Below are 59,304 nucleotides of genomic sequence, written 5' to 3'. Positions count from 1 at the left end.
ATCTTTAATAATATGATAGTCCAAATCAATCCGGTCCTGTGCAAACTCCTGAAATAGGCTTGCCACCCCTGTATTTCTCTAGTTTTTCATCAGTTCCTCAAAACTCTCTTCTACGTGCTGGCTAATGCTGCCTTCAGGGTCTACTCGTAAATGTCACAAAGAAGGGTTAATTTTTAAACCCTTGTAGTCAAAAGAAATGACATGTTATTAATTACATAGACTGTCGCTGTCATATAAAAAATACATGTCAGATTATCGTATATTTTTGTAGTCAAAAAAGGCTACAAAAATATATGATAATCTGACATGTATTTTGTATGACTACAAAAAAGTAGCCGCTCGTACCTGTATGGGAAAAAAAAAGTCCTCACAGCAAACTGAACTGTGTAGTCTGAGATAAATCCAGATAGAACAGAACCCAGTGAGTTAATGTCCTATAGCTCATATAGCAGTAATTTTCTGTTCTCTTCTGTATAAAGATGGAAATCGACTGTCTGAAGTCTATTTTTGTGTCTTCTGTTTTGGGAATAACCTGCTTAAATGTAAATCTGACACTTGTTTAAGTGAAGAATGAGGTAATCTAATTGATCAACCTCTGGACGTACACAACTCACATTTTTTTCAGAAATATTTATGCAAATGTTTAAGACCCTCCTCAAGTTCACATTTTGGGTGATTTTTTTGGAAATTACATCTCAGCTATGTAACTCTGTCTGTTTAAAAACGAGAGGGACAGAACTATAAGACCATGTCACCTTGGTCAACATCCACTTTAACGTTGTGCTGAGCAGCTATAGAAGTCTACATAAAGTATAATATATAATATTTTTTTAATGAAGGAAAACACAAATGGCTTATCAGATGTAATGGTTAGTTGGTGATTGTAGGGGGTAAATATATCGTGACTGAGTACTGGAATAATTTCTAAGAGTATGTATTTAAACTGTAAATAAAATAAAACAACAACAAAAAACATGATTTAGCGGTGTTAAAGATCGCAATCATGATAATGAAATCAAAATAACAATAAATAATAAGCCTCCTCAAAAAAAATTTTTTTTTTCACATTACGTAACTGGATAATTTTCAAATACATAAAAAATCTTTGGGCGTTATCAGTTTTGGTTATTCTTGCCCCACTTTAGGTAGTTACTATGTTTCCCACAGTCTTCGAAGGCAGCATCCTATCGCGGCATCGCCGGACCTCTCTCAGGTGTCTTTCCCGGGCAGCTGCACAGCGGAACGGAGAAATGAGAAAGGGGCAGCATGGCGGACAGGGAGAAGAGGAAAGCCACCCCGCCGTCTGGCCGCAACATCCAGGTGAAGTCCCCGGCCAGTTTCAGGTAGGTCCCGGCGGACACAGGGTTGGAGGGAGGGAGCGACCGAGCTGCCAGCCTGCCCACCAGGCTGGAGGCTGTGAATGAGGGATGAACCACTGCGGTTCTGCAGATCCGAAGGTGCTGATGCTGGCTGGTTGGAGCCGCTGCAGCAGCAACAGTGTCTTTCCAGCGTTCCGACTTGCAGTGTGTTGTTGAGTCGCATGTTTTGTGTTTGGGCGTGTCTGCTCCCGGTGGACAGACACAAGCGATGAGCTCCCTGCTGCAAACATGATTTAAATATGCCCTACTTTCTGCTAGTCTGCTTCAAAATCCTCACAGTACAAGGATACTTGGTCGTAGTGCATGTTTAAATACATATTTTTTCCCTTGCTTTAGTACTCCTTTACGACGCAGTCCAAATCTCCATCATACGTTTGCATCATTTTGAGCTTGATTTGCTGCTAAAACTCTTTATTCGACAAACCCGACACTGATTTAGTGTCATATTTTCGGATTTTAACAATACAGACAAGGAGTAAAGCATATGCCTCCAAAAGAATATTTAAGGGACTGATTGTGTTGATGATTTTATGGAAATGTTATCAGAGCCATACGTCATCATAAGCTCACTTTTGTGGTTTAACAGTTAGTAAACTTTGATATTTAGCGGAAACACTTTAAAATATTATTGAATCATTCTTCCTGAATTATTAGTCTTATAACAGCTTAAAAAATAAAACACCAAAAAGACAGAACAAAAAAAAGAAAACAAGTATACTATTTGTCCCAATAACTGAGTTTTCAGTGGGTACTTTTACAATGCATAGGTTTGCCACACAGTCAAACTGATTTTAAACAGCCTAATGTACTCAGTAAATAAAATATTCAGTAAAATAATTACATCCTTACAATAATAATTTAGATTGTGGTTTTGCTCCGTGGGTTGATTTTCAGACTGAAAAAAGCAGTCTGAGGAATCTTTGTGCTCTACAAACTGGACATGTGGATATCAGCTGTTTAAAAACGGTAGGTCAGGTGACCAGTCAGAGGGATTCAACCTGTAGAGCTGAGCACTACAAGAGATTAGCTCCACGCTGATGTCTGCTCTCACATGCTGAGTGTCTCACACACTCCAGACCATTGCAGCGCTGCTTCAAGAGAAGCTGTGGCATTACTTCAGTGTGATTATTGTGAGGATGGAGGCCTGTGATCAATATTCTCTAGTGAGACAGCAACAGACACACACACACACACATTCCTGCAAACACCCAGCCTCGGGCCCAGATTTGTCCTTGTCTCATTAGCTGAGCTGAAAACAACCACCAAACACCTTTGTTCAGGATTTCATGACAGCGGCATGACAGACATCCCAGTCTATGTCTAAACCATCAGGAAAATATACAATAGGTATGACACAGAAGTTCAGCCCTTTATTGACAACAGACAATCATGTAAAGCATAACCAAGCACATTAAATTCTAATAACAGCAGCGAAAAAAGTCAATAATTCAGATTGCAATAGCATTTCATGGTTTGTTTTCTGTAAATAATCAATTCCTTGCTTTAAATCAGGAGTCACTCGCTTCATGATCTGTTATTGGGGATTGAATGCTGCTGATTGGTATTTGGGAAATGTGACTGACTAGAGGAAAGAAGCCCGATAATCCAAAATCTCGGGGGCTGGCCCAGTCCCAGAGCGGCCATATGTTGTCATGTTTTTCTCTCTCACCTCCCTGCCTGCGCACGCTACAGTCAAATCCTATGTCTCAGCCCAAGCCACTGCAGTTAAGAGACCAGCTCTTTGTGTTGGAGATGTTCAGTAAGTGAGACACATAAACGCCTCACCTTTATTTCTGGTGTTTTCGTGGCGCGTTAGGATTTGTGGCATGAATCTGAGTGCAACCCAATTCTGTATTAGTCATAAAGAACTGGGTTATACAGAAAGGATGCAATAAAGACACCCATTCGATTTTTATACAAGTCAGATAAGTGGGCTGTATTTGTATAGCGCTTTACTTAGTCCCTATGGACCCCAAAGCCCTTTACACTACATTCAGTCATCCACCCATTCACACACTGGTGATGGCAAGCTACATTGTAGCTACTAGTGCTGGGCGATATGACGATATATATCGTGTGGACGATAGAAAAGTGTCTATCGTGCCATTTGTCTTCTATCGTTTCTATCGTTTCTAACCCGAATTTTACAAATTATTACATAAAATATATCATTAACCCTTTACAACCGGTCAGAGCAGGCACACTCCGTTTTCCCTAACTATTTTTAAATCCCTGTAGAACTGTAACCACGTAAGGTAGCGCAATAATGTTTTTTTTTTTTGCATATGAAACCGTAGGGGTTGTACTTACATCTTATTCCATTAGCTTGTCCTAAGTCACGGTTTTCTTCCACATATAGCTTTGCAAAAATTGCATAAAAAGCACTTCCAGCAACAAAAACATAATATTCCAGACTTGCAGCAACAAAAACATAATATTCCAGAAACAGGCTTTGCCGATCCGATCAGCTGTTCATAACACTTCCTAGTTGGAATATAAGTCAGCGCAACTATCGCATGTCCGCCATTACCTGTCCGAAACCGGAAGTGACGTCACTTTCGCGGAAAATGTAGTTTTTTAAGCTTCAAAGTCTATGTTGGTGTTTTTAAAAGTCATGTTTGACTTTATGCTCTTCTGTATCGTTTCTGGGATGCTTAGAAGTCAAATTACACTGTTGGAAATAGTTTATTTTGATGCACATGCTGTTTTTTTGCAAATTTGCATTTATTTATTTTCATTTATATATAAAAATTTGTGTATCTCAAAAATAAAACTATGAAGACACTCAAAATAAATAAATGTAAAGATAAGCTCTGGCGGACTTGGTTCTATGGTAGGTCTTAAAGGGTTAAATAGCCTGTGCAAATATATTAGTGTTGTCTTCTCACTATACATGCTCTTAACTTTATGCAAGAGAAAATAAAGTATAAAAAAATGATATTTTTCGCAAAGAAACTGTCTTGTGGTTTTGCAACATGGTGCTGCTTTACATGCACCCGGATTTGCGACATACTTTACAGTAACTCAAAACAAAGACTGCACCCTCTCCACTCGCTGTTTACAGACTGCATACTTTCCAGATGACCACAGGTCAGGTGGTATATCGTGATATATATCGTTATCGTGATATAAAATAATTCATATCGTGATAAATATTTTTTCCATATCGCCCAGCACTAGTAGCTACAGCTGCCCTGGGGCGGACTGACAGAGATGAGGCTGCCAGACACTGGTGCCACTGGGCCTTTGACCACCACCAGTAGGCAACGGGTGCAGTGTCTTGCCCAAGGACAGACCGACCGAGACTGTCGGAGCCAGGGCTCGAACCAGCAACCTTCCGATTACAAGATGAACTGCTAACTCTTGAGCCACACAAAGTCAGATAGCTGCACAAAGTCAGTCTGTATATTAATAGATTTCTAGTAAAGGTTCTAGGTTTGTAATCCAAAATGTACAGCAGGTAAAATTCTTTTTGCCAAAATCATTTATTTCTATTGGTTTATCAGTATGCAAATTGTGTCTTCTGCTCTACTGAAAAGTTTGTTCTTACTGGGGGTGTACCCTGGATGACTTATGTTACCGCTGAGGATGGAAACTGAGTTCCCAGTAGTTCAGTTCCTTGGAATTGTTAGTCTGCTTTCCTATCGATTCTACTTATTGGTTCCACTTCAGTTGGAAAGTAGCGGTGCAGTCTACAGCATGAATATGGACATAACTTTTATTTTTATTGCACAAAAGGACGAGAGCACGATGGTAAAGTGCAAACTGCACACAGGACAGAAAACTTGCGCTGCTAAAAGAACTTCAGCTCTTTGCAATTGTCTGCACAGATAGCATGCTAAGCTAGCCAAGAACCCAGTGTGATGTTAAAGCTGAGTGTAGAGCCCAGCCCAACAGTCAGACCCTGAACTTCAACAGGCAACAAACTGATGAGCAGTCAGGCTCTAGGATTTTTCTCCCTGTTCATGTTTCTAAAGTAGAATCACTGTGGCGATCGCATTAAAGTCTCTCTGTGCTGGTTTTCATCTTTTTGCTTTGTAGAGATGGGTATTGATAAGATTTTCACGATTCCGATTCCATTTTCGATTCTGTTTAACGATTCGATTCTTTATCGATTCTCTTATCGATTCTTTTTAAAAAAGGAGAACACTAAGGTCGATTAGCTTAGAACTTTGTTTTATATCTTGTCTTTGAACAAGATAGAAATTTAGGAGTAACAGGGCCTTACAAACCCAACAGTGAGATCTTAAGAGATCCACAGCCTACGGCTCTTCAATGGGGTGTCACAGGGTCCCCGGGGAAAAAATTGTAAATGTAAAATAATAAAATAAATATTCTTCTGTAGCAATAACAAAGTATAACATAAATTATTCTGTAGCAATTACACAAGAATATCCAGTAATGTCCCTGCCTACAATTAAACACATTCACTTACCGAAAATCGGGGGCATCTGCTGTGGCAAATGGGTGCAAGCCTTTTACCACAAACTTAGTCACTGCTCGGTGACATTCTGGCCTGAAAGGAGACGCTACCGGTAGACTGCAGCGAGAACTGCCAGCATCTGAGCCAGCCAGACTCTGTCTGTCTCTCTCATCATGGTCACCTAAATGCACAGTAATGGCAGGTTTTGTAATAAGGCAGATCGCGCTAACACAATATGCACTGTTAGTTGATTATTTACCTGCCGCATTAACAGGAGAGGACGTGCAAACGTTACCGCTGCTGCTGGGTTGAGATTCACGAGTCCGGAGCGGAATTAAAAAGACGACATTCATTTAAGGTTATCGCGTGTTTTGTGAGCAAATGCTTTTGCATATTCGTAGTGTTTCCTCCCTTAAATGAAATATCTACTTTGCAAGTATTGCAAGTTGCCCTGTTGTCATCCGTTCTCGTAAAGTATAACCAAACTTTTGAGCGTTTGAGCCGCCATGTTTCCTGCCAGGTAAATGACGCTCCGCAACGCGGTGACGTCATTCGGGGCGACTGGAATCGATAAGGGAATCGTTTGCAAAAATGCCAAACAATTCCAAGGAATTGAAACAGTGGGAACCGGTTCTCAACAAGAACCGGTTTTCGATACCCATCCCTATTGCTTTGTGTTGTCAACTTTGTGTTCATACCTTAATACTGAAAGAAACATCATGAGTGTGTCCTCATTAGAATAGGAGTTTGTGTTGGTGTGTTGGCCTGTAGCCTATAGGTTTTTATTGTTAACTGGTAAATTATGAGACAATGATTTTCATGTCATTTTACAGAGAAAAGTGAAAGTAACATAATGAGTAGTAATACATCTTTTGACTTTTAAGTAATGACCCCAACACTAATCAGAGCCTCCAGCATGCACAAACATTTGACCGCACAGCATACAGTTATTTGCCACAAATGTGATGTCTTTGATGTGTTGGCTGCTTAGCAATGGTGGTGACTCTCAACCCAATGACAATTGACAGGAGAATCGATAAGGACACTAATCGATAAGTGATGTCGATAATGGAAATCTGAATCTCTAAATTCATATCAGTTCTTATCTAGTAGGAGTTTTACAACTCATGATTTGGTTGTTATAAACACTGTGCACTATAACAACAATGAAACGTTTTCCTGTTAGGCAGCTTTGGTAAAACGTGTGTAAACTGTGGAATGTGGTGTTAATGATATTCAAGCTGACAGTGAGCCGTGACAGCAGAGTTAAAAAATAGTCTAAAGTGATGTTGAATTCTGCATTTGAACATCCTTTTTATGTTCATCCTGGAGATGAAGAGAAACTGTTGAAATGTTCAGGAAACCGGCAGTCATATTGTAACTGATATTAAGCAAAGGACAACAAAATGCTGCACAATATAGTCTACAAAAAAAGGAAAACTGGAAAACTTATAAAGGCTGCATAAAATAATTAGACCTTTCAACTAGTCATCCCCAAACAGAATTTAATCTTCAGCTATCCTGTAATATTTAATGTGAAATTAGGTGTTCAGGAAGTCTCAAACCTGGATTGTATTTTTTCATTTAGAGGGAGTGGGGTGGTGAGGGGTGGGCTATACATTTATGTGAACTGTTGTTTTAAAATGACCTGCCGTGCATTATTCACATAACTCATTTGTGGCACAAGAGGGCGTAGTGGGAAATCTGTATCTGTGCAAGTGTGCGTAGTTAAGCATATTTAAGAAGATATGAAGCAGAACGACAGTATAGGATTGCAGACTACTCTAGGGTGCTTTAAGGGAAAAACTCATTAGACATCAGACAGCTGAGATCCCTGTTGATGGATCAGGTAATGCCTGTCTTTCTCAACAGGTACAAGTTAACTGTAATCACTTGTTAGAGTTATAAAATAGCTTTCTGTGAATAGGGTTTGCGAGTTCTAGTAAGTTATTTGATTGGTTTATCATGTCAGTAGCATTAGTTTGATTTGATTAACTTGTCTAAGCTGGAACCTTCACTCTGTTAGCAACAAATGGAGCTGAAATAAAGGTATTGTCATCACCCCGTTGGACAGGTGGACAGGCGGGTGGAGTGGACATCTAGGTTTGTGAATGTAATAAGTCAAGAACAAAGATACGTAGGATTTTCAAATTGATACCATAGGTGCATCTACTAAAAACCTTGGATAAGTTTGAATGTCAGTGATCTTGACCTCACGGTCAGAGTATGCTTTCTGAAAATCTTGTGAACGCAAAAACTTGAAAACGGGACTACGTAAGATTTTGAAATTGGCAACACAGGTGTGCTGCCAGTTGCCAGTAGTTTTTGTTATGTATTTCATTGAACTGACTGTCGTTTCCAATATTGATCATAAAAGTTTCCACCTTAAGGGCATGGAAAATACCTTTGTAGGTCATCATTCATCTGTTTCGTGTTTAAAGAACATAAGTAGAAGGCAGCTGGACTTTGTTCTAGGGATGTCATGATACCAGAAATTTAGAAGTTGGTACCAGTAGGATTACATGAGTCTCCATGCCCAATTCATTACCAAACCACAATTATTATCCTATGTACTGTACTTAAACAGACTCCTTTATTAAAAAGGTATTTTAAAACACTGATATACTGGCATATTTTTAATTTAAAATGTTAACATTAAAATTTGCTCACAAAACACAGATTGAAATCTTAGGGTGGTTGTCGAATTGTCTAGTAACGTTACAGCAAGGATTGTAGCCTGTGGAAGAAAGTTGATTTCACAACAGTATTGCCAGCTATGATGACATATATTTCAGGATAAAGTAAGAAGGATAATACTTTGAATGATGTTAACATAAACTGAAGGAAAAGTCTTTACACATGACTATGTTTAAAATAATTAGGGATGTTTCCCTCAGAATTAGATTGTATTTGTGGCAGCGAGGCAGATCATGTGTGCACATATTTTAAATGTTGTTGAGCACACTCACAAATTTAATGAATTATTAAATAATAGCATATACACTAACCACATTATAAATAATAAAGAAATAATCAACTGCCTCTCTAATAAGTTTCCAATCCGTTGAATGAACTCCACAGGTATTTGCCTGTTCTGCTCTACAGCCGTAGTGAGATAAAGTGGCGAGAGCTTTTCTCGTTCCTCAGGCTCTGGTTAGATATGCCTTTCCAGCTCACTGTAGATCATCAGACAACAGCCAATACTATTGTTACCAAGTGCTGTTCCAACGTGAAAGTCACCTGACCAGCATGCCTGTAGGGAAACATAAGATGGAAAGGACATGAGCTAGCTGGCTAGCAGTTTGTGAAATTTCAAATACAATTACTGATGCTCTTACATGGTGGAAAGGATGCATTGTGCAATTGGTTAAAAAGGTTGATCCAAATTCAGCATCCATAATAGAAAATATTTTTCAATTTTAATATGTGACAATAATGCGAAAGCAGAAGAGTTACATCATTAAGTTACTTTAACTGCAGCGTTAAGCAGTCATATTATATTTTTACTTAAAATTAACATTGAAAACAGTACTTTTGTGCTTACATTTGACTTATGCTGTGTCACTACTGTTGCTATAATGCTGCTGCTGGCACCTTGTTTCAGTAGATTTACATTTCAAATTAGGTAGTGTGTCATCAGGGACACTAGCTCTCTGGTAAAAGAAAGTTGGAAAATGCCCTTCATTTCTCTTGTAAATGTTGCTGCAAACATCAGTTAAATGTTGTTCAGGATTTTTTTCTAGTTTTTTCTTGTCCTGAGGAATCAGAACTCTTAGGCACATCTTTCCATTTTTTCCCCAAATTACTGTAAAATCAAAAGATTATCAGTAATATCTTAATTATGAATCCACAAAAGTGTTTGAGTCATTTACCATTGACCCTCTTTCTTTACTTTCACCTTTTCATTTGCAGCTTTCATGTTGGTTGATTTGAATTTCACCTGTAGTAGGAGCTAGTGGACAGTAATTGCCCTGCTTGCTGTTCCCAGTGGATGATCATTTACTGCTGTGTCTCATTTCTGCTAACAATGCATGTTTGACTTGACAGCACTCCGTTCTGTTTATACAGTACAGGACCCTCTCTCGCTCTTCTTTTTCTGTCACTCTCTCTCTCTTTAAAAGCAAGTACAGCACAAGTAAAACCTAATTTAGGAGTTACAGTTATATTTAGAGAAAGATAAGTTGCTAATGTTCCCTTAGTTTTTCTAAAAGATCCCTGCTTTGCTTGTGACATCTGGTTTCACCAAGATGGTGAAATAATGATGACAAGGTGTCTGTTTTCACCTATGGTATGTCTTGATGCATTCTCAATCATCCAGGAAAGAAAATCTCCAAAAGTTGATTCTGTTCATCTGGACATAGTGTTTTGTGGGAGAAACGTTTCGTCACTCATCCAAGTGACTTCTTCAGTCTCAGCTGACTGCAGGTTTCCCCAATCTTATAAACAGTACATTTGCATAATGACTGAAACCAGCCCACTGAAGGAACAATGGGCTGGGAGGTCAGTTCCTTAATCATAATTATGCAAATTCTCATGACCATTGATCAACAACCACTGACCAAAACCCACTGATCAAAGACCACTGATCAATGGCCATGAGTACCATTCACAGAGAGTTGGGGAATGGCTGCAATCACAGCATTGTCAGATGGCAAAAGATGTACCCTTAGGCCCCCTCCTCGATTCAGAGATGGTCTTTCCCTTTTCACGTAAATGGCCTCCTTGACTCTGCGCTCAAACCAGCGTTCCTCCCTGTCCAGGATGTGTACATCCTCATCATTGAAAGAGTGTCCACTGGCCTGTAGGTGTAAATAGACTGCAGAGTCCTGGCTTGACGAGGTAGCTCTTCTGTGTTGTGCCATCCGCTTCGCCAGAGGTTGTTTGGTTTCCCCGATGTATAAATCCTGGCAATCCTCCTGGCACTTAACAGCGTACACTATGTTACTCTGTTTGTGTCGGGGGACCCGATCCTTGGGGTGGACCAATTTTTGGCGCAGCGTGTTTTGGGGTTTAAAAGCCACAGAGACCCGGTGTTTAGAAAAAATGCGTCTCAACTGCTCCGATACTCCTGACACATATAGGATCTCTACAGGTTTTCGCTTGGGCAGCGGTTGTCCTTCTCTCCTGGATCGGCTGGAGCTTTCTTTGGGTGCCTTTCCTGCTTTGACAAAAGTCCAGCTGGGATAACCACATTTACTCAGGGCCTTCTTGATGTGCTGTTCTTCTGCCTCCCTGGCCGCTGTGTCTGTGGGGATGGTGTTCGCTCTGTGTTGTAGCGTCCTAATGACACCCAGTTTGTGCTCCAGTGGATGATGAAAGTCAAACCTTAGATACTGATCCGTATGCGTAGGTTTACGGTACACGTCAGCTTTTAGATGTCCCCCATTACTGATGGAAATCTCACAGTCTAAGAAGGCTAACCTGCCACTTTTCATATCCTCCCTGGTGAATTTGATGTGTCGGTCCACTGAGTTAATGTGATCCATGAATTGTGGTACGTCCTGAGATTTAATTTTCACCCAGGTGTCATCAACATATCTGAACGAATGGCTTGGTGGTGTTCCAGGGTAGGATAGCAACGCCCTCTTTTCCACTTCTTCCATGTACAAATTGGCCACGATGGGTGAAACTGGGGAGCCCATGGCACACCCATGTTTCTGCCTGTAGAACTGACCCTTGTATGTGAAGTAGGTGGAATGAAGACACAGTTCCAAATAGGGATGGGTATCGAAAACCGGTTCATGTTGAGAACCGGTTCCCACTGTTTCAATTCCTTGGAATTGTTTGGCATTTTTGCAAACGATTCCCTTATCAATTCCAGTCGCCCCGAATGACGTCACCACGTTGCGGAGTGTCATTTACCTGGCAGGAAACATGGCGGCTCAAACGCTCAAAAGTTTGGTTATACTTTACGAGAACGGATGACAACAGGGCAACTTGCAATACTTGCAAAGTAGATATTTCATTTAAGGGAGGAAACACTACGAATATGCAAAAGCATTTGCTCACAAAACACGCGATAACCTTAAATGAATGTCGTCTTTTTAATTCCGCTCCGGACTCGTGAATCTCAACCCAGCAGCAGCGGTAACGTTTGCACGTCCTCTCCCGTTAATGCGGCAGGTAAATAATCAACTAACAGTGCATATTGTGTTAGCGCGATCTGCCTTATTACAAAACCTGCCATTACTGTGCATTTAGGTGACCATGATGAGAGAGACAGACAGAGTCTGGCTGGCTCAGATGCTGGCAGTTCTCGCTGCAGTCTACCGGTAGCGTCTCCTTTCAGGCCAGAATGTCACCGAGCAGTGACTAAGTTTGTGGTAAAAGGCTTGCACCCATTTGCCACAGCAGATGCCCCCGATTTTCGGTAAGTGAATGTGTTTAATTGTAGGCAGGGACATTACTGGATATTCTTGTGTAATTGCTACAGAATAATTTATGTTATACTTTGTTATTGCTACAGAAGAATATTTATTTTATTATTTTACATTTACAATTTTTTCCCCGGGGACCCTGTGACACCCCATTGAAGAGCCGTAGGCTGTGGATCTCTTAAGATCTCACTGTTGGGTTTGTAAGGCCCTGTTACTCCTAAATTTCTATCTTGTTCAAAGACAAGATATAAAACAAAGTTCTAAGCTAATCGACCTTAGTGTTCTCCTTTTTAAAAAGAATCGATAAGAGAATCGATAAAGAATCGAATCGTTAAACAGAATCGAAAATGGAATCGGAATCGTGAAAATCTTATCAATACCCATCCCTAGTTCCAAAAGAAAACACACTTGGTCGATGCTGAGAGTGGTCCTGTTGCTGAGGTTGGTGTCATTCTGTAATCTCTTACGGACTACCTCCAACGATTCCGTGACTGGGATGCAAGTGAAGAGAGATGTAACGTCGTACGAGACCACGGTTTCATCTGCCTCCATAATGACATCTCTCACCTTCTCAACAACATCCAGGGTGTTCTGGATGTGGTGTTCAGAGCTGCCCACCAGCGGGTTGAGGATCAAAGCCAGAAACTTGGAGATGTTATAGGTGACCGAGTTGATCATGCAGACAATCGGTCTTAAAGGTGCATTAAGGCATTTATATATACCTGGCAGTTCTTTCATCCATCCAATCATTTCAAATTTGGAGACACCTCTTTGGTTTCAAAAAACCAAAGTGGAAACAACTATATGCATATTTTATCTACAGTCCATGCAAACTGGTATTATGATCTACAGCTGTGTGTTAAAGTGAAGTTAGAGAAATGCTACATCCCTAGAACATGAGAGGTAAACGGGCACCCTGGAAAATAAGGGAATGGAACTTTGTAACCTGTCTTTAACATGGTAAAACCATATTTGAACTCATTGTGATTTCCTAACCTAAATGCCCACAACTGAAAATAAAACTCAAACGCTAGTGAGAGCAAATTTTAAGAACTTCCTCGTCAAAAGTTGGGATGTCCAAAATGGGAATGCCCCTACATGTTTTCAGAAAAAATGTTCCAGTTGGTGAAAACAAATAAACAGTAGTATTGTTTAGTCAGAGGTTTTGTTGAAGTGAAATTTTTCAATTTTACAAAAAACAGTATTATTATTTATCAGCATTACTTTACGATAAGTGCTGCAGACTATCTGAATATACCGTGTGACTGTTTGGGCACCTGTCTACGTTTGCTTTATGGCCTGTCAGCCTTCTTATATTATCACTGTCGCCATGCTGCCAGATCTCAGCACTGAGTGCAGTCCTTGGAGAGTGCAGTAGTTTCATGAATGATGATAAGCCAGAATCTTCTTTTAAGAAGATGAATAGGGAAAAAGAGCGATGGAAAAGGGAAAATTAGAAGTCTTCTGTGATCAATGAGCCCCATGAATAATTGAGGGTGACCGTGTTTTACACAGATAGAGGAGAGAGCGAGAGCGAGAGAGGAGTGTCCTCCTGTGCTGATGTTTTTCCTGTTTGGACTTCCCGTGTTGTTAGATGATCTGCTAACACCAGCAGTTTCCAGCATTGGCATAGTAAATCTGAGTAAACATCAGAGAGAGGGAGAGAGAAAGAGGGTTATATAATACTACTGTTCTCTGGTGGCTTCAGCTCCTCTCTTTGGGGGAAAAAAAATCCCCCATCCATCTCGCTTCCCTCCGAATGAGCAGCAGCAGCAGCAGCAGGGCTCTGAATCAGACGCCGCTTCCATCGACCCTGGACGAGCTGCTCCCCTCCTCCCTCTCCCCCAGCTCTCTTCCTACACTCGCTCCTCCCTCTCTGCCTCCCTCACTGCCTCCTTCACTTTCTAACCCTCTTGCTCCTTCTCCTCCTCCTCTCCTCTTGGCTGTGGATGCCCTCCTCACTTACAGTATGGATTCGGGAGGGGAAGGAGGAGAGGGCTGGATGGAGGACCAGTGGGAGAAATGGTAGGACATCTGTCTTATTCTCTCTCTCTCTCTCTTTTTTTTTCTTTTTTCAGTTTATTGGCATGCAGCAACATGGCTGTGTGTGACCTTGCAAGTGTGTAACTGCTAATGTTCCTTCTTCTTGCTATTTGGCATCTCCTTGGTACAGGCATGCCCTTGAAGGAGATCGCCTTTATATGACTGTGTGTACGTTTGTATCTAAACAAGAGAGGTAGAACGTGCAGCGGTGGTTGCTGCCTTATGATGACCAAAAATAGGACCATAGAGGCAATCACATGTTATCCTGCTGCATGTGTATTACAGTGGAACTGCCGGTGTAGGAGAAGCACTGTGTGGACGGATCGTTGTCTTCAGAGTTTGTTTTCATGCAGCTGATGATGGAGAAGAGGGTGATTGTACTTGGATCTGTTGAATTGGACGGGACGGTCCTGATTGTGCTCCTGTCCTTGCAGGAGGGCGAAGCTAATGAATGACAGAGAGCATGCAGCCTCATAATTCCTAGTGGTAGTATAAACGTGCAACTTGATGGGGAGTAAGGAACGGAAAAGAGTATAGTTGGAGCTGCTGTGACGACTAAATGCTGGGCTGAAAGGTAGAATAGCACGATCAGAGCAACACAACACAGAAACACATGTGATCGTAGCATTTAAGAGAAGTATTGTGTGGGGAGCATGGCTTTCCTGTTTTCACTGTAATAAAAGATATAGAAGCACTATTTATTTCTCATTGCTCTTTGTCAGGAGATTTAATTCCATTCTGCATATTTTTCTTATCTCTTTCTATTAACAGAAGTCTTCTTCTCACTGCTGTGTGACCTTCCTATATGATAAACTGCAAAATGTCTTTTTCTCACAGAGATTATATCAAATTCAGATCAACATAAAAAAGACTTAAAAGGAAAATACCCGTATTTGACCTTGTTTGCCATTTGTGAATTTGCAAGCAAGCCTTAGATAAATGTAGTTCTATCAGTGTTATATTGGGTTGTTTCTTATATACATACATATATAGAGATATTTATATATTACTGAGCTGGCCAAGCACATCATGGCCTGAGCGTGAGGTCATTCTGCCCTTCATTAACACAAGCAGAGAGACAGGCCGAGGAGACACAAACATGGCAGCAGGCTGCCCTGTCACCACCTGCTGTTACAATAATGCTGCAGTTTGTCCCACATCCTTAGCGATATAAAACTGAAACATCCGTCCTGCAGTGTTGTTACAATCTGAAGTTGTTTTACAACATGAGCTGATGGGAATTGTCTGCAGGGATCGTTTAAAAGCTGAACAGTTTAAAACCCACATCACTTAAAGCGAATAATCAAATTAAATAATCTCAGCCGAAAGATAAAATGTGCTGAGAATGGGATCAAAATCACAGATCTGAGCAGGAAATGCTCAAATCAGCCAAGGAGAGATGAACTTAAGGTTTTTTTGACATGTTGTAGAGAGAAATTTATGTTTTGAGACATATTAGTCAATTTTCAATCCTTGAATGTGTTCCTTTTTATTACAGAACTACTTTTGAATTGGTCTTTCTAAACTTTGCCAAAATTGTTGAAAATTGAAAATATGAAGCCTTTAGTTTCCATGTCGAATCCCGAGTCCCGTCCTGTGTGAGACGTTGCTGAATTTATTTGGTTTTCTGTGCTGTGTCACGGTGATGATGTTGATGTCGGCCGGTTGTTACTACATCTTGACCCTATTTGCCATGTCTCACTTTCAGTAATGATGACACAGTAAATGTGTCACAGGAATCTCTGACCTGGACAGCCCAAGCAGTCTGCTGAGTCAGCCTGCATTGATCGCTGGTAGGGTTGTAAGTGTAGTGAGATGATGAGTATACATAGTGCACGAATATAATCCCAAGGGAATTCCATTTGTTTTCAGTTGTATTTATTCAGTGCCAAATCACAACAACAGTTGCCTCAAGGCAAAGCTAGCAAAGGTGCATCGAGTGTTTGCAGACATATGTGGAAAGGTCAATAGAGCTGGACTGTGTCAGTGGGCTGGGGGTCAAAACCTTACCATTACATACTGATTAAGATCAATCCAAACACTGTATACTTTTGTGGCACTATGGAACAATGACAGTCTTCTTACCACATCAAGTACTGCCTAGATAATCTGGTCCAGCAAACTTCCTGTTGATCAGTGTACACATTTAAATAGAATTCAATTTATTAATATTACAATTTTAAAAAATACAAATTCAATTTCAGGAAGGTGAATTTTAAATTCAGTTGTTAGTGTTTAAAAAAATATTGTATTTCACAGATTGACATTTTCAAGAGAGCTTTTTGACATTAAATAATTGATAAGATACAGATGACCTTATTGAACTTTTAACTCTTAATTAAGCTAATCGCTAGCCCTTTCACAGACAGCAGCATGCGCTGCTAATGCTAAGTGCTAACTAAAAGCCAAGGATCCAGAATTTGTTGCGCTGGCTGCTGAGCTCTGTGGGTTTTTGCAGCACCTCCACGTGTACTAGATGCGCCTGCTCCTTGTTGTTTCTATCTCTGACTTTATGTCCTCTACAAGAGTTTCTGTTGTTTTATCTTCAAATATCCAATAAAAACATGTATCGCTAATTCATAACGAAGAAAGCTTTGTAACTATCTCCACTAGTGAAGACTGTGTCATTTCCACAGCTTTCCCCCCCCGAGGTCTGCAGCGCTGTTGAAAAGGCTGTGGAGTAGCCCATACTGGAGGTCTCTGTATAAGCGCGTAAACCTGTGACACAAAAAACCTGTGACCGAACTCAGACACGCACAGACTGTTTTCCTTCCTGGTGATGAAGGAAAATGGTGGGCTGGCATGTAAAAGGGCATTTATTCTTCCAGGACCTGAAGCTCAGTAAAGCACCACTCCAACAGCCAAACCCATCTTGTCTGATTGGATTGTTAAATTTGTGATTGACATGACATTGACCAATCAGCTGAAAGGAAGAAAAATCAGGTCAAAATTTGTACTTGTAAGTTGAAATCCACACGCAGCCAGGAAACCTGAGTGCAGAGGTTTACACGTAATTTTTTGCTTTGTATCTGTAACCAGATCTTAACAAAACATTTTGTAACTCATGTAAATCTTTTTTACACACACACAAATTCTCATCTGTAGATGCACAAACATAAAACTTTCAGATATTTTGGTTTACCATGTTACAAAACTCAGTACACAAATATGCATTTGATTTACACATACAAAATATTTATGACCACAATTTGAGCCCATAAATGGACAGCTGCTGATTGGATTGTGTGAAACTGGCAGCTGTTTCTACTGCCCATCCCATTTATAATGCTTAGGCAAAAAATGCATGATTCACAATAATTTATTGTACTACCTAATAAAATTCTTTAGCAAAATTTCCACTGAACTGAAAACTTAACATTGATGAAGGAAGGATTTATTGGAGAACTGTTGTATTATCGTCTTAGCTTTAGCTGAGTGTACCTAATCAACTGTTAAATGAGTGCATTTGCAACTCCAATTTTAGAAAAGTTGGGATGCTGTTTTGATCACAAGCACCCAGTACTGATTCTTTGAATCTTTTCATGATGTTACTGTATATACTGTAGATGATAAGATATTCAAAGTTGTGACAATTTTATACTGAGTAACAAATTGTTGCAGAATTTATATCTGCAGTTTTTTTGTAGATTGGGGAACCTGTGTCCTTCTTTACTTGTGAGACTCTACCGCCACAAGATTTATTTATTTATTTTTTATATATACCCAATCATGTTACTCACCTGTTGCCAGATGTTTTGTTTTACTACCACATAGTTTTCCAGGTTTTTGTTTCCCCTGTCTCAACTTTTGTGATACTTGTTGCTGCCATCAAATTCAAAAAGTTATCTGTTTTCTACTTTGAAGAAAATATATGGGATTATAAGATTTGCAAATAATTGCATTCTGTTTTTATTTAACTGCGATGTGACTGTGCAGCCCGTCTTATCTGAGAACTGTTCAGCCCATCACCCTGTGAACCTCGAAGTGTGACAATGTAATTTGCTTTGTGCTATACACTCTGTTGGGATTTCTCTTTGGCTGCAGACAAAGAGGCAGTTTATTTTTTAAAGTATTTCTTTTTCCCACCTCCCTCCATGTTTCTCTCCATCTTCACACTTTTCTCACTGTTGACTTAATTGTTATGGTCTCAGTCCCGCTCACTTATAACTCTGTAGACTCAGCGTTTCATAATATCCCTTGAAAAGTCCGGATTACTGCTCAAAACTTGCAATTTAAACCAATCAGTTAAAATGTTGTTTTTTGATAGCTTTGGTCACTAACTTATTGTTGTAGTAGAATACAAGTGAGAGACATTATAAATATATATATATATGTATGTATATATCATTAAAGATAGAGAGAGAGGGCATATTTTGCCAGGGGTAAGAATGAAAAAAGAGGTGACTTTATATTCTGAAATTCAGTCTGGTATTTGATAAATTTTCCTCAGTTGTAGTTTAATAATATATGCAAACTTGTGGTGAAATAGCCCAGGGTTACAGGTTGTCTTGGACAGGTTGTCAACCTGTTGCAGGGCTAACATTATTAACATTTTGTATTTGCCCCTGTACACCACCACAGGGTGCGTCAAACCAAACAATTAAGATGTGATTAAAGTTCAGAATTTTGGCTTTGAGTGGGTTTCCAAAAGTACTGCATTAACTGTTGAGGAATTATTGCCAGTTTTCTACACACTCCCCCAAGTGCTCAAACGTAATTGGACAAACTAACAAACTAACACTATTTCATCATTTTAAATTTAGGTATTTTTACCTATAGGTTAGTCAGAATAAAATCATTAACCTATGATATATAAGTGTCAGAAAAAGATTTAAGGATAATGATGATGTAAATCAATATTTCCTCACCACAAATTGCCTAAAAATGAAAATACCAGTACAAGTAGTTTTATTTAAGGTCATCTAAGTTACTCACATACACTGTGTATAGCTGTGTTGTAAAAGTTTTTTTTATTTTACATGTATTCCTTTTTTTTTTGTCCATTGTCTTCTTTTCTTTTGTTCACTTTGTTCTGTCCTTCCTTCAGTCCGTATCTCCCACCGCCTTCAGGGCTTCATTATGGAGGTAACAGATGCTTTTTCTCAGGCTATTTAACTTTCTATTTCCATCCTCTGACATGTGATGGCTAAAGACTGTAATAGCTGTATGTACACTCACGCTAGCAGTCAGAAATGACATTACCATGATGCATCAGTGGGGGGATGGTAGCTGCACAGGTTTACAAGGTTTATTTGACGGCTTGCTCCCATGCTCTGTCGTCTTTGTCTTGCATCTCAAATAACATTTTGCTCTGACTCAGTCTGTTACGCCCGGAGGCTGCAGGGTAAAGGGACAACATGCAGCCATAATTGCAGATGGGGAAAACTGAAGCATTGTTTACTGGATGTTAATTGAATCCTGCCACAGACAGCAGGACCGTACATTTCCCTTTCTGCTGCAGGAGCATTCAAGACGTACTTCTCTGCAAAACACAAATTCACTTTTCTTAGTTTCCTGTTCTGCATTTTTGCCAGCGTGTGGCTTTATGTGACAGTGAATCCAACGGGTAATCCAAAGGTAATGTTACAAGTGGTGTAAGGCATTAACTTCTTTAAATAAGTAGCATGATACATTATAATGAATTATGTGTAATACATTACTTTCCTTGAATAATCACCCTATAGCTCATTGTCACTGACAAAGTATGAGAAGGAGAAGAAAAAGAGTTATGCTTTGTGTATTAATTTTGGTCCCACTTGTGATGAATGAAGTGTAGTGGTGCCAAAAGAAAATCACTTTTACAAACAGCAGATGGAGATATTCACAAAATAAAACAGGCCGATAAAATCCTGGATGCTCATTGTTTTCTGCTCTAAACGAGCAGGTAGTGCTTTAATACTAATATAAATTCCTTAGAGGTCTGAGTGAAGTGTATGAAACTATGTGGTATAAGAGTCAAACGCCATGTTTCCATTTGTTAGGAACAGTACTATGACACAAAACAATAGATTTAGATCTGTTTATCTATTATAAGTATTAATGTAGACACCTATGCTTGTTATATTTTGGTCATTTTTAGCGACCTATATTCAAATTGTCATTGGACTGAACATAGGAGATACAAATAACTGGGTCAACAAGAGATTCTGAGATGTACTATGGCTTGAGGATTATATATATATATTTTTAAATATATATCACTCATCTATGCGGTATCCTCTTCTTGTCCCTCTCACCCTAATCTACCCTTTCACTCAGGTTGACCCATGACATCAGCCTTGATGAATTTGAGGATGACGACCTCTCCGAAATCACAGAGATCACAGATGAGTGTGGGATGAGCCTCAATTGCAATGGCCCAGATATAAAGGTAGGATGGCCCCATGAAGAGCCGCTTCTTGGCAGATGTCTTGTCATAGCTGCAGATGTAGTGTTCATCTTCAAGTTATTCTTTATAAGCTGCTGGTGAAAAACATGATCAGCAGCTCTGAATGAGAGCTGCAGTATACTAGAGGATCCGCTGAGTTATGTAAAGCTGGGTTGGAGGTTCAGATTGTTTGTGTATGCTATTTGTCATTTATAGAAAGCATTCTTAATTCCTCCTGCAAAGATTATGACATTATTTTTGTGGTGGGACTTTAGGAACTTTCTGAGTGTCTTGGGAAGCTTTTAAGTTACATCAGATGGTCGTCCACTTGAAAAGGCCGCTGACAAACAAGGTCAAAATGATCGTACACCAAAGCCTTTTAACTCTATCTAACAAAGTTAAAAAAATATATATTGTATTGTACGTTCCACTTATGCACAACCTCCAGTGTTATTCGTCAACCTCATCATGCGATCCTTCAAAAATTGGGCTTGCCTCCTTTCGGTGACACTCTGTCAAAGTTTGAGTACAGCTAAGGGTCAGTCTCTCCTCTCTGTAGTGTTTTGTAATGAACAGCTGCTGCATTCAGCTTCCTGCCAGCAGAGAACAGGGGCCCGAGGCAGACAGGCCTGACAGACAGTGTCGGAGGCACTCGCTGAAAAAACTTTGAATGTGATCGCATGCGATTGCCCCGATCCATCCTGGGCATCTAAATAATTCACTCTGAGCTGTTTACTGTTTGTTGAAATCCACCAAGAGTTTTATTTTTGGGAGTTTTTTTTTTTTAAGAATAGAAATGAGGGGGTCACTAACAGAACTGAGTAAGGAATATATACATGTAACTATAAGAGAAATAGTAGTGGAGTGGTGCTGAAGGAGAAAATAAATAGAGTTAAATTTGTTATTCTGTCAGATCATCATCCTCTATTTAACTCTACTGCTGTAACCAAGGCAACTAGAGGGTGAGAGGCTTTTCACAGGGCATTTGTCTGAGTAAATAAGATTCTATCTTTCTTTTCCTTTGTCATTATTTCTGTGAGTTATATTTTATCATTTTAGTGAGGCAATTACTTGACTGATGGGACAAAAAATGACTCTAATAATGCAGAGTGGTGGGAATATTTTGGGGTTTTAAAAGCCAGTACTCTTTCACACAGTACTCTTTTTTTCTTGTCTTGCTATCCTGGGAGCTAATTATAGCTCACATTGCTGAATGTGAGCACTTTTTGCTGGAAGTGTCTATGTGTGTGAAGACAGATGACTCATCTCCTTGAAGAGCCTCGCAGAATCCAAAATGGCCCCATGGATGGCAAAAAAAAGACAAATCTCACAGCACAACCAACAACAAATCTCACGTGTTGTCACTCTCAGGAAGCGCAAACAAACTGTTTTGCTGCTGGAAGAGACAGCTCACTGGTCCTAGTAATGTCACTCCCCTCCATTTGGAAATCTCATGTCCTTTGGTCTACTTTACCATGTACCTGCAGTTCATTGAAGTTGGCGGGATTTTGCTGTGCTACAGCAATTCAGTTGAGTTGATGTCTGGACTTGGACTGGGCCATACTTTTTCAGTCTTTCTATTGTAGATTTGCTTCTGTCCTTGTGATCACTGTCCAGTTGCATGTGCCAGTGTTGGCCAAGCCTTAGCAAAGTACAGTCATTCATTACCTCTCTGCCATGGTGTTATAATTGATATGGGGTGATTAGGGTTTGTTTGGTTTTCTCCAAATGTTATATTGTCCATTATGGCCAAGCATCTTCACTTTTGGACATCTAAGCATGTTTGTTTTAGAGCAAAGCATTCGGCATACATACATCATTTTACATATCTAGTCTAAGGAGATTAACTTTCTTTTGGAGCAAGGAACTGGTCGAAACTTGCAAGTTAAAGTTAAGGCTGTTAAGGTTCTATAAGAATCAGGAGATTGTGATCCGCTCGCACTGCTTCTTGTTTATCTCCTCAGTATGTCAACCAGTGATTAGGGGGCAAAATAATTGCACTGTTGTTTTATTTAAGAAAAAAAGAAAGAAGGACAGAAATGCAATCCCCTTATTGTGCAATTTTCTTCTAATGACAGTACAGATCCTGTAGGAGACCATTTAGGCTGAAAATTTAGATGTTACTCAAAAGTTAAGGTATAGTTAGTGGGTAGATCGCATATAGTATATTGTTCTTGTTCTAAGATCATTTTAGCAGCTATATGTTGAAGGACAAAAATTGCAAAATGTCCAATTTAACAATTTCTTGGCGATCTTATGGATAGATAACAGCTACAACACACACGCTTGGAATTGAGTCCAGCGCTTAGTGAATTGTGTATTTAACAATGCTGGTTTCCCAAGCTGTACTGTACATAACCGGACAGAGTGGTATAATCTTTTGTGGTAGTCAGTAACAAGATGTGTTGATTTTCTGAGTGTTTTCTATATCTTGCAATGACTCACCAGTGAGGATGCAGTTTGCTTTTTAGATGGTGTTGAACCTTACACTGAAGGCACCTAGCAGAATAAAGGAAATTGTTGTTTTTGTCACCAGCATGAAATCCTGACAGACACCAGACAAAGGGAGGTTGTAGTAATAAAAAGAAAGACGTCACAGTGTTTATTTTTTAACCACTGCTATTTTCATTGAGGTTTTTAAACCATCCATTTAATATTGCATAGAGCACTACACCCACCCCACAGTTGTACACAGCTTGATTCTTTCAGTTCATGTTTTTTGTTCTATATTTGTTTTGTGCCCAACTTCAATCCCATCACTTAAGACTAAAGGAAGCTGTTTTTAGGAAACGAGCTCTGATGACAAATAACAAATGTAGCCACTGGCTAACAAACATTTTTCGTTAAGAGTTGGCAGAGAAAAAGTTACACATAAAAGAAGAGATTTACCAAGTGGCGAAGAAGTCATTTATTGAAGTAGTTGATTGCTTAGTTTTCAACAAATTTTCCCATTTATAAGTTAGATTTAACAAAAAACGTATTTAAGATTAAGTTTAGAGGTTTTAATAATTTTATAAATTATTTTGGTAATTGATCATAGAATCTTCTAATAAACAAAAGGTACAACAAATAAAACAATACCCAACAATCTACATAGTTTCATTAATATAGAAGAAGAGCATTATGGCAAAGTAAAAATTTAACTTTGGGCGCGGTATTTAGTTGTGCTAAAATGGCTAATGTGGCTATCAGATAATTACTACAAGTTAACATGTGTACCAGCCAGGGTAGCATTTATAATAGCGGTTTAATACTTCAATGTTCTTAAAGTAGATGCTTTCCTCTTTAAATTCCTTTAGCTGTAAGTGATGGGAGGGGCTCTGTACTTGTTGTGCCAGTTGGAGGAGGTAAAGATGGCAATTTTTAAAAAATCATTTTTGTTGCAAATGATTAATTTAGTATTTAAACATTAGTTTTATTATCAGTTAACATCTGAGGTTTTTTGACAACCATAGTAGACACAAATGCAACAAATGGCATATCATCTTCCTCAGTATGCTGGAAGTGTAAATGTTCAGCTTTTTTTTAAATTACATTAACCATAAGAACCTTATTAGCCACTGATTTGGTCTTTGTGTCCTTCTTTTCCACGTCCTTCTAGTTTTGTTCAGTTTGTCATGTGAACTATGATGTGCTTGAAAACATTTCTTGCAGAATGTTTAACCATGGAAAACAGAAGCAAGGATCAAAGACTGAATCAGCTTGATGAGACAGACTGACATTCTTTATGTTTCAGCTGTAATCACAGACCTCAGGGGCACTGCCTTGTCTTTGCTTCTCATTTTAAAGTGCACAGAGTTTTAGAGGCCCAGTCTGTTTTAAAAATTTATGAGGAGGCAGGGCAGCTTTAGAATATTTGGTAGGGAGCCCTCACACACACACACACACACACACACTCACACACACACACACACACACACACAGAGCTGAATTCATCAGTGATCTCATCATCCGATGGGAGACTGAAAATGTATCTGGTCTCATCAATAATGAACGGTCACATGGAAGGAACATCACACACACCAGACATGTGTGGTGTCTGCCTGAGTAGGGGGCCACAGAGGTGTGCACTGTGGTATTTGCTCGGTGGGTGGATGGACAGTGGGCTAACAACATTATAAGGACAGAAGTTCTCCCCCTGAACTTTTAATCTTTAAGTTCACGTGTTTTCAGTCCCATTGCCACAGGCGTATACCATCGACCACATAGCCATGTCTCCTCTGGGGCTTGTTCAGTCCTGTAGCTTGGCTGATTAACCCTAGAACACTATCGCTATAAATAGTAACACAATCACTAATGCCGGGTGATTTTTACCCGATATAATATGACCAACAAAAAGTACTTGTCATCAAAATATATCAAACACATGACAAATCAGAGTGGTCAGCTTTTACTTTCAACTGTGCCATGTCTAACAAAATGAAAAAAAGTGTCATGGGGGGATGCTAAAATAATGCTCCAAAATTACAGAAAAATCTGGAATTCAAGAACAAAAAATTCCTAAAAAAGAAAAAATGACCCTGGAAAGCTGGTCTTTGATACACCCATTCCTGGGACATTTGAGACTTCTCTGGTGAAGGCACAATCTCCTCGACACACTAACAGCTGCAGGAGAGAGAAATCATGTAAATGTATTTGCTCGGGTGAAAATCACCCAGCGAAAGTGTTCTAGGGTTAAAAATAGGCCCAAATTGGCCACCAGAGGCAGAAGTAAGCACAGATTGAAAGTAGTGTTAATAGTGGTAGGAACAAGATATTTTGTACAGTACTTCAAATAATTGATGGGACGGGATGGGACGGGACGGGACGGGATCCACCCATTCTCATCCGCTTATTCTTATCAGGGTCGCGGGGGGGTATCCCTGGTACCACAGGGCAAGATGCAAGGTTCACCCTGGACAGGTCCCCAGTCTGTCACAGGGCTAACACAGGGAGACAGATGGGTGTGTTTTTTTTTCCTTCTGTATCAGAATCTCTCTTTGATTTATATCTCTTTTTATTAGACTTGGGTAGAAAAGATATATATTTTTCCATAATTTCCTGACATTTTATTGGGGTATACAGTATGTGATAATAAATATAAACTTAATATAAAAGCACATAAAAGCTGAGCTAACTGATATTAATCATTGTAGCTAACCACGTGCATTTCACCCATAAAGTCTCTGCCATCTGGACAACAACACTCCTGCGCCTGAGGAGATGTCATGATCAACAAGATTGTAGGTATATTTTTGAAGAAATCCAAATTACCACCAAATAGGCCTGAATTATTAGGCTATTTAGGTGCTTTTATCCCAAAATGTTCTTCTCAAACAAAGCTTCTGCTTCTTTTGCTCTTATGACAATGTAAATAAATAGATTCTTTGATTCATTTTGTGGTGAACACACAAACATGAAACAAAAGTCACTTGTTATTCCACAGTTAAGAAGCTCCTGTTGAAGAAGACAGAGAAAATTGGCTTTTATCTAAATTAGTGTGCACATGGCTATCGTGAAGGGTTCTTGAAGGGTTAATGGAGAGCAGCTGATGTCCAGAATGAGACTTAAAGATATTTAGTGCTTCTGAGAGACATAAAGTGACAACATGCATTATAAAAATCAGTGAGAGAGAAAGGGAAGTGCTTTCATGCCCAAGTGTAAGGGTGAATGGATTTGATTAGGAGTCATTTGCCGTGTGTGGATGGCTGAAATGTCGTATGTCAGGGTGGAGTCAGATAGGATGGCCAGTTACATTTAAGTGACTGCAAAAACACACAAAAAGCAGCATGTACACACAGATTTACCACACATGGAGAATCAAGGCTTTGTATTATGTCTAGATTCTGCTTTATTTATATTAAATTCACTTGCTTAATGTAAATATTTGAAATGATTTATTTTTTTATTTTACAGAAACAAAAAGAGAAAAACCTTTTAGAGAAAGTTGGAAAAATCTGAGCTAATGAACTTCATAAAAAGGTGTCATGTCCCTTGTGTGTTATTTCAATTACTGATATTTGTAATGCACTGTAATGCACTGCAATGCACTTCGACAGTATTGTCTTAAAATATAAGGTGCCCATAAAAATGTTTTAAAGGTGAACCTGTATAAATATCAGTGAAACAGATCCCCTTAATCCAGAAGGGTAGAAGGAGAGTGATATACAGAGGGAGAGTGGGGATGGAGAGTGAGGACGGAAGCAATAGAAAATAAATGGAGCAATGAGAGAGAGAGGGAGTGAAAGAGGGTCTAGCAAAACACCAGTGGAGAAGCAGACCCATTTCCATGGCAACAGTGTTTCTCTCACCTACTGCTCATGTCAAAGCTGAAAATACATGCAGTGTTGGCACTTATACACACACACACACACAAAAACACACACACGCACACTGCCCCCATGGATACCGCTCACGTCATCTTATCCACACATGGTAAGAGTGGAGAGGAAGCTGCTTCATCAATGCAAACAGAAACAGGAGAAGCCCTGTTTGGCTCTGCTACTGTTAATAAAGAGCAACCGATATGACAGCAGTGTTCTGATATTCAGCCTTGTGCTTACCTTTATGTATTCCCATTGACATGAACAGACACTTACAAGGCCCGACCCTCTCCTGCATGATTCATTTAAGCCAAATTGATATATATATATAGATATCTATATCTATCTATCTGCTCGTTCATTAATAAAATGAAATAAAATGCAATACTTTACTGGATTTTATAAGAGCAGAGTGAAGCCAAAACTCTGGATTTGACAAACACATACAGGTCCTTTCAAAGTCGGTATGGTTCAGATGTTCTGTTTCTATATTTTATTTTTCTGGCATTCGGTTTGCAGCTGAGCAGTACGTTTGGGGTGATTTGACATTTTCAGTCTTTCCTTGTGTTTCCCCTGCTCCGGCTGCTCTGATTGGGAGAGAGAAGAGCATCACGTCTTCAAGGCAGCATCATTTCCTTAGTCACTGATCCCCTTGTCTCCTAGCAACAGGGGGCAGGGCTCTTCAGAGTCCAGTAATAATTTCTGATCATAAACAAGAAGAGGAGAAGAGCATTTGCAGGCTCCATTAGGAGGCATTGATTTTTAGCAGGTGAAAAGGTGAAGTGAAGGAGAGTGGGGGTAGACAAAAGAAAAATATTGGTGGGAGGATCGTTGTTATTAGACACAGACAGACACTGACATGACGTTGCTGCCCTATAACACAAACTCACTGCTCATCACATGTCACTTACAGGTATTTGCAGTGTGTGTAAATGGTTGGTTGGATATGGTTGTAGATTAAAGATGACCAATGGATAATTGGATTGTTTAAGGAATAGATAGCTGGATAAATCATGACTGCATATGAACGATGAACAGTAGTGACCATGACAACACTAGCTGGGAAGCAAAGGCAGTGAAGGCTGCAGGTCTCAAACTGTGCCCTGCTTGATCACCGGTATTACTATAAGTCTATCCATAGTTTACAAAATTGACATCAATTTTGTAAACTGTTGATGTTACAAAATTGATGTAACAATTACAAGATGTTGTAATTGTTGTATTAAAAGAAAAAAGCATAATTGTCCCATAATCTCTGCTGTGAAAAAAACACAGGTTTAAGACATCAACAACATCAGTTATTTATAAACAGTATAACTGTTAGACTGAATGATGAAAGGTGGTATATAGATGGGATGGGATAAATGCCAGCTAGACTGAAATGGATGGATGAATGAACAAGAATCGAATATAGAACATTAGACTGCTGGATGGTTGATAAATGGATGGATAATAGATTGATGGAAGATTATTAAGTGGATAAGAGGATGGAAAGGTAGATAAGCATACAGATAGCTATGGAGCAGGAGTGGGCAATTAATTAACCGAGGAGGTCACATGAGAAACTGAACCTGTTGTGGAGGGCCACACCAATAAACCGATCTCAGATCTGCTCAGTATTAATATTATCTTGGAGTGACCCTCAACAGCAGTCCCAGTTTCTCACAATCCCCCCTGTGCCTGATCCCTGCTATACAGGATGATCAAAAAAGGATTAAAGATATAGTCAGGCATTAAAAAAGAATTATACTCATAAATATACATTGAATAAGGTGTGACTGTGTCTTCCAACAAATTGATGCATTCTCACAAATAAAGAATTAATCTAGTAACACTATAAGAGCTGTAAGCCATCATGTTGCCCAGCCACAGTTGTGGAGATGGACATGGATGTTCTGTCTAATCACATTTTATGTATGTGGCTGGAGACTGGCCACATATGTAGCATGCCAAAGATGGAAGGGAAGAAAACTCGTAGGTGTTCAAGTTGCAGGGAGGCACATTTTAATTCATGTCTGGAACTTCAGACTTAAGATATGAAGGGTCGTGCCTATGTTTTATTGTTTTATTTATGTGTTTTCACTATGTGTTTTCACAAGACAATGATATCCTCTTCTTCCTCACTTCAAGCCTGTTCCCATGAACTTAAGTCATGGCTCTGTCACATGTAAATGTATATAAGCATGCTTATTCCAAATATTGTTGCAGTTACTTATTGTCATCATATTAGACATGCAACCATCCCATCTACGACAGCTGGCATCAAGCTGACTAAATAACAAAAACAGCTCTAGTAGAGATTACATGTAAATTCACCCTCCAAACATAGAATTCATGATTGTCTGCAATCTAAGATTATTGAAAATATATATTTTAAAATTTTTACATGTTGGTGTCAGTCCTTTCTTGTATCATCTTTGAAAGTAATCCATGGTCTGATATATACTCGGCAGTAAACAACCGATCTCCATATACAGTTAATATCTGCATCTTGACAATCTTTGTGTTTGGCTTATGTCTGTATTTTTAAAAGAGCTTTTATTCTTGCGTTTGCCCTCGTTTTGATTCAAAACAGTTGTATGGGTAAATGACTAAACCATATAAGTCTAATAAATGTGGACTGAGTATGAATGCAATTAGATGAACATTTTCCACTTTAGCTTTTGGCTGTTTAGCAAACCATTATAGCAGTCCTATTTCAGAGACAGGCAGGCTTCTTTCTTTCTTGGGAGTGAGAGACCTCTGGATATCTGGGATGAGTGTCTCACTGCATACAAATGTGCTTGAAGGCAACACTTAGCCAACAGAAATGAATTAACCTCCATTCCATTCAGCCACCTTACAGTCTGCAGCAAGTAAATTCGGTTAATAGGAGTGCTGTCTGTTACAACAAAGGTTTAAATGTTTACGATATTGGTTATAATACATTCCTGGTACTTGTAATTTCTCGGTGTATGAAGTGTTTACAGAACAGTAGCTTATTAAATTATGTTTTTTTTTTCTCTTCCTCAGAGTTTCCTTTGTGAGGTTTGTTTCCTAAAATAGTTTAAGGTGACTGTGACTGTGCATGGCAGCTGAGAATTACACCAGTGTTTCTTCTACCATTGCCTTGAGGGGGCGATCCAATACTGCAGCCCCACCCCGCAGTCAGCCTAGAGAAAACACTGTTAACTTCAGGATCTAGGATCTAGGATCTAATCAGGACTAGCACAGGTGTTTAAAAAGAATATGACTTGGATCCAAACTAAATTTTATAGATGCTAAAACTGACAAAACAAATGAACAAACAAAAATAAATAAATAAATAAAGGTTTGATAATACTATATTACTCAGTATCAAAAATAAATGTTATAGCATTAAGTTTAATTAGGTTTTAGTTCTAGAGCAACTATACTGTTTTTGTTTTGTTTTGTTTTTTTGCTCATGTCTCTCAAATTATAATAACTAAATAGATTATTTTAGATTTATAATTTTAAATAACTCTAAATAACTTTTTTTTCTGATTGTGCTGTAGAAGGTGACAGACCTCCAAAACAGTTGTTCAACATTGTTCATGTTCTTGTTTTATTTGCATTTGTGTTTTTTACAGGTTTCTCTGTATGTGAGGCAAACAGAGAGCGCTAAAGACTATAATAGGCTTAACAACGACTTGCCATGTGCTGTGTGTGTGTGTCTGTTTTGTATGTGTAGCTGCAGGGATAGTGATGATAAGTGAAGCAGACTGTACTGTCCCAGTGCCCTCTGACTTACTGTCTCTCAAATGCTTTGCTTGTGTGTTGTTTGATTTCAGCAGCAGTGAATCTCTTCTTCTTTTTTTGCCAACAAACTCATACCTTGCACACTGTGTATGATTAGCGTTAGAGTAAATAAATGTGCCTAATTTTCCAACTCTTGTTTTATGAATTGATTGTTTAGCCTAACGGAGTCATCAATTTTGAGAGGTTTCATCATCAAAGCAATTAACAAATTGATGCAATTGCAGTGCTGCACGAAAGGCCAGAGGTATTATATCTGTTTCTTTTTGGGGGCGTGAATATTTTTAACAATTCCCTGTTTCCAGGGTCAATATCATGAATTTGTTTTGAAATTTACGTACTAATTTTCTTACTAGAATAGGTTTCTAAGCTTTAAAAGTATAAAGATAAAATGAGAAATAGCAGAGCAGAGTGAGTTTTTACTCTAACCTCATTACTGCAGGTAAATTCTGTCAGGTAGAAAAGCTTGATGCTAGAAATAGTCCGTCTCAGCTTTAAACAGCTCTGTGTGTTGGCAGTGAGTGTGTTCCTGTTGAAGACAGGGTTGCTTCCAATTGGCCAGCTAAATCTCCTCATGCCATCCACATACACTCTCTCTCACTGTCTTCCTCTCTCTCTCTCTTCCCTGTCTTGACTGATGTCGGGCTTATTCCAATCCCTGCAGAGCCGTGTGAGGCGAGGAACCAATAGCATGTCGGGGAAGGCGGAGCTAGGAGCAGTCGGCCAGCTTCAGGCAGAGATGCTGCATTTGGACCTCATCGATGGTGCTGACGGTTACCGCGGTGACAAAGAATCCTCGAAGGCGTCTGCAATTTCAACTCCGCCAGTCACCAAGGACCCTGCAGCACCTGTTACCATGGATACTTACCGGCCCAAGAGACCCACGACCCTTAACCTCTTCCCAATCGTGCCACGCACACAGGTATAGTCTGAATTAACCTTATCCTCTCGCTCTCTCACACACACACACATTCACTCACACAGTTAAACAGTTTGTGGCAGGTGGACAAATATTGATGAGTAATCGGGAGGACTGTGGGAATGTTTCAGTGTTTTTCTTTCAGTGTTTTTTCACTCCACCTATATTGGAGCCTCCTCTCACACAAATATTACGTTTGAAATTGGAAATATAACTGGATAACCTACTTGACATCACCACTGGATTCACTACAATTGCTTCTCTGACAGGATGTGTTTTCTCCACTGAACAATAGCCTCAACTGTCGTTTCTTTTTTTCTATTGGTGCCCGTCTCTGTTTGCTTCAATGGCGCTTGAGCTCGTGACCATTCGTGTCTGTGTGTGTCTGTGTGTGTGTGTCCATGTAAATCAAGCTAAGTGAGGACCAACACTAAGAAGGAAGACATTTTGTTTAGGGTAGTTTTAGGCTTTAGTTTTGGAATGGGAACTAAAAAATGTAAAGTATCAATAAAGAGCAGCGGTGTAACCATACAAATGTGTGCAACCATGTTCGGGTTTACTGCGACAGTGAAGGTGTGTTTAAAAAATGTATTTGTACTATAGAACACACATTTAGATTTTTCTTTTTTCGTTCATTGATAAAACCTATGAATTTAGAATTGAGCATTACAATCTACTAATTAAGTTTTGATAATGACAGTGTTATAGTTGTGGTTTGAGTAGGTGGTAGACATCAGAGTGAAAGATAGTGATGAGGGTGCTGTGCTTTGTGAAGTGCTTTGTTCAACATTATGACTTGGGTCAAAAGGTTATTAAAGCCTTGGTTGTCATAGTTAAAGTTTGAACTGATTTGTTTTAGGTAATGTTTATAGTTTGTTAATAATTAATTATTCAGTCACTTGAAGTTCTTGAAGCTCATCTTATTCTTTTCTTGACTTGCTCCTTTATACCTGTAACGATTACTAGACCAGGACATTCATCATTATAGCCTCTTGCTAATATGTTGATCTTCTTGACTTGAGGACAGTGTCCAAGTTCAAATAAAACACATCTAATGTGCACAAAATCAAAACCTTAAGCTAGCTCCAGGAGATGTTAAAACACCTGCACAAGCGTCACTGACGTTTCTTTCAGTTCTGGGAAGGAAAAGTAGCATGTAGTGAGTGGATTAGAACTTGTTAGGTGAAAAGAGCTTCAGAGAATATGGTTGGATGAACAATACAGTTACTTTGCCTTATAACCGAACAAAATACAATAAAATGGGCTAAAGAGTCAGAAATAATGTTACATGATACATTACACTGTTAATTCAGATAATAAAGGATTTCTTGCCATGACTTGTTAATGTGACGGAATTAATTTGAGAGAAAAAAGGAAAAACCATGCCATTCAAGAAAACAAATTAAATCATTTTATTCATGTGTTTACATTTGAATTCTAGAAATATATCCTTTGATTCACTGAAATGTAGAACTACCTCTATGTCATATACATAGTAATGGATACAGTGAGTGAGTTTGGCCTCCTTGAGTGCAGGCAGTCAGCACGATCAGCCAAGCGTCTACAGCCTATTTGCCTTTGCTTTGCACTTGATCTGGAAGCAAAGTCTGCTCTGCTCAGTGCTCCACTTTGTTCCTGTAGGTTGTTTGAGCTGTCAAAACTGAAAAGTATAAAGGAAGTAATTGGTCTCAGTTATGTTTCAACTGGGGAAATCTTCTTGTCTATTCCAGCACTGTTCATTTTTACCTTTTATACAGCAACTAGAAAAAAAACATCTAAACCAGTGCTGAAATACTTTACTGTTGAGGTTTCTTTAAAAAGTTTAATACATGCAATGAAAGTGAAGACACAGATCAACAGGCTGCATTTTATACCAGATAAATTCATTAGCAGTTGCGGGTGTCAAGTTTTTACTTAAATACTTATTATTTAAAATACTTTTTGGTCATAAAAAATATCATCAGGTGTGATCAAGGAAATCGGGGTAATATTATGTTTTAGTAAAACGAAACACAAAACAAAATCTGTGTCTGAAATACCATCAAAATGGATAGATTGAGAAGATCACATGGCATTATAAAAAAAAATAACTGATCTGTCATCGCTGAAGTACATTTATTAAAGTATCGTTCTGTTATTGAGACAGCATGGCTAAATTAGTTGAGACAGAGAGATGACAGTGAAGACTTTCACAGTGTGCATCCTTACACAGCAGGAATGAGACAGAAGATTTAGGATGATTTCCAGTCATTAATGTTTTTTCTCAGACCTTGAATTGTTAGAAGAGGAGTAGGTTGTGTACACTGGGCGACTGTTTCCAGGTCAATGAGTGTGCAGAAATGCAAAAGTATACGGCACATTTTGCTCTGCATCGTTTGGCAGCAAGTCCCGTGTCTGAACAAAAGCATCTCTGATCAGCGTTAACACACTGAGGGTTTTTTTCAAAAGCAGTATTTTTTAATCCAGTAATGTCAATAGTGCCACACTGAGTCAGACTGTTAAGAGGTTGAATTTCATCATTAAAAACCTTTTTTCCTTGTGCAGTGGTCAAATAAATGAGGTAAAATTAGTTTTCTTTACCCATTTTAAAATGAATAACCAGTTCTGATTCTGTCCACCTTTTAGTTGTTATAGTATTTGAAATATCGAGTAGTCAAAGATGCACAGTATAATAAATCTTTTGCAGTACTGAGGAGGGTGCTGCTTTACAGACTGTCTCCACTTTTGCTTCCCAATTGAAGTGATTCAGTGGGCAGAGAGACAGATGTCCCTCCGAGAAAGGATTAATCTAACTCTAATTACTTATCGGGCATGCTCCATATGTTGAAGTGCATGTGTGTTTGTGTGGCAGTGTGACTATATGGAAGGTCTACTTAGATACCAGCAAGAACAAGTAGCATATTGTGATTTAAAATTGATTTATAAAGTTTCAAGCTGACCTGGTTTTAATAGCTAGCTCAATTTGCAATGAAATTCATGCAGAAAATCCAAATATGGCAGGGTGACACAAGATGCAGCTGTGATAGGCTGCGACAGCTGTCAATTAAGGCGCCCCATCTCATTCATTCAGCTTCCGAGGTCTCCAAACACTTCAAGTTGGCAAGCTTGTGTTCTGTTGTATCAAGTTCACACAGATTTTAGTCATGGATTCACCCATCCGCTGAAGCTGACTCCTCAGATATATGCAGTTGTTTCCTACCTGCTGATTCACTCTTTACCATGGCAACAGCCCAGTCTCCGCCTGTTACACGTAGATGGAAAAGTGAGTCACACGTGGTGGGTGGACGGAGGAGGAAAAGATGTTATTTTGTGCGTGCTGTCGTCACAGGAGTTTCCAGCTCTCCATCTGTTAAAATCTCTGTTTAACTCTTCTGTTATCTACAACTGAGTGTTAAACCATAGTCTTTCTGTGGAAGCGGTTAAAATAAGCCACTGAGTCGCAAAATATATCAGTCGTGATAATGATTAGATTCATAAGCGTGTTTGGCAGGTTTTGAATAATTCCTTTTAAAACCTATTTGGTGGCTAAATGCCAAATTTTCAGTAAACACTGCTGCCTTCTTCAGCCTAATCTAGATGCCATGATCAATTAGTTTATTGGTTGTTGCATTTTTATACATATATTTTAAAAAGAGATTAAAAATGTGCAAATAAAGGACTTTCTATACGTTCTAATGTATTATGTAGTCCACAAGTTTTGCTTGAGATACCTTTTTTTAGGAAGAATTGAAAACCACTAGCAGACATGGCTTAAGAACAAATTTAACACCATGCTGAGAAGTGTTTCAGTCTGTGTTGTGACTGATTGTGGGTGTGGACTGGATGCACTGAGTTGTATTTAACTGCACTCAGCAGAGATGTCACTGTGAGCAGCCACACCCTTTAGGATCTGTTCACCAATCACTGATAAGCTGCTCTTTAAATGACTCCTTTCATCAGTGACAATGATCAGCAACCTCTCTTTTTCTGTACTTAGAAATGAAAGTGTCATATAGATACCACAAAGATGTTCATATAGATTTTTGTAACAAGGTTGATTTTGCTTTTATTTTTTCTTGATTTCCATATTTAGAAATGTATAGAAAGAAAGGAAACCTCACAAGTTTCATGACTTCAATCAGCAATTACCCCCCAAAACAACCTAAAGAGGCTGTCTGACTGCGTGAGTGTGTTTCCCAGTGGCTTGTGTAAATGTCAGGTCCCTTTAAATGCACACCACGGAGCATGGACAAAAGAGTTCCTGCTCATTCAACAGAATAAAAGGTTTGTGTGTGCATGTGTGTATGTGAAGTGAGAGAGAAGCGAGAGGAAGAGAGAGACACACACACTCACACACAGAGAAGTTGTATATGTTGTGTCAGGATCCAGAATTCAGTGAGCAAACCCACCTCTGTTCCTCTTTTTTCCATCTGTTGTTCCTTCTCTCCACTTCCTTCCTCTTCCTTCTTTTTCAGGACACGTTAAACAACAACTCCCTTGGTAAGAAGTACAGTTGGCAGGAGAAGGTTTCAGGCTCATCCTCGCCCCTTAAAACAGGTGAGCTTCCCCACATCATGTTTATGAGTCATGTTTTAGTTTAGACACATTTTCTCATTTAGTTGATGATAACTGGGATGTGCTGGCCAGAATCCATTGTTGTGTTAGTAACATTCAGTTAGTGTGGGCGTGTGTGATTTGCATTGAGTCTGACAGCTTGTGTGTCCCTCTGAACCTTGGGGACACTGCTCAGCCTTGGATTAGCTGCTGGGACAAGTTGAGCTAGCTGAGGCTATGCTGTATATTGTGCAAAACTAGCTAGAGGCTGTCATAGCCCATTGATGCTGTTCTTTGAAGAGCACCATCCAAAGCTAGAGTAACCAGATTCACAGCCAACAGTTAGAAAAATGTAAATATTAGGTGTTAAAGGCAAATCTGGGGAACAAGCTTCCAAATTCAGGAGAAATGAACTTTTATGCTCTATTCAAGCAATAGGGACAGACTTTAGAGCTTTTAGAGCACATTGTTGTGAGATGATGCCCTTGTATTCCTCTATAAATTATATAAATTGAAATAATGGCAAGTGTAACAGAGTTGCTGTCTGGGTAGTTTGGTTTTATTTGGATTGGACTGAATTTCATTAGGTGTGACTGCGAGCACTATAGTCGATTTGTCATTTAATATGTCAGACTCACTGAAAAAAACAAATGTAAATCTGTTTGCCCGCTAATCGTTTCAGTCTGAATCTACAGAGTAGAAGAAAACTGCAAGGAAAAGTTTAACATGTGGCATTTCAGCGATCGCTTATTTAGAAACAGGCCCAGAGGAGTGCCTCTGGTACACGCTTCCCGCCATTTATTTTTATAGTCGACATAAGACCTTATGTCTTCACAAAGCCCTATAAGCACCATTTTAAATTGGTTTTATTAGCCATCTGAGACAACTCTGTTCAATCTGAATTGCAAATCAAAGTGATTCTGGCTAGAAGTAAGGAGAGATTTTACTTTTTAAATATAATGAAAAGATTCTTTCAATTTTGCAGTGCTTCTTGTGTGCACACCTTTAACATTTAAATGACAATGAAACAGATTTAATTTGAAATCAGTCCTGTCCTGAATTAGCCCCTCTGCTATTTAAATGCCATTTTAAAATACTCGGGAATGATGTCTGAATCCCCTGCCAATGGATTATGACATAACACGTCAATCACCTTCTCCTGGCTACACTCTGAATTTGATGAGTAATGGGGATTTGGCTGTGTAATCCTGACATCCGTTACCTAACCATTTCTACTTTTCTCTCTTTCTGTGTGTGCTTTATTTTATCTGCCTGTGCATTCGCTGCCATGTCTGTCTTCGTGCATGTGTGCGCATTTGTTTGTCCATCATGTTTGCATTTCTGCCTCACGTATGTTTGCTCCGTGTGCGTGTCTGGGCTTTGCTTGTGCATCTGCGTCTGCATGTGTGTTTGCTTGGGTGTCTATATGTTTCTGCTCACGCCCGCACTCCCTCTAGGTGACCTCACCCCTCCACGTGAGCACAGCTGTCTAAGCGACGAGGACAAGGTGCACGGTGGGGGAGCCCAGACCAAAGACCGCGGGACCTCCACCGACGCCCCCTGCAGACACAGTCACACCTCGGGACACTCGCACAGCTCATCTGCAGGGGCTGGGACACGGTCCAAGATTCAGGAGAAGCCACCGGCACCACCACCACCACAGAACTATACACCAGCTCCTCTATATCCTTCAGGGAAGGCGGATGGCAGTGGGTCCCACAGGGAGAGGATTAGATACCACACAGATGTTCATATAGAGCCAACAGAGGAGATCTATCTGACTCCTGTGCAACGTTCCGCAGATCCCCTGGAACCCCCCACCGTCCAGGACCGGCCTTTCCTCTCACAGCAGACTGAGCAGGGACGCATGTCCATTAGCTCTGACACAGAGGGACCACCCCCTTATCAGCCCCTCCCGGACCGGACCAACCCCTCCATCTATGAGGAAGACGAGATCTATGTCCCCCCACCGTCATACGCTTCCTGTGTAGAGTCCCTCATCACGCCACCTAGCACGGCTGTGTCAGCTCACTCCTCCCATGCACTGGACCTCAGCCTAAAGGGGACAAGTACAGGAGCTGGGGCAATGCTCAGGGCTGGGTCATCAGTTGAGTATGTTGATGCCACAGATGAAAGCTACTGTGGGGACGACGAGGATGTGGACAGGTTAATAATGGACGCAAAGATGAGAAAGGGAGGGGTAAAGGGAGCCGCCCCACCGAGGACTTCCATGAGCTCAGAGGCCAGCGGCCTGACATATGACTCAGTTAAATATACATTGGTGGTGGATGAACATGCTCAGTTGGAGTTAGTCAGTCTCCGGCAGTGTTACCAAGGCTACAGCGATGACAGCGACTCGGCCACCGTCTATGACAACTGTGTCTCGTCTCCATACGAGTCAGCCATCGGAGAGGAGTATGAGGAAGAGGAAGAGGAGCATGACCCTCGTATAGGAGGAGTGCGTCGAGAGGCCACAGCGTGCCTATCTGAGGATTCTACTCCAGAGGCAGACCTCCACTTCTCCAAGAAGTTCCTCAATGTCTTCATGAATGGGCGCTCTCGCTCCTCCAGTAAGTCTGGTAAAAACTCAATTCCAAACATAAATGGTGGCGATGGCTAGCATTTAGCTTTTGGTTTGTTTTTTTGTTGCGTAACTAGTGTAAAGACTTCTTGAAGAAACTCACTTTGGTTAGCAAATGTGGTCGTCTGACAGTGCTGATGGCAGTTTGGGGTGTTGGGGGTTTTTTTGGTTTTTTTTTTTTACATTTTTCCCTTTAATCCATTAACTACATTTCTGAGACTTGCTTGTAAATGCCAGGAAGTTTATCAGCACTACTGGCTGGTGCTCTGCCTAATTCCCTTTAAATATACACTGTCAGTGGTGTCTAGCCAAACTGGCAACAATTGCTATTCAAGGCTTAAAGCAGCGCAGCTGATGAAGCAAAGCCACAGGAATGTTCAGGAATCAAAATTTTGTCATACACTAAACACAGTCATCCACATGGCTGTCCTAACTGTGGAGTAATACAATACTAAGCCGTACTGATACACAGTATAACCATTGGCTATTACATTTACTATGTATTTGCAAAGTAGTAGTATTTTTTTTTATTTTAAAATGATGTCACCTCTGCTTTTAAGTCTCGAGAATAAAAGCAGTAGACTGGACATTTAAATGGCCTGTTTAGTGAAAAGGTGCTCAGCCAGCTTGTTCAGGGGATGTGAGAAAACACACATCTAGAAAGAAGTTAGTGAGGTGTTTGAAGTTCTAGACATAAAACTTCCACAAAACTGTAAAACTTCCCAAACTGACTAAAGGCGCATTGCTTGATGTAATTTTGTATCACTTCCACTGGAAGATTCATTCATTTTCAGTATGAAGCAGAACAACGATGCACTGATTGTGAAATTCAGAAAATATCTACTCAGATATTCTACTGAGTAGAATAGCCTAGAAGAGACTTAGAAAGTCTAAGACTAATTGAACTGTAAGTCTCACCTGTTTAATTAGCTATTAACTACTACTTTTGTAGTAGTATTCCAACAGCACCCTATGCCCACTTATGTGGTTGAGTATTTAGCCGGGACAAAATTGATTTCTTGTGTCACCATATTTAGTCAACAAGGTTAATTTTATCAGAGATATAATTTGTCAGATAAATCAGTGCTTTGCAAATGCTCAACATCTGTAAAACGACTGTAAAGTTATGTTTTAACTAGAGATGGCACGATACCACTTTTTTATGTCCGATACCGATACCGATATCATAAATTTGGATATCTGCCGATACCGATATGAATATAGTGTGTTTCAATAAAACTGTTTTTTTAATATCTTGCTGCATTTTGTATAAGTTCATACTCAAGTTTAAATAAACAACAACACTAAAGCTATTCTGTTATACCTGTATGTAAAAAATACACTGCACCCAAAATATTTCATAGTTCAGCAATACTGATCAATCTAATAAACTTAAACCTACTCCATCCTCCCTATTCTGGTATTTTAAAGAGTACTTAGCAGAAACATTAAGCAACCTAACTAATAGGGTTGAAAACTCCCAGCAAAAAAAAAAAAATAGGGAACCACTCTCCACCTCACGATTCTTAATCGACGTAATCAACTTTAATTTGATGCAGGTTGGGAAAAAAATGCACAGAAATAAATTATTTTTCAAGAATAATTAAATAGATTCAACATCTTTCTTCAACAGAATTGCAGACTGCACAGATGGTATCTTCCCAAAGGAAAAAGTACTATAGCTTACTAGGGTATATTAGACTTAACAGTTACTATATACAGTAATGGACTTCTATACATTTTACATCAGATTAAAACTTTGGGTGTAAGATTCAGATAATTATTTATTAAAAGCGAGACATTTTAAATGAGAATAAGAAAGATAAGTATGTCTTTGTGCCCCCTTTTCCCTGTTCATGCCCTAGCGGCCCCCCTGGCTAAACTTTGCTAGATCCGCCCCTGCACAGTTACCAGCCGTCAGCTACATAGAAAAAGATCCTGGTGTAGAAAGTAAAATTAAATAAATTCTAACAACAGCTTATCGAGGTTAAACGTGCTGCTGTTGTTCAGCCGCTGGTTTCCTCTTTCTGGTGCAAAGTGGGCCAAAAACAAAGAAGAGAGACGGACTCGCGACAGAAAAACCGATCAGCTGATCATTAAGCAGTTTCACCACTGAAGTAGCGACAGGAGAGGGAGGGGGAGAGAAGAGGCAGTCGCTCCATATATCGGTTGTTAAGCTTAACATGGGAATGCTTTACAAACATTCAGAGATGAAATTACACATTTGCTTTACTTCTCTCTGGGATAACTTCCTCGGAGATGAAATGCTGGTTTGGTAGCGAGGCTACAAATACACACAGCTGCTCTATCACGTGAGCACACTGCTCCAACGTGCTATGGTTATGAGCCGAGTTACGCCGCGTCGCAAGTTTTGTGAGGTGCTTTTTTGATATTTAATGGATCGGATTACATTTTTTATTTCTCTCCGATATCCGATCCAGTAATTTACGTCAGTATCGGACCGATACCGATACGTAATATCGGATTGGTCCATCTCTAGTTTTAACACAGTTAACTTTTAGTGAATTCCATTAAAACCTAACAATCTTATCTAAGTTGTAAGATTTAAGAGTAAATTTTGGACTATTTTGATGATAAGGGGTCTAAAGAATTAGAAATCTTGTGGGGACCTTGAAGATCTCTTTGTCATATCTTATTAAAGCTGCAGGTTTAGCTGTCTAAGAGATGTTGCTTAAACAGACTATCTGTGATCTCCCAATGAGAAAGAGCGCTGCACTGAGGAGGGAGATGAGAATCCTCTGTTTGAGGACTGCAGGACTGATTCAATTGCTGTTGCCACCCACATATTGACCCTCATCATAGTGTCTGTTAAAGAGCCAGCATTAATGGGCACAAGAGGCAATTCATGTTATGGAGACAGAGATTAGGAGATACGTGTGTTTACAGTATTTGCTCTAATAGTCCAAGCCGGTCTCTTGGAAGCGATCCATGTTTTTAGTCTCATTAGAAACGCTGCAGCAGTTTATCTTAGCAGTTCAGGCAGCAGTCACAAAGGTCTCAGGGGAATGTAGGGAGAAATACACAATGCACGTTTGCTTCATGCCTAATTAAAGTGTGATTCATGTCTCAGAGAATGCATACATGTAAATGCTGCATCTCCTAATTATGTTCTCTGTGGGCTTTTTTGGACTTTTGTTACAAATCATAAGCCTGTGTCATTAATCTTTTTGCAAGCCTGACACAAAGGCTGACATTGCATACTGTTTACTTCCTATTTTAAAAAAATCTCTCCTGTTTTTTTGTCCTTTTTTGGTATCCAAGGTGCAGAATCCTTTGGTTTATATTCCTGTGTCATAAATGGTGAGGAGAAGGATCAGAGCCACCGAGCAGTCTATAGGTAATGACAGTTACACTACCATCCTCGCTGTTATCCCAACAGACGTTGTAAAACCGTGAAAAATGACAGTATGTAGTGTGTGCTGTCAGTTCTGTTGATTATGATGTTAATGAATTGTGAAAACCATAGTAAAGAAATGGGAAAAAATAAGTCTTAAGGTTTGATATTGTAATAACAGTCATGTTTAAAACTTGTGTGGATTGATGAAATAACACTGCGGTAATATCATATGACACACTATGCTCATATTATTAATAAAGTGTGGCATTCATCTCCCAGTCAGTTACTGTTATAAACATTTCAGATTCTATGATTCCTATCCAGCCTCTTATGTCTTTGGTCAAACAGACCAGATTGTGTAAGCAAAGACGGTCACCTGAATTATTAAATGCTTGGTGTTCATCTTTACTAATGACTCTTTTGTAGAAATGAGTAATTCATCCAGCAGCTTTCAGATAACTCAAATAAGTCCTCAAATAAGTCAAACAGCATTTTTTTTAGAATGAGCCAATCTACAGGCATTTAATAGAAAGATGTGTTTTTTAAGTGTTTTAATGATAAACCATCAACGCAATTTTTCCATCCTGACCTACTTACTTATTTGTTAAAATAAATAAGTAGATTTTACAGCACGTTTAAAACCAAAGTGCTTCAATAAAACTAAAAAAAGGTTCTTAAAACTCCCTGTACTCCCTGTTCTTTTAAGAAAAGATTTTAGTCTGCAGATTGTTGACTACAGCATTTATTTGTTTGGTAAATTTCCAATTTGTGTCAAAGATTAGGTTAGTTTAGAATTATATAACTTGTAATTTAATAGTATCAAAGAGCCCGGATCATCTTTCAAGCTCTCAGTTAAAAGTAGAAGGCCAAAGAGTATGACCTCAGTTTTGTATTAATTTAACTGGAAGAAACTGGGAGATCCTATTTTTTATTATCCAAGAATGACGTAATTGTAACTGGGAAAAGAAAACTGAGACTTTCCTATAACTGCACCAGTTGCTTTCTGTTTTTTTTTCTTTCATATGGAAGCTTGTTTTCACCACTGAAAAAAAATGCCATCCATAACTTGAAATTTTGGGTTATTTTCTCTAAATGTTTAGTTAATAAGTTGACATTTCTTTGTTACCTGAAAACAGATAGCAGTGACACAGGCACACTCAACATTGGGTAGTGATAGTATCCATGCGCTACCAGTGTAAACATGTACAAACTGCTGCTGTGCTGATAATAACACCATGCCTTTTAGCTAATAACGATTTCATCATTTCTGAAACCATGCTGAAATAACTCAGCAGTTGACTCAATCATGACCTACAGCTTCAGCTTTGGTAGCTAATGCCTTCCACCTTTTGCTTACAGGTAACAAGGAAATGACGTACCTTCACAGAGCTTCCTGATTGACTGAGCTACCTTAAAATCTTTAGTTATTTTCTTGAAATTTTAGCTTATTAACTCAAAATTTTGGACATATAGCTCAAGATGTTGAGTTATGGATGGCAAAGAAAAAATATACAAATAAATTTAGTGGCGGAAATAAGCTTCCATAGGTATGTCAAACATAAGGCCCAGGGGCCAGATTCAGCCCAGAAAGGACTTCAGTCCAACCCAATGGATGGCTTTAGAAAAAGTGTAAGGAGGGTGTAAATTTTGGATTTGTAACTGTATTTGCATAGGTTTTACAGCTTTCCATAGTAATACAGACCTCCCCCATAGCCATTCATACTACACCAAAGTAAACAAGTAACAGATAAAACATGAAAATGACAGAAAAATTCCTTTTTTTTTCTTTTTCTGATATTACTGTATTGGAGATTAAATTTGTAGTTAAATGTCTTTAGGAAAGGGAGTTTTTAGTTCTGTCCCACTTAACCTCAAAATGACCTGCATGTGGCCCACAGTGTAAAATGAGTTTGACAGGCCTTCTTTAAAGTGTCCTCACACTGTTCCCCCTGGAACAGCAGGGAAATGTCTGTACACCAGTACATCAAATGGAAAAATACAATGTTACTAATATATAGCTGTAAGCAAGGAACTGATTGTAGTTCATTTTTACCCTGGTTTGTGTGTAATAGTCTGTAGCAACACATCTGACCAGCTAACACACATAAGTTGCATTTAAGTCACTGATTTAATTTTTTTCTTTACACTGTTTAAAAATTTCCTTGTAACGACAAGCAGGCATAGGAAACCCGTGTTTGACTTTTAAACCTTAAATTTCATTTTAAATTCTGAGCTAGTTTGTGGAGCAGTTATGTGTGCAGCCAGCACATAAAAATCTCACATCTTTCTCGACAGGTTTGTCCCTCGGCACGAAGATGAGTTGGAACTAGAGGTGGATGACCCGTTGCTGGTGGAGGTCCAGGCAGAGGATTACTGGTATGAGGGCTACAATATGCGAACTGGTGCTCATGGGGTCTTCCCGGCCTACTATGCTGTAGAGGTGACCAAGGACACGGAGAACTACAAAGGTACCAACAGTGCTGGGATTTGTAGGAGTGGGCCACGAATATATTAGTAAAGAGAGAGATGGCTGCTTTAGGCTAAAAAAGGGGGGCTGTTTACATGCCATGAACATCAGAAATGTCATCAGTGATCAGATTTTCTAGATTCAGTACCTCTGGCATAGTTGTGTTTGTGGATGGGAAGCCTTTCAGGGTTCTTGCATGGAGTATGCTCTGATATGTGGGGTTAATGTGCACTCCAGGGAGTGTTTTACTCTACTTTTGAAACCCCAAGGAGGTGTATGCAGCAAGCAACAGGGGATAAAGTATGAAATTATGTGAAGTGCAATGCTATAACAGACTATTAGTTATTGGTACTGATCGACAGCTCAAAAATGTATTCTGTTCCCTTAAAGGAGCTAGTGACGGCTGAATTGTAGCTGGAATATAGTGCCGTATGTAGTATTACATTTTACACATCTTGCTTCTTGTGTTTATTGTCATTGTTGTTTCTTTTCTGCTTTTCTCTGTGCAGTAAAGAGCAATGAATGGATTGACAGATACCGCCTAAAGTTTCTGGGGTCAGTTCAAGTGCCCTATCACAAAGGAAACGATGTTTTGTGTGCAGCTATGCAGAAGGTAAGCTCATGTTTTACACGCATGTGTAAGTTATAGGAGACGAGACATGTAGGGGGAAAGAGGAGCAAGAGACACGGAAGGGAAAGAGAGAGAGGGACCGAGACCAAATACAGACATGACTGGGAGACATACACAGAGAACATGACAGACTCTCACAGGAGATACAGGGATGAGACAGAGACAAGAAAACAAGAGATGAGAGATACAAATAAACTCAGAGGCATAAAAGAACTAAACTCAAGACCATAGGGGTTTATCATCATTTGTGTGCCTTTGTGATGTTTTGCTTTGATAGCTCGAAAAGTTTTTGTGATGTTAACAATCCATTAAAACCTTACATCCATGAAAGTCTGCGTGACCTCGCAGATTCAGTGATTTGTTGGTCGAAAATTGACAAAAAGCCTTTATAACTTAGTAACTATTATTCTTGGAGTGGTTTTTATCTTGTCACGTTTGACCTCTGACCTCTCCTTTAAGGTCAATAGAAGACTATGTCTCTTACTTATTGATGACATATACGCATATAGGGAATGATATATAGGGATCATAAGTTTGCATAACGTTACTCTGACCTCTTTTTTAAGGTCAAATAAGGTCAAAACTTCGAAAAATGTCTTTTACCTTTGTTTTAAATTCTAGTGCCTTTTGTTTATTAACCCCAAATTGTATTATTTTTATTGCACTTTAAACTTCTTAAAATGTTTTTTTAAAAAAGAAAACAAAATTAATATATGCAAAATACAATATTATCTCCTTAAAAGTAAATACTGCCCAGAGCTAGAGCTGCCTCAGCAGAGGTTTGCACTCTTGACATGCGTCTTCACAGGTAAAGGAAACTTTTGAAGAGCTTTGATCTGGTAACATTTTAAAAAGCCATCTTACACGTGTCTTACAGATTGCTACTAACCGAAGGATGACAGTCAAGTATAACCCACCTTCCTCGTGCATCCTGGAGATCAGTGTGAAGGGCATCAAGCTTTCAGTTCAAGAGGATTATTATGCTTGTGATAGAGTAAGACATTTACTGATCCTGTGTATGTCTACTGTGAAATAATTACATGCAGCTTCACAGACTAATCAAATGAAAGCTCATCAGCAATCTTTTGGAAAGTTGAAAAGGTTAAGGATCTCACTTTTTCAGTGATGCAGTGTTTGGTTCATGTGTTTTTAACTGATAAAGATTTTCTTTCAAATTAAAATATTTTGTTTCTGAAGAAGAAAAGGCTCCTAGTTGTTAGAAATACTCAAACCAGCCTGTGTGGCAGAAACAACTGTGATGCTCAGTTTTACCTCAGCATGTTGTCTAAACCATGTCTACATCGAAATGCATTGGGTTACTACCCTGCGATTGGCTATTTAGATTTTTGCATTATTTTGTAGTTGAACAGGTTTACCTAATACAGAGGTTGGCATGTGTATATTTGAAGAGAGAGTTGAAGGAACACATGAGACACATCTCCACCATGTGGCTGCCGACTGATACTGCAGACGAACGTGTTAGTGTCAGGCCACAGTAATTACTTCAGCGAAAAGAAACTAAGAATTCTGTGGGAATTCTATGTATCTATATGGGAATTGTATCAATTTAAAGTTCATCTCAACAGTTGAGAAACTAATGTTTTACTTTTACAAGATCTGATGTTCAGATAATACAATGTGATGCACTATCAATCTCAATATATTTTAATATTGCAGTCGCCAACTAGTCTAAGGTAAAAGCTTTAATTATTTATTTTATCAGCAAGCCAAAAAAAGAAAGAACTCAATAAAAGTAAAACATATGAAGCAGAGCTTGAAATGTTTGCTTCTTGGTGTTAATCTTAGACGTTTATGCATCCTCTGTTGACAGAGTAACGAGTGCAGTCACTTCTTCCAGTTAAAGAACGTCTCCTTCTGTGGCTATCACCCAAAAAACAGCAAGTAAGTAAAAACTGAAGGTATGAAGCAGTAATGCTGCTCTCTCTGCCGAGACTAAAGTTGCCACAAGGTGTCACTATTAGATAAATATTCAAGAATATTGGACCTCTTCCTGCTCACTGATAAAACGAAGCAGGAGTTCATCATTATTAGGTGTCAAAGTAATATACTGAATGTCTGTTTTAAAATTTCTCTGCAGGTATTTTGGTTTCATTACGAAGCACCCAGCAGACCAGAGATTTGCCTGCCACGTATTTGTGTCTGAAAATTCTACCAAACCTCTTGCAGAGTCAGTAGGGTGAGTTTTGTTTTTTAGGTTTCCTTTTGGCATCAGTCAGTGGTTTTAGTGAGATACGGTTTAACAAGTTGCATATATAAATACATCCCGCCAGCAGAGAATCTTTACAGCACTGAGCACTTGCTGTAAATAATACTTGTATAAGTTACCATGGTGATTAAGCCAGGTACCCTAACCCATTAATCTTGATTCATACTAGGCCCTTCAAATTTGTAGGGCCTAGTATGAACACATTAAAAGAAAAACAACAAACTTCTGTCTCTTTTCTTTTTCTGTTCTTCTTCCTCCTTCTCCTTTTGTCATTATCGCTTCTTCTCCCTTTGCAAATTTCTGTTTGCACACAGTTTGACCTTCTAAGACATCTGACCTGACAGGATCAGCCAGTTTCTCTCTTCTCAGTAAACCCAGTTATTCTGAAACTGAACTTAAACAATCATTGAAACAAAACAGAACCAAATACACTGCAGAAATTAACTTAAACTTAATTGAGGTCAATCAAATGAATAAAAAGCAGAAAAAACATAATAAGGCTTGTCTCAGGCATGTCTGGCAGTTTGTAATGTTCTCCACCTTTTGGCACTTGTTTGTGAATGTTTATGTTGTGTTTATGTTTATGCAACGTCCAAGAAATGACTGCCACCATGACGTGATGTGTTTTTCTTTTTATCAGGAAAGCCTTCCAGCTGTACTATAAAGAGTTTGTGGAGTTCTCATGCCCTACAGAGGACATCTACCTGGAATAGCCTTGCCTTTAACCACAACCCTGTAAAGTACGCTGTATCATAACATAATGTTGCATGAAGGACAGATATACATTAATTTGGTAAAAGAAAAACAAAAAAGGGAAAAATAAAACATTAACACATCTGACAAACAAACAGGTATAGAAGGCCCAAGTATCAGACCTGTGGTGAAAACCTTGGGCAGCAACCAGAGATGAAAATGAGCCAAAGGAGGGGTTTCCTGGGAAATGAAAATATGCAAAATGGCATCAGTGATGAGGCAAAAATGGAAAGCACAAACATTTTAACTCTTCAGTTTCTGCAATGCTTGTTAGCCTGTAGCATCATGTCAGCAGGGGCAAAGCTGAAAGCCCAGGAGACAGTGTGGACGGCACCACTTTGTACGCTGGAAAGAAGAAAGAAAAAGCAGCATTTATGACTTGGAGGTGAACAAGCAAGTGATGATGGTTCATTTTGTCTTGAAATACTGTAACCATTGTGTGAGCACGAGAGAGGTGTTTATTTACTAAAGACGTAACAACCTCACAATGAAAAAGGAATACTAAATAAAACCCATGTAGGAACAGTGAATTTTATCCTTTTATCACACCTAATATGAAGGTATATCCACATTTATTAAAAAAAGAGAAAATCTAAATAAAAATCAGATGCAGTGATGTGCTCTGCATTTTTGGGGTTCTTGCCACATTTTTACTGCTTTTGTTAAACCCAGACACAGCAGCTTGATCTGTACTGCAGATTCAAGGTACAGTAAGTACAGTGTGAATACACAAGAGTAGAATAGGTTTGCTTTTCCATTTAGCAGTTGGAGCTAACTAGTAAAGGTACAGCTGAGTATCTAAAGTTAATTTCAAATAGTTTTAGTTGAATGAAATTAAAAGATGGTTTCAGCTTCTCACTTTTCAGTCAGACAGGCAGAAGGTAAACCCTGGAGATTCATTTCTATACTTCACATGCTAATGCTAAATTAAAGTACACTTTAAACTACTTCTCTCTTGCATCTGTGCGTCTCAGTATTTGGAGATTCACATTGGTGGAGTTTTACTGGTGGAATTTTTCAATGTCGCCACTTGTCAAGGTCAAGGTCAAGGTAACTGTATTTATACCCATAGGCAAGGTAAATTTGCTTTACAGAAAAAATGACAGCATTTGGCATCCCTTTAAAAACACACATACCTAGTAAAGATACAAACCTCACTGTGGCACATATATAGTAATTTAATATTTCGAATCAAAAACAGTTCTTATTTAATTCAGTGACAGCAACGGGGACAAAGCTATTTTTATAACGCTTTGTCCTGCATCTCGGAAATAGAAACCTCCGTCCTGAGGGAAGAAGCTGAAATTCACCCCTTAGAGGATGGGAACCATTTTTAAGGATTGATAAAGCCATCCTCTGTACCTGCTTAGAGTACAGGGAAGCTAAACAAGACTAAACAAGACTTGTGGAAGTTTGCTCCTGGTGGAAAACTACCACAACAAAAGATTGATGGACAAACCATGGACTGATGGTTTTAACTCCCTGATGGAGGCTTGTGTGCCTTAATGCACTGGAGTTTTAGGTTAAAACCTAAAATGAGGTTTCAACCATACAACCATGTAATGAAACCGAAGTGTTTTGAGCTCAGGAGGTGCTCCTACTTAAAACAAATTAAATACTGAAATCTCATATTCCCCTTTTCCACTAAGGTGAGGCAAGTCTTTTGTGGTAGTGGTAGTGTGCAATTGGGCCTTCCAAATGTTGGTCGGCTTTTTCTCGAGCCTTTGTAGTTTTAACTTTACGTCACATGTATAAGAATATGAACACATCAAATGATTAACACTTTACCCTTTGAAAGGTTACTTTCGAGAGAGAGAGAGAGAGACTGAGGTGTCAAAAACCATCATCACGTTTACAGGGACATTGACAAATATCATCACTATGGGAAAAAAAGGTCTCAGTTTTTTGCTGAACTTCTGTTGAGAAATGAAGTGAAAAGAGACCATTTGTCTCTCTCACTGACCACTGCTGGAAAACTAATGAGGTGTATTTGTATAACTGCTACTGCTCGATTTTGTAATATTGCCAGTCTTCTTAAAGTATCATCCATACTGACACTTGGGTTTTTCTTCTAGATGATATGCTAGTTGTATTTTTTTTAATAATGGCCCCAGCCCATTTTGTACTTTTGTCATAGTTGAAAAGCAGCAAAGTGTTGATGTTGCATTGAATAGTTCTTTGTGACAAAGGCAGAATAAAGAACTCCTTAAATGCACTGAGCATTGTCCATGCAGAGAAAGTTTTGAGGTACACAAGTGTGTACTTTAAGCAAACATCTATTGGTGCTCTCATGCACAGCTCTGTCCATATGCTCAGTAAAGCCTTAGTAATTCCTAGTCTAATGACAGACATGCAATACTTCTTTACTGTGTGCTCTAATTAGGTGTGAAATTAGTGATAAAGATGTTTAACAGAGAAAAAAACCCATCTGAGTTAGGCTGTTTACTCCTCCTTCATACGACATTTTTCTGCAACTAGAATATGACACATTCTCAGACTGGTAGAAAGAAGATAATGATGCTTGGTGCAGTAGGTACAGGTGCTAACGAGGGAGCAAAAACAAAACTGGTGTCTTCAGATCTTCACTAGTAGTGCCTCTTTTTCATGAGATCATTGTTACTTTTTTGAGTCAATACAAATTGAGTTGTTTTGCTGTGATTTGCTCTTCATTCCACTGCACTACACATTATTTGCTGTACATGTGCTGGTAATGTTCAGTTTTTCCTTTATTCATCCACGTTGGTAGAACGTGGATGAGGGAGACCAGCAGAGAAGCTCCTCTAGCTCTTCTAGGTTTACACTTTCTGCAAACCTTCATTTCTGCAGGCCATCCTCAAACAGCAAACTCAAAACAGCTCCTTTCAGTGCAAAGTAGCAGCTCTATCCTTTGCGCCACCCAAATAACTGAGCTCCTAACTCTGTGCCTGGCAGAGCCAGGATGGCCTTTAGTGTAAACACATTGCTAACACCCATATCAGTGATCATCTTCTTTCAGCTCATTGCCATAGATGATGGTAGAAACATGGATTGAACTGTTAGTTAACAATTTTGTGACACTCAGCTCACTGTTCACAGCAACAGTGTTTGTGGTGTCTGTTTCAAAACTCCTTTCAGATCATACAGAATGAATATTTTACCCAAAAGATTTCAAATACACCTTCTCATTATGTCTCTGATATCCACAGGAGTATGTATACATATACTTGGGAAATTATGAATTTTATTATTAGAGAAGGAGCTGTGTTTAATTAGCTCATGCCTGAGATTTCACAAGTTGGGCCTGATTGAGAACTTAGTCACATTGAAAAGAAACAAAAACTTGACCCAAGTGTTATGGAAGTCTATTGATGTCCTGTTTGTGAACATGTGAAACCAGTCAAAACACATACAGTGGATAATTACTGAGACTTGATGTTGTAAAATGTGCCATAATGGTTAATAAGCAATAATAATTTTTGAGCTGTTACACCAATTACTCGCAGGAAGTGCTTGTTGCAGAACTTTATAGACGTTTTAGTAACCCAGATTGTTCATGGTAATCTGAATTATTAAAATGACCATAAAGTTTTTGTGATCATGAACTTTTTTTTCTTTATCAGCACACGTACAGCACAGTTGTTTTGCAGTTAAAATCAAAGTATTCTTTCTACATCAATTGTCACTAACACTAGTTTGTAACTGAATATTTTATGTGGTAAATATTTATCAGACGATTAAATAAATGTAAAAGCAAGATTCATTAATGAAGGATATTGAAAATGTTCTATTCAACAGTTGTCTCACCAGTTGTCAGTTTTTCCTTGTCAAAAACAGAAAGAAAATCATTTTGAAGAAAACGAGTTGTCTGCTGTTGTTGAAAGCCATTGTGTTTGTATCAGGAGAGATCAACACTCGCTTTTCTATGAATTCCCCTCTTAAGAGCCGATCAGACTGATAGGAGAAAATGGACTGCAGCGGGGGCTATACAAAGAGTGTACAGACATGCCGTATATAAATAAAGAATTTAATTTCTGTAATTATAAATATGACATTGTATTGATTCAACATGTGAAATTTCTCTTTATTTTGGACTTTTTTCTTTCAGCTGTGAATTATTCTGGATTTAAAAGTTTTACTGCAGATCTCATGGTGTCTTGTCATTAATGTGCTGGGATCAGTTATACAAATATATATCGCTGCCATGCTCCTGCTGCCTGATTCATACTCCAGTGACAATGCTGCATCTCTACATAAAAGAAAGGTATGTAGATAAGAAAGGTTAATGAAACTTGCAAGAGAATTTGTGCTTTAATACTGCTTTTTTAATGACATCTTAATGGGTATTTATGTATAAATTAACAGTAGGCCTACTGTCATACCAGTGATGCCTGCACAGCACAGGTTGAAACTTGGATACAACTTGGTGCTCAGTGATGCCCTGGCCTCACTGGGACGAGAGCCCCCATGACACCATTTGTCATCTGATTAGGAGCAGGCCCCAACATTGTCAGGCATGCATACAAGAATGTAGGGGCCATACAAACTACTGAGTGAAATTTTGAATTACTGCAATGAAATTTGCAGTTGCTGTACTTTAGCATTTAGCTAGCCCTACAAAGGAGAAGCGAGCATAAAGGGAGTAACGATGATAAGGCCAGGTAATTTCAAATGTAACAGTTCTATCAGCCTAACTTGTGCTTGTGTGTCCAATTTGTCACACAGTGTGTTGCTAGCTAAAGGTCCAGGTGCTGTATTTCAAAGAGAGAGAAAAGAAAGAGCTAACTTCACTTGGAGATGGAGAAAGATAAGAAAGACAAGACAAGGGAGGGAGTGGTATTTGATAAGCTTCAAGTTTAAAGCTTACATGTAAGTGCTCATGTTTTTAAATCAGATGTTGCGTCTATACATACACACTAAAAACTGCTGGGTTAAAAATAACCCAATTTGCAGCCTAGTGCTGGGTCAAATTTGGACCGAGCCAACCCTGGGTTGTTTCGACTTAACAGGGTTGGGTTATTGGTTTGACCCAGCACACTGGGTTAGGATAATTATCCAAAAATTGGGTTAAATTGACTAATGTTTAAAGTTGACATTACCAAAAATTGGGTTGAAACTCATAACCCATCACAAGGGTTATATTACCATTAACATTTGGGCTAAGATCCCTACTTACTGGGTGCTGGTTTAGCTCAGTTGGGTGAGAGGTGACCATTTGCCGCAAAGCGGTCAGCCTGGGTTTGTGTTCCCCTCTCTCTTTCCCTCCCTTTTCCTGTCAGTCTTCACTGTATCTGTCTAATAAGGCCAAAAGATTCCTACTTACTATAAAATTCAGCATATAACAACTAGATTCAAAACAGATTGTCTCAAAACTCCTTTTATGTATGCTGCATCACGTTTACATGAGGTGGAACGAAATTATGTACACATGGTCCCAGAGCGAAAAAGAAACAGAATAACAAAGAAACAGAATTTTAAAAAGTAAATAAATAAATAAATAAATGTTTAAAAACAGAATAACAAGTAATAAAATAATGCAAATAAATAGAGTGCAACAACCTGAGTACTGTTACGGGTTCGAAATTGAGGACGAGAGTAAAACAATGATGGTCCAGAAGAGGTCGGTCAAACAATTGATTTTAATGAATGCACGCAGCGTGGAGAGGTGTAAACTGCATAACATCAGTTGTACATCTCTACCCAAAATACACTCTAGATTGCTTTTATAACATCAGGGTATTATGACGCCCCCTCATGCGTTTACAAGCACATAATTTGCATGTACAGAATTAACTGCAGACACAGAAGTTCCCCTTTCTGGCCAAATATGGTGATGATCTCAGGCCTTTGAGGTCCCCATGGACTTGTCCTCCTTGTGTCACCTGTAACTATAAGCTTTTAAGATGATAGATTTACCTCAACGATTTACAGTGGTTATAACTGCACCTGTCATAAACATGTTAATATTTGATTATGATAACCCCTGTAATACAAATTATAACATAATGCCAACAGCTTCAATAAATGCTTTGATGAAATGATAATTAATGTAATGATAAGGATGATGGTTATATACAGTTCAGCAGTAAACTAATTTCTTTAATTCTACAGTACCAGTATGGAGTATGGATGTAGAAATATAGGTAGGTATAAATACTTTAGCCGCAAAAAGGCATATTGACCAGCATTGGTAAAGTGACGGTGTCAGTAGTGATGTGCTACAATAACAGTTCTTGTCCATTATGCATTGAGAAGTCTTGCAGCTTCAGGAATGAAGCTGTTTCTCATACTGGTAGTTTTGCATTTCATGCTCTTCAGCCTCCTGCCTGAGGGGAGCAGGACAAAGAGTGAGTGTGCTGGATGAGTATGTCCTTCATGATACAGGTGGCCCTCTTCCTGCATTTGGAGGTGTATATGGCTGTATCCCAATTCAGGGTCTGCAGCCTTAAAGTACGCAGCCTTAACGGTCCACAAGGGCCGTATACTCAAAGACTGCTAAGGCCGGAAGTGTGAGGCTTGTGAAATGGGACGGTCTAGCCTCCGTCGCGCTGCCCAGATTGCCTAGCAACCATGATACTAACAGCTGGAAACGTTTCATACAGCATTGTTTGACAGAAATGAAGGAGAAAATCTTTTGCTCATTTGTTTGTTTGTTTCAACATGAGCTTTGATCAATCTCTGTAAGATTAAGGTCAGCTATTGAACGGCGTATATTTTAAAGTAAAGGCTTTAAAACCAAGTTAGTACAAACGTCACTAATGTCACATAACTTTGCCGACATGTGGCCAACAGTAATGTTTTAATGTTCTTCGTTATTAAACATTTGCACATAAATAAGTGACATAGTATTCAGTATTTACTTAAAGTTTACTCTTCGGGCGCCCCTCATCCACACCCACCGCCGCGCTATGCATTCTGGGATATGCTGGGCCACGAAGGGTAATAAATTAGAAGTATTTAGCTGAAGTGTATTTTATTTATGTTAGTTATTTTTTTAACTTGTAGTTCTAAATTGGAAGATTGTGATATTGAAATATAAAAATAAAATTATATTTTATTATTTTTTCATCGCTCAAAATAAGCGTCACACTCGCGAAAGCCGGTGTACCCGCCGAAAAGCCGTGCATTTATTGAGACTTTCAACCCCAGGTAGGCCAATTATGGATCTTCGGATCCACATTATGTCAGCAGCTATTCTCCACCGTGAACTATGTTAAAAACAAACACCGCTCACGCCTCACAGATGACAGCTTACAGTCCTGCGTAAAGATGAAAGTGACTTCGTACAGCCCCGATTTGCAGACGCTGTGTGCAGAGGTTCAGGAGCAGAAGTCCCATTGTAAACATATTACGGCAGACCCGACGATGTTTGCATAAACATGCTTTTCAGCATCTCTTTATTGACCACTTTTCACACACGGTTGCTGTACGCATACAGCCCGACATACACCAACAGCAGCATAGATGGTACAGACATTAAGGCGGCGAGGCGTGATTGTGGGTGCCGCTCAGGTGCGTCCGCCTCCCCTGCTGCGGCACTGCAGACGACGCCCTGGCACACACATTAACCTGGTAAAATACATATTTAGGCAGAATTTTGCAAATATCTATTTTTCTTTTTTTTAGCAGCATAGTGCTTTTTTTCCAATTATTTTTTAAAAGTCAGGTCAAGGCTCCAAAAGCACAAAGGCAATATAAGGGTGACGGCTCACAACAGTTTTTGTTTGCTACATGGATCATTTTAGTTCAGCTGGGTGTCTTTCCTTTTGTTATATTTCTTTAAGAGTTCAAAATCTGTTAATTACATAAATAAAATGTAACTTTCTCTGTAGCACTTCATGGATTTCATAAGCAACACACCTTAGTTGTTCACACAAAGCATAAAGGTAAAAAACAATATATACAGTGTTATCTTCATTTTAGATGTCAAAAAGTATTTGCGGCTCCCAGTGTTTTCTTTTGCGTGGAAACCGGGTCCAAATGGCTCTTTGGTTGTTAAAGGTTGCTGAACCCTGGGTTAGACACTCATGCATTGTTAACATATGCTTGTCATACAGGTTTTAAGGAGATGTGTACATAACCTTGATGAGAATGCCTCTGTGCATGGGTCCTGTTTTTACAGGTCTGCCTGTATGTATTTTCATTTAAGGACCGCCTAGCTCTCTTGCATAAAAATACATACAGGAAGTTTGCCAGTTTGTTCTTATATCTGTAGCTTTTGTCAAGGGATGAATGCTGCCATATACTCGACAACCCTGAGTGTGTATATTTTTTATTGACTAAATGGGATACTACACAAGATAACACATCGCTTTGTTCAGAGTGTTTATACAGTTAAATCGAGGTGTTGGATATATCTGTGAATCCAGGTAAGTTGACTTTTTTACTTTACTTTCCTACAAGTGAACACGTACAAAGTAACTCTGCTTAAAAAAAATAATAACGTAAATAAAATAAAAAAATAAAATGTACTCCTGAGTCCTCACTAAATTTCTACATAAAAGAGTTAGTGTCACTCACCAACTCTGTGACTTATGTAGGAACAAATTTTATCTGTGAAAAAATGTAGGAAATTAAAATTAATTAATAAAATTTATTATTATTTAGCTCACAGCAGTTGGTGGGTATTTCAGGTGTTTCATCCTGTTCTTCATGTAGTGGAAACAACGCTTGTGATACTCTAGTTTTGGGCCCTCTGGAGACGAGTGCAATTTGCATAATGACCCTTCACAGTCCTTCAATGAATTTTCATGTTTTATTCACTATAAATACTGAGTGTGGTTCAATTTGCAACCATGTATGAATTTAGTTTAAATTTTAACCATGGAAGATTTAGACTACAGGAGCAGATTTTTGGTCATTGTTTAAAACAAATTTCTTGTCGTTTTCATCATTAACACTAACACAGGTTTGTGGCCAGGAATCTAATGGTAAATGGTTGCTGTCTCTCAAGAGGTACAAATAAAACTGGTTTTACTGGACTTGTGCATTCAAATGAGTTACACAATGGCACCAGAGATTATGAAAAAAAAAAAAAAAAGGAACTTTCCCATATTTGTAATGAGACAGGTTGTACCAGTTTAAGACACTCCATTTTGTGCTCCCTGTCTTTTTTCTTTTTTTTAATTGGAAAAATTTTTTTTTTAGCAAGTCGATTAAATTTCTTGAGAACCCACAGACATCATCAAATCTATGTAAAGAACTAAAGCTGAAAGGTTCCCACTGAACCTTTAGAATTTGAAAACTGTTTGTGTAGAAGAATCAGCTAAAATCACACTTGACAAATGCATGCAACTAGTTTCTCCATACAGGAGGTGCCTTGAAGCTGCCATCACCAGCAAAGGATTTTGTACAAAATATTAAATACATTTCTGTAAACATATTTGATACTTGACTGCTCTTTCAGTTTTCATTATTACGCAAGTTTTATGGACAGCTATGGGTTGATTTATTTGAATGTGTTGATTCGATGGGTTGCTACCAACATGCCAGTAGCACCTTTAGAAATACTTTTACTTAGAAAATTGGTGATGTGTTCAATACTTATTTCACCTTCTGTATGCTACACTATACTGTCACTCAGTTCTAAAGCTACTTCCCACCAATGGCCATCTGCCTTAATTAAGATAGGCACAATTTTATGACATACTGGTTTAAGTTTCTTTTTTTTTTTTTTTTTTTATTCATATTTTGGATGGACAGAAACATTAACAAATATACAACACGAATAATCATACTGTCAGTTCTCTGTCCGTTTCTTAACAACAACCAACAAATAAGGACTAATAATAACTAAAGACAAACAAACAAACAAAAAACCGAAAACAAAACAAAACAACAACAAAAAGAAAACAAAACATCAGGGGCCCGTTCTTCGTACCTCGCTAAGTAAGTTAGCTGGATTTGAATGTTGACGATTTCGCGTGATCTTGGATCGTTTGGTTCTCCGAAGCTCATCCGGGACTTGCTGTCATAGCAACAGATCCGTAAGCGTAAACCTGCTTGGGAGCAGGCTTACTTTATGTAAACAGGATTAGATCGCGGCCACTCAGGTATGTCCGCTTCAGTTATACGAAAGCAACAGCGATATTTCGCCACTGTTTTACCATAAATAAATATTATCAATGTAACTAAAGATAATGCAGTATTTGATTCTTTTATTGATTTCATACAGATACATACAGGTCATTTCCTAAAAAAAGGGAAATGTACTATTAATCATTCTATTTCATGTATTTGATTATTTCAGATGTAATTCATATTTTAGAGTAGTAATAGTAAATTACTTCGTGTAATCAAGATGAGAGACCACGGCTATAAAAGCGAAGGTGGATTTGGGAAGTCTGTCGCAGCCATGTCCTGTCCGTTTGTACGCGAGCAACCCATTGCGGAAGGTGCAAGATTGATAAGGAGAGTCTTCAGAATTCAGCGTATATTGCGGGATAGACGGGATAGACAGGATCCTTTAGCTCAGCGCGACAGTGTGCTCATAGAGAGATATCGCTTTTTTTGTTATTTACTTAACACACTCTCTCTCTCTCTCTCTCTCTCTCTATATATATATATATATGTATATATATATATATATATATATATATATATATATATATATATATATATATATATATATATAGATAGATAGATATATCTCCCAACTTACTGTGCATGCTTCAGTCACCCCTTGCATGGGAACAGGTAAAAGTGATGGAGTGTTATGTAAAACTACACACAAAAAAACCCACAATGTCAATAAATGTCACGGTACAAAAAGCCGGGGTGTGACGAGGGGGTGCAGGACCACCACCTGTCTTTATTTGCTCTGCCCTTTTCTTGGTTGCTGTTATAAACAAACAAACAGATTATTGCAGGGTCTCTTTTCAAGAGACTAAAAGCAATATAAGTGATAAATATTACCATTCTGTAGAATATTCTTATATTTCACTTTTACTTGTTCCCATGTTCTAGTGGGTCCTGTTGTGGCTCTAATGTGAAAGAGGATATGATGTAATATAATATAATGTGGTATAATATAATATCACATGATATAATGTGATATCATGGATCACTTACGAGTTTAATTTGTCAGCAACTTTCTGCCAGCCCTCTCTCCTTGCTTTTGCAGCCTTTGCAGTGTTCCCCTGCGTTTTAATTAAACTCTGAAACTCCTGAAATCCCTCAATCAAGAGTTCTTGCTCTGCTGCCGTGAAATACT

At 38.9% G+C, this 59,304-nt stretch overlaps 1 protein-coding gene and 1 long non-coding RNA gene across 3 annotated transcripts; both read left to right on the top strand.

Moving 5' to 3' along the window:
* The first annotated feature begins 1,187 nt into the window (after positions 1–1,187).
* Positions 1,188–52,346, top strand: mapk8ip1b (mitogen-activated protein kinase 8 interacting protein 1b). 2 transcript variants are annotated; one of them, XM_063471106.1, is made up of 12 exons: positions 1,188–1,343; positions 20,481–20,592; positions 31,312–31,569; positions 36,021–36,102; positions 37,557–38,669; positions 41,963–42,038; positions 44,334–44,506; positions 45,015–45,118; positions 46,014–46,130; positions 46,968–47,038; positions 47,235–47,333; positions 48,004–52,346. In XM_063471106.1, exons 1-12 carry the CDS (start codon positions 1,267–1,269, stop codon positions 48,074–48,076), a joined length of 2,355 nt encoding a protein of 784 aa, XP_063327176.1. In that variant the 5' UTR covers positions 1,188–1,266; the 3' UTR covers positions 48,077–52,346. The 2 variants fall into 2 exon arrangements, with proteins under 2 accessions (XP_063327176.1, XP_063327184.1); XM_063471114.1 differs by lacking the exon at positions 1,188–1,343 and adding an exon at positions 13,955–14,204.
* Positions 11,664–12,316, top strand: LOC134625830 (uncharacterized). The gene is made up of 2 exons (XR_010093763.1): positions 11,664–11,925; positions 12,004–12,316. It is a non-coding gene; the product is annotated as an uncharacterized LOC134625830 (long non-coding RNA).
* Positions 52,347–59,304: the final 6,958 nt, after the last annotated feature.

The sequence above is a fragment of the Pelmatolapia mariae genome, linkage group LG1, assembly GCF_036321145.2.
Source record: "Pelmatolapia mariae isolate MD_Pm_ZW linkage group LG1, Pm_UMD_F_2, whole genome shotgun sequence".
NCBI classification, from domain to species: Eukaryota; Metazoa; Chordata; class Actinopteri; order Cichliformes; family Cichlidae; genus Pelmatolapia; species Pelmatolapia mariae.
Note: the sequence above shows the minus strand (reverse complement) of the source record. Positions and strands in the feature narration are given on the sequence as shown.

Coding starts and splice junctions, on each gene's coding strand:
- mapk8ip1b (XM_063471106.1), top strand. CDS start 1,267: ATGGCGGACAGGGAGAAGAGGAAAGCCACCCCGCCGTCTGGCCGCAAC. Junction 38,670..41,962: donor TGGGCGCTCTCGCTCCTCCA/GTAAGTCTGGTA, acceptor TTGGTATCCAAG/GTGCAGAATCCTTTGGTTTA. Junction 47,334..48,003: donor CCTCTTGCAGAGTCAGTAGG/GTGAGTTTTGTT, acceptor TCTTTTTATCAG/GAAAGCCTTCCAGCTGTACT.